Source organism: Glycine soja, chromosome 3, assembly GCF_004193775.1.
Source record: "Glycine soja cultivar W05 chromosome 3, ASM419377v2, whole genome shotgun sequence".
Lineage (NCBI taxonomy): Eukaryota > Viridiplantae > Streptophyta > Magnoliopsida > Fabales > Fabaceae > Glycine > Glycine soja.
The window spans coordinates 3,986,391-4,058,479 of NC_041004.1; the positions used below are offsets into that span (position 1 = coordinate 3,986,391).

The 72,089-nt window shown below is 33.7% G+C and overlaps 1 protein-coding gene and 1 pseudogene across 4 annotated transcripts; both read right to left on the reverse strand.

The window, feature by feature from the left end:
* Positions 1–3,193: 3,193 nt before the first annotated feature.
* LOC114405948 (putative disease resistance protein At3g14460) lies at positions 3,194–26,087 on the reverse strand. 4 transcript variants are annotated; one of them, XM_028368479.1, is made up of 4 exons: positions 26,024–26,072; positions 3,889–7,667; positions 3,676–3,746; positions 3,194–3,523 (listed from the first exon to the last, which is right to left on the reverse strand). In XM_028368479.1, exon 2 carries the CDS (start codon positions 7,602–7,604, stop codon positions 3,909–3,911), a length of 3,696 nt encoding a protein of 1,231 aa, XP_028224280.1. In that variant the 5' UTR covers positions 7,605–7,667; positions 26,024–26,072; the 3' UTR covers positions 3,194–3,523; positions 3,676–3,746; positions 3,889–3,908. The 4 variants fall into 4 exon arrangements, with proteins under 4 accessions (XP_028224280.1, XP_028224278.1, XP_028224279.1 ...); XM_028368477.1 differs by lacking the exon at positions 3,889–7,667 and having other exon boundaries at positions 22,125–26,087; XM_028368478.1 differs by lacking the exon at positions 26,024–26,072 and having other exon boundaries at positions 3,889–7,781.
* Positions 26,088–62,760: 36,673 nt separating this feature from the next.
* On the reverse strand, positions 62,761–66,973 carry LOC114405949 (annotated as a pseudogene).
* Positions 66,974–72,089: the final 5,116 nt, after the last annotated feature.

A 72,089-nucleotide genomic window follows, 5' to 3' on the forward strand; every position in this document is an offset into this window, starting at 1 on the left:
AAATAAATATAAACAATTTAATAGTAAATTTAATAATTTTTTGCGGTGATCAAAGATATGGTTAAAATGGAAGTTTGTTGTTGACTTAATACATGCCAACAAGGTACTATGATGGGTGACATGGCATGTGAAAAATTGAACTCTCACGTCCTTGTTATGTCAATCTTAACATCATATCACCAGTCTTGTGTTAACAAAAATTTCTTAAATATTTATAAGAAAATTTATAGAAGAATCAAAATCACCCAATTGTTTTGGGATCTATGCAAGCAAAAGTATACAAACAAAACAACATATACAGAAAAGTACATACACACCATTCTAGAGAGGGTGTGCTTATTTAATTGCCAACAAAACAACATATTATAAATTGAGCATGCTTATTTCAAGAGTAATTAAATTAACTACCAATTTGATATCTAGAAAACTCTTTCTTATAAATAGTCCTTAAAATAACAAAATCATATATAAGTAATTTCTAAAGTGTTGAATATCCATTAATGCATATATACATTGAAATATTTTATCAATGTATAAGGATTAATTTATATTTTATTTTAGTGACTATTTAAGAGATGAAATTGATAATTTACGCTGGTCTTATTTGGATTCCTCGAACTTCAATGCTGCTCTTGGGGTTCTCATCAGTGACTATTATAGAACTCACCCAATCTTACCTCCATCCACCCATCGTTTCTCTGCACAGAATGTCCATGCAAGAGTGGGGATGTCACGGAACGTTAATGCCTCCTATACCGGAACTTGTTTCTAATGATTATTTTTTTAAAAAAATAACAAATTAACATATTTAATATATTAAGAATACAATGTATTTGAAATAAATTAATTTTAATTCTATGGTACCAAAAGTAACTGGATTTGAAACATGTTTCAATTGTTAATATTTTGGTACAAGGAAAATTTCCGAGATAGCCAAAACTGTCAATTGAAACCTTGAGATACCATAAATATGACCCAACATAATCATATATCATATATATACTCCTAGGAAAATATTTTTTACATGAAATAAAGTCTCCTCATCCTTGCCATATGAGGAACACTACCTGACAACATTGCTGATTTCAAAAGCCTTGAATTCTTGGATATCTCTTATAAACTCTTTTCCTCATCCTTGCCATTGGGAATTGGTAAATTAGGGAGCTTGCAGAATCTCGTTGGCTGAAAATAACTTCTCCTAACTCTATTTCAGAAATGGCCTCCATCAAGTCCCTCAACTTGACTTGCATGGGAATATGCTTCAAGGCAATTTGGATTAATAAATTACTCTAGAACCTAAAAGGTTAGTTAATTCACAATTTTTTTTAAAAATTATTATTACCAAAATTTTATGATATCATTGATGTTTATATTTTTATTTATTATATATATATATATATATATATATATATATATATATATAAATTATTACATTACTTAAAAATTATTTATGAAAAGTAAATTTAATTAAATATAATATTCAGTAACTATTCAAGTATATATAAATATAATTATCAACTTGTATAACAGAGATATACTTTTAGCTTCTTTTTAGAAAATATTACTATTAGCTTTAAAATGATTTATATATATGTGATATTTTAAATTACATTTTTTGGTGAAATATTTTAAATTACTTTGTATCACAGTTATTATATATCTTTAATATTTTTTTTTTGAAAAAATAGAATTAAAATTAAAACTTAAGATCGAGATCAATCCAAACTTATTAAATCATATTTAAATTTTAAACTACATCAATTGAACAATGAATTAAGAAAACCAAAAATTGTATAAGATGATATTTCTCTTTTTCAAAACCAATTTAATCTACTCTATAAACTCCTCTTAATCGGACAACTATTAGAAAAGTGAAAAGGAAAATATAAAAAATTAAAAAAGTAAATAATTCGACTTTGTAGAAGTCATAACCACATTCTTTATCATCCTTCTCTTCTCTATCCCCTCATTGTTGCACCTGACACATTTGTTTAACACGTTGTCATATTGTCTGATCAATAGGAATATGATATATCGCCTCTTTATTTTCTGATCATGTAATTGCACTGATTTATTTTCTGTTCTTATCATGATTGGTTTCACATTATTATTATGTCATGCATTTTATCATGATGTGTTGCACTAATATTAATGATCGTTCTACAAATCTTTGTTGTACCCCTTAAATTTCATTAGCTTCTGTCTTTTTTTTCTGATGGAAATTAATTAATTAACATTGATTTTTGAAGTGCTTGTTAATTACAGGCACCATGGAGGAAAGAGTGGGGCTTTTGTTTCTGATTTTTTCATGCAAGAGAGGTAACAATTGTTAGATTGGCCTTTTTCTTATCTTTTTGCTTTTAAATTTAATTATCGTGCTAAGTTAGATGGATATAACGTAGTTACAACCTCACACTAAATTTACTGTACCATAATAAAGTTTACCTGGTTCTTGTAGTAAAAATATAAATAGTGATGAACCACATACCTTCTAAAACCATACCCATACCTGTTTCATATACCTAGTAACTTAGAGATAGAATGCAAGGCTTGCATTATTCACTCTCCTATATATTTATTTACCAAACTTTGGTGGAAATTTTAAGGAGTGACAGGTTCATATTAGCTTTTAACCATCAATGGAAAACTGGAAAAAAGAAAAAGCTGGCACTAACAACCAGTTATTTGTCAATAGGAAAGGAAGCTTGGGCCCAATTGAAGGATGTTGTGGAAAATTAGTGTCTCTTTGATTTCAGAAGCTTTACTTCTTTTTTTTTTTTCCAATACTTACAAAAATATCATCATATTTTTTTACCTCATGTCATGATTTGAAGAATGTGTTTTGCTACAAAGTACTGATACTTTAATTTGCTTCATGCATCTATATCTGATACCAATATATTGATATATTTCACTGGTACATATATGTAAAGTGACCAATTCTTTTAAAAAAAAATTATGATAATCAAATATAGTGACATGTAACATAGAAGTAAATATAATATAGAAATATAAAAAGTATTGTTTCTTGATGAACCAAATATGAAAATTGTTTTGTTTATAGATAATTTCAAGAAAGAAATGAGATTGATCATTGATAGTACCATTCTTATTTGTGAACAATAGGAAAAAATGATCTACAATTTTTTGATTTTGTTTTTAGCAATGTCTAAGAAGTATGTATGTTCTTCAATTTACCGAATTGCAATTGTATATTTATTATGCTTTTATCAATTCTTACGTATCTACATATCTATCATATTTTTAGAATAATCATACCACTATTAATTTATAGGATAGGAGATAAGAGATAAGCTGAAATCATCCAATCCTTCTAAAGTTCACTTGGTACACCTTTTCATCCTTCACATTGTACCTAACAAAAAACCTCACAAATAAAAATTTAGCTATTGAAAAAGTGCCAATTTGACATCAATTAAATTAAAAGTTACATTTAGCACTAGTTCAAATTTGAACTTAGATTCATGGGTAGGTACAGTTTCTCCGGGCCAATCAACCATATCTGAAAAACAAAAATAAGTTTCCCACGGTCATTTTCACTCTGGCCTCAATAATCTTAAGGAGAAATTAAGTTAGAATATAACAATACTGATGTGTAACATTTTTCCGGAGAATCATTATATTTAAGTATTTATCAATGTTGTTACTTAGTACCTGTATATTACTTCTTCGAAACATATATACAAGGTCAATTTCCACGTTGCCTTTGATGATTTGTTGATTCTCTGTAGATTCAGTAACATATATACAAGGTCAATTTCCATTTCAGAATGAATTGGATTTAGTAAAACGTAAAAGGAGAAAGACATGAAATGAAACATATCCTTGACAGAAATAGTTTTCTAGTTGGTTAGACTTAGAAGATACCTGTTGGTCATCCTTGGTGGCTAAATCCATCTATCATCAACCTGAATGCCAGGGATGTGGGAAATTTTAGGCCAAATTTGAGGGTGCTTCTTCCGGCATCGTTTTTCCAGCAAAGGACATTCCCATATGGTTAATTTTATTAGAGAGTCAGGAAGCCTTTCTCCAGCCATATTCTCCAGCAAAGGACATCCCCTCATGGTTAATTGTTGCAGGGATGTGAGATGGAGAAGCCCCGTGCAGTCTAACATCTCCAGATTTGAAAACTTAAATAGATACAGAGACGTAAGGGAGGGAGGCAGCAAACCCTCTTTAGGGAAGGACTTGATGCCATCACATGGACCCCCAACATTGAGATGAGTAAGCATGCCCATGGATGGCCATGCTAGGCCGCTCAGTAGTTTCTCACAATTCACAATCCAAACTGTTCTCAGGTTAGGTGGCATACCCCCTTCTGGAAAGGACTCAATTTCTGGGCAGTTGGATATGTCGAGATATTCTAACTTTGGGAGAAGAGTACTCATCTCTTCAGGCAATCCTTCTCTCCCGAATGATACAAAGTTGGGGCATTGGTAAATACTCAAAGAACACAGACTCTTAAATGACTCTGCCCCTGAAACCAAAAGATATTCCATATTTTCACACTTTCCGATTGTGACATCTCTGAGATTTGGAAAGGTAACCAATGGAAGAGATGTGAGTGAATCACAACTGCTTTCTATTGACAGTGTTTCCAGTAACTCATGTTTGTGTTGCGTCGGGAATTCCAGTTTTTTAAGATCCGAGATATACAGAGTCTTCAGTGATTCAGGTAAACGACCACCCGGAAATGACACGGCTGACGAGCAATCCCTTAATGTTAAAGACCGGAGACAAGTTGGTTGGATGTTTGTGATGGCCTCTATCATAGACTCCACCATTGGGCTTCCTTCTACTTCTATAGTCTCTACTAAGAGAGGTAACGCATGCAGTGCTACTTTATTGCTTTTACATATCTCCAAACTTTGAATGGCGGGAGCCGTTGGGAGAGAAGAGCCAAGCAGCTCACAATTTCTAATTGTAAGTGTTTTCAGAGCAGGAAGGTGATTCGGCAAACTTCCCTCTAGTTTGGGGCAGTCACGTATTTCAAGAATTTCAAGCACAGGAAAAGCTTCTGAATCGAAGGAACTCCACACCTCCCAACAAGGCATTTCATAAATGAACAGAGATTCAAGGGAGGGAAAGGGCGTCCCAGAACGACAATCTTCGTTCTTGTAAAAACCTGCATCAATAGTCTTCAGCCTATTCAATCGTGCAATCTTAAGGACCTTGAGAGAAGGTAGTTGTCCAAGTGAAGGAAGCATACTACAGTTGTCACAATCACGCAATTTTAGACTCATCATATTGCAGTAGGAAGAATTTCCCATCCAATCTGGAAATCTGGTTCCTTTATAGCCTTTTATATACAACGATTCAATGTTAAAGTGAGGCTGTAACTTGCAAAGCACATCTATTTCAAGTTGGAAGTTGGTACTGTTGTTGTTACATCCAGACCATTCCAACTGTAAACTATTAATGTGTTTTTTATCCATCATCCTTGCCTCCAACGCTTCATCACTTTGGGAAACATTCTCCAAGTTCCTAATTTCAAGTTGACCACGAAGATTTGAAAGTGCTCCCAATTCTTTGATTCCATTCTCTTCGTGCTTGTCCACAGCAAAGAAATCCAGATGTTGTAAATGATTTAATTTACTCATTCCTCTCGGCATCTCTTTTATAGGAGTTCCAAGTATCTCAAGATGACGCAAGTTAACAAGATTGCACATGTCACTAGGCAACTTAGTCAGCTTTCTGCAACTACACAACTTCAAAGTTTGCAGATTGTATAAATTACATAATGACTTTGGCAGTGTTTCTACACTTGAAAAAGAGAGATCTAAATAGCGCAGATGGATCAATTTACCTATTGAGTCAGGCAAAGAATCCAGACTTTGGAAGTCACAAAATGATAAAACTCTCAAGTACATAAGCTTCGACATTATGATACATTGTGCCTCCTCATTGTTGAATGGAGCAGCTTCAAAATTTATAATGGACAAGAAAGTTCTCAGAAATTTTGCTCTACCAACAACATCAAAGTTGTCCAAGACTGAAGAATTGAATTTGGCAAATGACAAATGACGAGTCTTGGTGTTGATCTTTGTTTCTTTCCCAAGTTCTTCTGATCTAAAGTAAAAATCTCCACCGAGTGATGTGGCTAGATCATGCATGAGGTCATGCATCACAAAACATTTGCCATAAGGCCAACTACTTCTACTTGTGTTTGAACGTTGGAAAAATGATCTCGAAACCAAATCATCAAAATACTCATGACCAACCTCTTCTAAAGTCCTACCTTTCCTTGGTTTCTTCAAAAGATCTTCAGCCATCCACAACAAGATTAATTCATTTTTTTCAAATTCGTAATCTTGTGGATACAACGAACAATAAACAAAGCATCGTTTTAAATGTGGAGGGAGATAATGATAACTAAGTCTCAGTGCTGGAATAACTTTACACTCACTTTCAGAAAGTTCCCAAATGTCACTATTGAGAATATTATTCCAATCACCAATGTCATGCTTTCTTCTCAACATGCCTCCAAGCGACTCTGCTGCTAAAGGCAGTCCGTTGCACTTTTTAACAATCTCCTTTCCAATTTTTTCTAGTGTTGTTGTGTTCCCGTTCGATTCGGAGTAAAGACACGCATGGTTCGCAAACACTGACCAACAATCTTCATTCGACAATTGGTTTAGATGATAGGTGTGAACAGTTTGGACTATAGATGCTGTTTTTTCACTGCGGGTTGTTAGAAGAATCTTACTTCTCCTAATCCCACGGTTAAATGGTTTCTTAAGAAGACGCCAATCAACATAATCCTCTGTCCAAACATCATCCAAAACAATTAAGAATTTTTTATCTTTCAGCTTGTCCATCAATTCAAGATGAAGTAGATTCAGATCATTCAATTTACAAGCCTTTCCAGTCACCGCCTCTATTATAGTTTTTGTGACCTTGAGAACATCAAATTCTTGAGAAACACAAACCCATGCCTTAAAATCAAAATCAAATATCTGTTTCAAATTCTCATCATTGTACACCAATTGGGCCAAAGTAGTTTTTCCAACCCCACCCATGCCCACAATAGGAACCACAGACACTTCTCTACCGTCACTGTTATCCTCCGACAACAACTTGATTATGGCCTCCTTATCTTTCTCCCTACCATATATATGAGATCCATCTTCCAGAGATGTTGATGGAGCTTTCCATGACAAGTTCTCCACTGCACTCTCTTTCAAATCAAGACTCTCCTTGAGTTTTAAATGAGACTCAAGTGTGACAACTATGTCTTCCAACTTACTAACGATCTTGCTATCGGAAAAGCGAGAAAACAAGTCTCTTACCTTGTTTTGGGTGGCAGCTTTGGTGAAAACATGGTCGAGTAAGTCATCGGCTTCATAGACAGCATCTTTGAGAGCATTGAGCCAGTGTTTGACATTGGTGTCTGTGATCTGTTTCTTCTCGGCATCATCAAGCACAGCTCCAACCACTCTGAGAGTGGTCTCCAACTTTTGAAGCAACTTCTTGCTAAGCTTCTTTCCACGGATCAAGTCAACAAACTCAGGTGAAGCCAGCCTGTCGAAAACCACATCAAGAAAAGCAGAGAGAAAGGCACCACCGACCAGTGCTGCTGCCATGATCTCAAGAACAAAAGATGATCAGAGTAGAAAGACAAAGGCAAGGGAATTGGTTGCTATGAACTGATGTGATGAGATTTGGCTTAAGTCAACTCTCTTCACCTTCACTCGTTCTGCTGTGCAAGACAAAAGTATGGTCTTTTTTATTTTTATTATTTGTATTATTATGGTGGTGGGTGACTTATCACGTTGGGAGTCTCTTTACTTTTGATCCCCACATGTTGCTTTCTTGATATTTCCATTTTGAATTTAGCTCCTCTAAACTAAAGACTCAAGAGATTTAAAGAGTGATGATATTTCTACAGTTAATTTTAAAAAAATGGATTATATTTCTAAAATCCAAACTTAAAAAAATGAATTTAGCTTCTCACAGTGGTGTGTGTTTTTTTCTTGGTGATATGTGTGGATGGCTGCAAGGTTACTGTGCTTAATTATGTTCCTGTGCTTTAATGCTGTGAGACAAGTTGTATTGAAGCAGTTTGCACATGTGTTTTGGATATTTTTATTTAAAAAATAAGTTAATAGTAAAATTGAAAATGAATTTTTTTTGTTAAATCCAAAAGTTATGTAAAGATCCTCAACTTAGAATTTTTTTTCTAAAGTTAAAATTTAAAATCAATTTTTCAATGTGAAAGTAAATAGTGAAATATTTACTTAAATTCGTGTTAGTTTATATTTCAACCTAATCATTAAAATTGTCATAGAGATATGGTATTTTATAAAGATCTAATACTGAATCATGATTTTATAAATTTAAAATAATTGATAATGATTTATGTTTTTTAATCAAGTGGTAAAAGATTTAAATTTTTATTAATTCTTATATATAGAATAAATTTTGTTAGGAGGAAAATAAAAAAATGAGATTAAAAAATTATTAAGACAAAAAAAATGTTGAACAAATTAAAAGAGAAAGAATTAAAGAAAGGACACATGCTAATTGATCCCTAAAAACATAATATTAATGAATTCAAGATTTGAATATCCTTATATGTATGTTAAAGATGTGTGCAAAAAGAAAAGTGTGTGATTTTTTATTAAATAAATTCAATAAAATAAATAATTGATACTAATAAAATAAAAAATATTGTGAAGATGTTATAATAATGATAATAATAATAATAATATAGAGAGTGATTAAAGTAATTTGGCATGAAAAATTATTATTCAATTCAACTCTTTTTTTATGTTATATATCTATTGTAATTATTTGATAAATACTTCCATAAAATTTTTTGGTTGGTGATTATCCTTTGAATCTTATCTATATAAAATTTTTATTATTAGTCAAGTAAAATATATTTAGTGAGATCATCTCAAACAACAATACTAAAATGAGAGATAAAGAAAATTTAAGTCCAACAAATGAAAATATTTTACTATATGTAAAAAATATTTTTCTCCTATCATATTTAATAAATATAATTTTTATAAAATATAATTTTATTTTAAATCAACAGGTATAAATTTTTATCAGTAGTGAAAATAGATTTAAGTGAACTTTCTAGAAAAACTTTTTTATTTGTTTGTTTAAGTGTTGAAGATATTTTTCTTTTTAGTATCAAACAAAATCTTATAGGATTTTTTTACTCCACTACACTTGCTCTCTCCTCATTTTTTTCAAAATACACCTGCCTCAAAATTGTTTCCTAAACAACACTCCTTTTTAGCTTGCAGAGAGAAGTCGGGGTTAGGGAACCCAACTTTTCTTTGCTCCTATTATTTTTTAATTTAAAAAAATTATTAAATTCATTTTTTATATATTTTTTAAAATAAAAACCCTTGAGCTTCCTTCTACTTCTATAGTCTCTACCAAGAGAGGTAACGAATGCAGTGCTACTTTATTGCTTTTAATTATCTCCAAACTTTGAATGGCGGGAGCCGTTGGGAGAGAAGAGACAAGCAGCTAGCAATTACTAATATAAAGTGATATTAGAGATTCATATAATAATTAATTAGTTTTAAGAAATATTTAATTTCAATTTTTTGCATTTAATTTAATTCATTTATATGTAAAATTATTCAAAATATTATTTATAAACTTTAAATATTATAAAAATCAATTTTTATTTAAAAATTAAAGTATAATAATTGAATCATTTTATCATTCATATTTTATATTTTAAAATTACCATAACATTTTAATTTAATATAATTTATGTGTTTAAATTTTTATACAAAAAATTCTCATATAATTTTATAAATACGCGCGTGAATTTATTATTAAATATATGTTTCGTGCATAACAAGAGAGTTGAATAAGTACCGAGTGTCATTGTTATTCTTTCAAAAATTAGAGTTCAACTCTTGACATCTTTCCATCACCTCACTTAGTCGCAGCATCTGACAATATTTAATTTATAAGTAATGTTTTCAGTATTCTAATTAATAAGAATATTTAATTGTGTTAAATAATTGACGAAAAAGAATTCGTGGCGAATTATCTTTTGTCAAATCTGCCCGAGGTGTGATCGATTTTGTCAAAACCCATTTTATATTTGTAATTAATATTTTATTTTAAAATTTATTGTTACAGTTCGTACGTATACAAGTTAGTGACTATATATAGTTTACAGTTCGTGTGTTTCATGCCAATATATAATTTTCGTAAATAAATTGCACGAATCCTTTGCATCACTCATATATACAAGTGCTGCAACTTGTTATCACCTACTTGACTAGTCACATATATTTAATTTTAACACCAATTTGAGGAAAAATAAATTGTAAGAATTATTTTTTGTCAAATCTGCACGAGGTGTGATTATGTCAAAACCTATTTGGTATTTTTAATGAATATTAGTTTTTAAAAAGTTGTTAATAAGTCAGGTATACCCTTTAGAATCTATAGTTTACGGTTTGTGTATGGAAAATATAATGCTGTGTTAGGAAAGAGGATTTTGTAAAAGTCGCACGAAGTTTGATGTCTGTAAATCTCTTTTTACATGCTTTTTAAATTTTTTTAATCGATATTCATTTTATAAAATCATAACCGTCCATTCTATATTTCGTGTAATTCGTGTGGATTTACCTTTCATAACAGATAGCATCATTCTGTTTGTATTTTGTGCAAATAATTTTCGTACTAAGTAGCAACGTTGATAAATAAAACGAAAAAGAGATTATGATGATGATGATGATTGGTACAAATTGTATTGCATGAATCACAAATTAATTCCGCCACTAAACTGCATATTTTCGCCAGGTATGATTTTGTCAAAACCCATTTAATATTTGTAATTATTATTATTATTATTAACGAAAAACATGTGTTGTCACGCATTATATTTATATTTCTATTTTGCAAACACATTTTTATTATATTAAATTTAAAATTATATATTATAACAACATTTTTTATTTATGCTCTTACTAAATCTTTATAGTTACAAGTGAATAAATATGTAAGTATTTAAAATCATATAGTTTGTCTCAAGTAAATCAACAAACTTGCATAATTCATCAAGGTATCAATATCCACTCCCAAGGCACCACAAAAGCCTTGATGGAAATTCATTTTGAGGCCCGAGACAAGTTCAAAGCCTCTCAAAATGCTTTTTATGGTAAGCACCTTAGAAAAGGTTGCTTCTCCTGTAAAGAGTGCGTCATGCGTCATTTGTTCCTTTCAAGTGCTTGCCTCGTGTTTTTATGAGACATTCATCATCATAATATAATCTCAAAATAATATCTATTCCTTATCAGAAAAGGATACTACCAAGATACTTACAAAATTAACATTTAAATGTTGAAAATTGTCTCATATAAGATAATATATATTAATAATGATTGCCAACAAATAAGTAGCATGAAGTACATTAAGAAGAAAAAAATCCCTTCTTTTTATTCAATTTTTTTTCTCGTTCTAGCGACTAAATATTTTATATCAAAGCGTCTTGAATTAGACAACATTGTTTTCAAAGAAAATGAAGTTTGGGAGAATATGTTGAGTTTAATTAGTGGAGGTACTTCACAAAAATTTTAGAAGGAAGGTAATTGTTTAGACATTTTTGTTAATGGGAGCGAGGAAATCTTTGGAGGTGATGATCCCCTCTCAATTTCCGAATAAATAACCGAAGAACAATTAAAACTATAGAAAAATCAAGATTCCTTAAGGAAGAACCCATAAATATTAAATGATCACTGAAATAAATCAAATAAAAAAAAGTTGAAGGACGAAAGTGAAACCAAGCCTTACATTAAAAGATAAAAATATTACTTTTACCTTCATGAATTTGATATAAATCTTATTTAGTAAATAAAGTTTAATAATTTGTAAAAAAAAATCATATAAAATGGATTCAACAATAATGTAAAAACAAAAAAATATTAGATATTCTTTAAATAATAAGGTACTTCGGTTTGTAGAACACGTTCTCAAGTTTAAAGAGCTTCAACCCGACCTTTGAAACAATTAACCTAGGGTTAGCTCGATTTGGTTTAAGCCAGACTTGATTTAACTAAGAAATTCAAACCGAACTAATTGGTTTGGTTCCGATAAGCAAAACAATATAGCTTTAAATAGGGTTTGTCTAACTAAACCTAAGTAAAAATTTCACTGAAAAATTCAAACTTGCTTCTTATGATTTTTAATGAAATTCAAATAACATTCTAGAAAATATGTAGCGGTAAACATGGCAGGAGATAGGTAAGTACAGGAATATGTTGGGGCGTTCACAGCAGGAACTTGAGCCACTGATACAACTATTGAGGAAGAGCAAAGAGGTTGTTTACAAGTGTTCAAAAATAGGGAAATACAATTTTGTGGCTAAGAATTCTTACCGTGGAAAACTAAAATTAAAGATCTTGCAGACTCAATTGAGAGGTTTTTCAATATTGAAATGCTAGCTCTTATTGCACGCGATCAACTTGAGATCTTGCTTAGGGTTAGTGAAATAGAATACTTCAATGATGAAAAGTTTTCCGATTCGGTGATCGCGCCATTAGCTATAGCTGCTGCTGTTACAGTTGCTATAGTTATTAAATTTCTTCTGTTCTAATTTTTGCATGATTAATTAGGGATATTTGGATAGTCTGGATAAGGTTTTAGTTTCAAACTTTATTGTCTTTATTGTATATTAGCAACCGATTTGTCACGCCTATTATGTTTTTGCTTTTTTATTGTACTTTCGCATTTCTATTAAGCTAATTAAAGATGTTATATATATAGTTAAAAAATTCTCTTATTTTATGTATATATATATATATATATATATATATATATATATATATATATATATATATATATATATATATTGGTTTCATATGTTTTTAAATGCATGTTTATCTTTAGAATTTTCTTTACTTCTTATACTCTACTATTTATGATAATATATAGTAATTCAATTTTATTTTGTATATTGTATGTAGGCTACCGTAGTTTTTTTTTCCAACAAAATGATTTGTATTAAATGGTACCAAAATACCTAAGATCCAAAAACATATACACCAGTGACAGTAGAAAGAAAGCAAATTCCATGGTTAGATTATATTTATATCTCGACAAAGATAGCTAGTTTCGAACATGGACCGTTACACCCAAAGTCATGGCTTTAAATTGTAGTCAGCAACCATAATTGCAGTCATAACGCTAATGTATTTTGACTCTGTAATCACATCACAATTATAATTATGATCACATCAGTTTGTATTTTTCCATAATTATCCACAATGTAAGATTTTTAGGTTCGTTGCATGCAACGCAATCATAATTGCAATTTAAAATCATGTCTAAAGCCATGCAACATTGATGCGCATCACTAACCAGCCCCCACCATCGTGCACATAAACATCGGTTGCATTTGGGATGATCCCACTCGAAGAGCAGCTACCACCGAATCAAATTAACTTCACATTTCATTCAAAATTGTCTCTTCATGAAACAAGCTCCAGGTGCCATATATCATTAAGTAAAACAATAATTAAAATTAGGGACTCTGGCTTTTATTAATCCACGATCGTGCAAAGAATAATATATTCTGCGTAATTTTCTCAGCATTGAAAGAGCCATTAATTCCTTAACATACACTCATTCCTAGCATTCCATACACACCAAAATTTCTGATGCCCACACCGCCCTCCATACATCTGCCTCCTTCTTTGAACTTACGAATACAGAATCTTGCCAAAAATGTGATTCTGGTCATTGTGGCAACACCACATTTACATGCAGCCAGCAGCCAAGAGTAACATTGCCTCCAAATTAGTACCAAGAATTTTATGACATGAGAAGAAACAGTGAGATACCGACTCATCTACCTCAAGGCAAAAGGGACATAAGCACTCATGAGGATTATAAATGGTGTTTCTCCTTTTTAGATTATCCTTCGTTGGTAGTCAATCAATCAAGCATCACTCTACAAATTAAGAAACACGCCTTAGGTTGTATATACCTTAGTGTAGTAGTATGAGAAAAAATATCCAAGTTAAATAGAAAATTATTTTTATAAATATGAACACTTTTTTTAAGGCAAAATGTAAAAAGAAAAGTTGCAATTTCTCCCCAATCTCTGCAAGAGGTACATGTGTTACCGTATTACATACATAAAAAAATGGTTTCTCCTAAGTTAACTTTCAGTCCTAAAAAATGCCACTGTTAACTTCTCTAACATCAATCACATTTGAAGTGGCTCCAAACACCAGCAAGAGAAGAAAGTTCATGGTTTTTTGCCTTATATAACAACCACTGCCATGAGATATGTTTTACGGCTGTCAAAATACCCCCTGGTTCACACTTTTTGCAACTAAAGGCTATCATATAAAATATTTCTGTTGGCCGAAATCGGTTACGTTTCTTTTGATCGACCTTGGTCGAAGTTATTTTTTGATCAATGTCGGTTAGAATTTTTTTTGTCAACCTTAGTCAATGATGTTTGTGATCGATATCAACCGATTATATTTTTTTACCAACATTTTGTCAGGACTATTTTTTGGTCAACGTCACCTTGGTTTTTTCGGTCAATGCGACAAAGCTTGTTACCAGGAACAACTTGAGGCACTTGCGGACTCGCTTGTCAGGTTTTTCATCATTGACATGCAAGCTCAGATGGCAAGAGACCAGAAGGAGATCCTGCTTAAGGTTAGGAGAATACTTAGCGCTGTTAATAAATTTCCCTCCCACACAGTTGATGCATCTAACCCTGAAGAAAATGCAATTCTAGTATGGAAGCAACAAATACAAGTTTGTCTTTGTCCTGCTATTCTGATCCTCTCTCTATCCAGATGTATATATGTTTGTTAGTGCATATATATATATATGCATCCATGTATATATGTTTGCATATACATACATATATGAATGTACGTAGATATATTCATATATATATATATATATATGAATACATATATATACACGTGCTTTGTGCATGTAACCATTTGCATTTAAAGAGTTTGTATCATTATCTTATTCGTTACTTCTCTTTAATTATATTTGTTAAGTTAAAAAATATTAATGCTTTAAGATGAATTAAGACTCCTAATTGTAACCACATCAGCCATACTTTCCCGTGATAATTCATTTCTGGTTTGGCAACATTTCCCACCTCAACTATCTGTGTCTCTTTTAGTAAATTCAGTAGGGATTGTAAGATTATGTGCTTAGTTTGCTTTGTTTTTTTAGTTTTATGATGTATAAAAAATTATAGATCAGTTAGTAGTTTGGTTTTAGGTTTTGTTCTGGTCTAGATCGGATCATGTTCCGATCTTCTACATCTTTAGCTTTTACGCACTGTGTGCTTGAAGCTAAGGGGTTATCTTTTGGTTCAGATTGGAATGTATTGGATTATGTTCCGATCTTCTATCACGCATCAAGCCCATAAAAGAGGCTTAGGTCAATTCACTTTCAAAGTTGGGCCTTGCCAAGCGGGATCAAACGACCACCTTAAGGGGGATTGACGATAATCCGACTATTTCTGCAGAATAAGGGATTAACTGATTGTTTATGATATGCTGGTTAGTCATGCATCATGAAGGGACAACTAACATAAACTTAATAGCACGAAACATTTGCGGGATATGATGGAATATTTTGATGCAGCATAAAGACCCCGACTTGTAAAAATTGTGGGGGGACCGAATGTGCTTCTTTTTGAGGAGGCTTTTTCCGGAACAGGTTTGTTATATTTTTATTGCATGTTATTTAGAATTAAAATCTATTATGTCAGTTGTGCATATAGCTTGCGTCAAGTGAATCAATAAAGATTGAACTCGTTTCATATTATATTGATTTGATAGTTATATTTCTTAAGTGGGAAAATATTGAGATTCTTAGAACATTTTTGGTCAAAGAATCCATTTTAGGTTCTTGGATTATTTTTTGTGAGTCCCATGATGTTATATAGGATGCAAGAACTTCTATCATTTTTTATTCTAATAGTAGAATCCAATTTGGATTATTAGATTTTACTAGCACAAGAAAAAATAATATTTTTGAAAAAATAGGAGTTCTTTTCCTAGAACCCAATCTCCATCTTAAAAAACTCTTAATAAGAATAATAGTAGATCTAGTGGATAGGGTTCTTGAGTTCAAGAATCCCATTAAAGATGCTATTGGGCCTTTGACAAACTGTCCATGTTGTGCTACTCATTAACAAACCTGTGCTTACATTTCATAGGCTCTGGTGAAATAATAGATAAAAGTTATTTATATACAAATATTTCTAAACATTATTAAATGTATTACATAAAAACTATAGACCAATAATATCATTAAAAATGACGCATTTTAATATGTTAAGCAAATAAGATAATTTCAATCAGTCTTGAACAGAAAATATATATATAGAGAGATATCGAGTTTAATACTTATGTATTGATGATGTAAAATGATTTTACACTATTATAAATTATTGTTTGAATTACTTTAAAATAATTATTTTAAAAGTCAAAAAACTTATCACATAGTGAGTTGCAATTAGGTAATGGTTTAAATATATTTTTAGTCTATAATAAATACTCATTTTTTGCATTTGTTCCCTAATAAATTTTTGCTTTGTGATGGGTCCCTAATATTTAAAAAGCTTTGTCCGAAGTTCCTGCCGTTAGTCGAAATCCATTATCTTCATATGTGATCGTTAACCGATCACGTAAGATTTTTTATATTTTTATAGAAAAAAGTAAAAAACGACATCATTAAGTCCCCGAATCCTCCAAACCACCCCCACCAGTCCCCAACCAACTCCTCCACTAGCTCCACACCACCGCTATTGTGTCTCCAAAACCCCCCAAACCTCCCTTGAAACCCCATGGCAGCAACACAACAATAATTCTAACCCATTTTCTTTTTTTCTTCTCTTGAACCATGGCTCCCCATGGCAACAACAAATCTCCTTCTCTCAAAAATCACTCATGGACCCCCCTTCCCCAAAGAAAACCCTCCTCTTTGTTTTCATCATTTCCTTCTCTTCACCTACGACACACAAGTGGGTTTGAGGGCCAAGTGTGAGAGAGAGACTGGGAGAGAAGTGAGGTTTGAGAGTTGAAGGAAGTTACCGGTGGTAGCTGGCGCTGGCACGAGCAGTGGCACGACTGGCAGCACCAGTGGTGGCCGATGGCTAGGTTGGTGGTGACCTTTAAGAAGGGAGAACAAGAAGAGACAACCATGAAAGCAAGGGTTTGCAAAAAGAGCTCGCAACTATGAAAGGTCGACGACAAGTTCAGACATCGCTATCCCACTCATTTTTTCGTGCTCTATGCAATGGACCGAACGGAATCGCATTTTAGGGTAAGGTTTTGTTGACCTTCTTCTACCCATGAAACTATTTTGATGTGTTCTCTTAGAAACCTTATCCATGTGAATTTCTTGAGTTGGGAGTTGGCTTGGTTTGATTTGAAAATGCAAAATTGATTGCAAGGTCATAGTGACAAATCCATAAGAAAGGTATAGAAGAAACTATAGTGGGTTGTGTGAAAACGTAGAGGAATGCTGAAGAGTGATTTTTTGATGCCCAAGGGATTTTGACTATAGTTTCTTATCATTAGTCAAAATCCGTTATTTGCTGAAGAATGATTCTTTGATGTCCAAGGGATTTTGACTATAGTTTCTTATCATTAGTCCTAATCTCAGTCAGACAAAAATCACACATGACATGTCTGTGTGGCTGGTTAACGATCGTGTGAGCAAATAACGGATTTTGACTAATGATAAATATTTCAAACAAAACTTTTTAAATATTAAGAACCTATCACAAAGCAAAAATTTATTAAAGATCAAATGCTATCCATTCCATTATGCCAACCTATGTTCCTTTTCCACTTCAGTTAGTGCAACTTGTACGGCTGATTCTTTCAGCTGTCATACACAAGCATGTCTTGTTTCTGAGGCCTATTTGTCCTTTCTTTTTTCTATTCCCCACCCCCTCTTTTCCCTATCCTTTTATATACCTTCATTATGGACCTATCAAGTTCTAACCACGAAAATTCCAAAAACATTTCTAACCCAAATCTCCAAATTTACATGATGTCAAATCAGAAATAAACTAATAAATAAGAAAATGTGATTAAAAATAATATATAACACTACAGAGAAAAAAATCAGAAAATTATTTTTCCATGCATACTATAAAGAGATTACAAAGTCAGAAAATATATATTTTCATGGGAGAAATGTTCATGTGAACACAATAATTACCTTGACTTCGTATAGTGATATTTTGTTGCATATCATTGCAGCAACTTTTTCAAGGGAATGACTTGAGTATTTCCCACCTCTAGCTTCTTCTTCAATTTTATTTGCAGAACTGTTGGAATTTGAATCAGTGGGAACTTGCAGCAAGCAAGCAACAGAAGCAAGGGGGTGTAATTAGAAAATAAGACCAAGAGAGCAATTACAAGACCCACTTACCTCAAGGATTAGGTGTGAAACAAGCAGGTGCATCATATCTGGAAGAATGATGCTGGTCGGGTAGGAATAGACAAACTTAACAATTTCCTGATATTCTGTAGCACAAAAAGACAAATTCGATTAGTGAGAAATCAGTATAAATAATACTATGTAATAACAACATTAATCAATAGAATATACAATTGTTCCTTCCCTTATTCTTCTCATTCTTCTCTCCGTGGAGGCCCTGGTCCTTGAAAACCAGCTTCTATCTTCTTCCCTATCAACAAGTATATAGCATATATAATTATGTATGATAATTTTAAGAAAATAAACAACACTAATATAAAATATATAGAATAGTAAAATACAAAAAAAAAAACAAGATCATATCTGCATTTCCAGAAGTATCTTATGGAATCTAGATTACCCAGGAAGTGAAATTAAAAACTTGAAAGAAGAAACAGAGAAAAAAGAAAATATTTTAAGATAAGTTGTAACCCGGAATCAAAATAAAAGTTTATAAATAATTCAAGCACATATATATATTTTGGTGTCTTGATCTTATTGATGTATTTTGCAGACATTGATATACTTTTATTACCCTATAGAGCTGGAACAAGATCAACTAATTGAAGGTTTAGTGACATTGTCACAAAGCAAAGAAAATGCCTGATTTATGAATATTCACCTTGAATCTACGTGAGTCAGAACAATTTCGTTCACCAAAATATGCCATTGCAGTTGAGGTGGTCGGTCGTATGTGAAAGAGTCAGTTATGAGATGATGATCTTTTCATGCATTTCGGTATTGTCCTTTGCATTAACACTTGCACAACATTCTCCAACTGAGGTAGCAGTTTGTCAGTAGTGAAACCCTCCTTGTCCAACAATTCCATATGAGGAACACTACCTGACAACATTGCTGATTTCAAAAGCCTTGTATTCTTGGATATCTCTTATAAACTCTTTTCCTCATCCTTGCCATTGGGAATTGGTAAATTAGGGAGCTTGCAGAATCTCTCGTTGGCTGAAAATAACTTCTCCTGACTCTATTTCAGAGATGGCCTCCATCAAGTCCCTCAACTTGACTTGCATGGGAATATGCTTCAAGGAAATTTGGATTAATAAATTACTCTAGAACCTGAAAGGTTAGTTAATTCACAATTTTTTTTTTAAAATTATTATTACCAAAATTTTATGATATCATCGATGTTTATATTTTTATTTCTTTTATATATATATATATATATATATATATATTATTACATTACTTAAAATTATTTATAAAAAGTAAATTTAATTAAATATAATATTCACTAACTATTCAAGTATATATAAATATAATCATCAACTTGTATAACAGAGATATACTTTTAGCTTCTTTTTAGAAAATATTACTATTAGCTTTAAAATGATTTATATATATGTGATATTTTAAATTACATTTTTTGGTGAAATATTTTAAATTACTTTGTATCACAGTTATTATATATCTTAAATATTTTTTTTGAAAAAATAGAAATAAAATTAAAACTTAAGATTGAGATCAATGCAGACTTATTAAATCATATTTAAATTTTAAACTACATCAATTGAGTAATAAATTAAGAAAACCAAAAATTGTATCAGATGATATTTCTCTTTTTCAAAACCAATCTAATCTACTCCATAAACTCCTTTTAATCTGACAACTATTAGGAAAGTGAAAAGGAAAATATAAAAAATTAAAAAAGTAAATAATTGGACTTTGTAGAAGTCATAACCACATTCTTTATCATCCTTCTCTTCTCCGTCCCCTCATTGTTGCACCTGATACATTTCTTTAACACGTTGTCCTATTGTCTGATCAATAGGAACATGATATATCGCCTCGTTATTTTCTAATCATGCAATTGCATTGATTTATTTTCTGTTCTTATCATGATTGGTTCCACATTATTATTATGTCATGCACTTCATCATGGTGCATTGCACTAATATTAATGATCGTTCTACAAATCTTTGTTGTACCCCTTAAATTTCATTGGCTTCTGCCTTTTTTTTTTATGGAAATTAATTAATTAACATTGGTTTTTGAAGTGCTTGTTAATTACAGGCACCATGGAGGAAAGAGTGGGACTTTTGTTTCTGATTTTGTCATGCAAGAGAGGTAACAATTGTTAGATTGGCCTTTTTCTTATCTTTTTGCTTTTAAATTTAATTATCGTGCTAAGTGAGATGGATATAACGTAGTTACAACTCACACCAAATTTACTGTACCATAATAAAGTTTACCTGGTTCTTGTAGTAATAATATAAATAGTGATGAACCACATACCTTCTAAAACCAAATACCCATACTTGTTTCATATACCTAGTAACTTAGAGATAGAATGCAAGACTTGTATTATTCACTCTCCTATATATTTATGTACCAAACTTTGGTGGAAATTTTAAGGAGTGACAGGTTCATATTAGCTTTTAACCATCAATGGAAAACTGGTAAAAAGGAAAGGCTGGCACTAACAACCAGTTATTTGTCAATAGGAAAGGAAGCTTGGGCCCAATTGAAGAATGTTGTGGAAAATTAGTGTCTCTTTGATTTCAGAAGCTTTACTTTTTTTTTTCCCAATACTTACAAAAATATCATCTTATTTTTTTTACCTCATGTCATGATTTGAAGAATGTGTTTTGCTACAAAGTACTGATACTTTAATTTGCTTCTTGCATCTATATCTGATACCAATATATTGATATATTAATTTCACTGGTACATATATGTGAAGTGACCAATTCTTTAAAAAAAATTATGATAATCAAATATAGTGACATGTAACATAGAAGTAAGTATAATATAGAAATATAAAAAGTATTGTTTCTTGATGAACCAAATATGAAAATTGTTTTGTTTATAGGTAATTTCAAGAAAGATATGAGATTGATCATTGATAGTACCATTCTTATTTGTGATCAATAGGAAAAAATGATCTACAATTTTTTGATTTTGTTTTTAGCAATGTCTAAGAAGTATGTATGTTCTTCAATTTACCGAATTGCAATTGTATATTTATTATGCTTTTATCAATTCTTACGTATCTACATATCTATCATTTTTTTAGAATAATCATACCACTATTAATTTATAGGACAGGGGATAAGAGATAAGCTGAAATCATCCAATCCTTCTGAAGTTCACTTGGTCCACCTTTTCATCCTTCACATTGTACCCAACGATAAACCTCACAAATAAAAATTCAGTTATTGAGAAAGTGTCAATTTGACGTCAATTAAATCAAAAGTTACATTTAGCACTAGTTCAAATTTGAACTTAGATTCATGGGTATGTACAGTTTCTCCGGGCCAATCAACCATATCTGAAAAACAAAAATAAGTTTCCCGCGGTCATTTTCACTCTGACCTCAATAATCTTAAGGAAAAATTAAGTTAGAATATAACAACACTGATGTGTAACATTTTTCCGGAGAATCATTATATTTAAATATTTATCAATGTTGTTACTTAGTACCTGTATCGTTACTTCTTCGAAACATATATACAAGGTCAATTTCCACGTTGCCTTTGATAATTTGTTGATTCTCTGTAGATTCAGTAATGTATATACAAGGTCAATTTCCATTTCAGAATGAATTGGATTTAGTAAAACGTAAAAGGTCAATTTCCTTGACAGAAATAGTTTTGTAGTTGGTTAGACTTAGAAGATACCTGTTGATCATCCTTGGTGGCTAAATCCATCTATCGTCAACCTTAATGCCAGGGATGTGGCAAATTTTAGGCCAAATTTGAGGGTGCTTCATGCGGCATCGTTTTTCCAGCAAAGGACATTCCCATATGGTTAATTTTATTAGAGAGTCAGGAAGCCTTTCTCCCACCATATTTTCCAGCAAAGGACATTCCCATATGGTTAATTTTATTAGAGAGACAGGAAGCCCCGTGCAGTCCAACATCTCCAGCAAAGGACAACTCTCTATGCTTAATTCTTGCAGGGATGTGAGATGGAGAAGCCCCGTGCAGTCCAACATCTCCAGATTTGACATGTTATATAGATACAGAGACGTAAGGGAGGGAGGCAGCAAACCCTCCTTAGGGAAGGACTTGATGCCATCACATCGACCCCAAACAAAGAGATCAGTAAGCATGCCCATGGATGGCCATGCTAGGCCGCTCAGTAGTTTCTCACAATTCTTAATATGAACTGTTCTCAGGTTAGGTGGCATACCCCGTTTTGGAAACGACTCAATTTCTGGGCAGTTGGATATGAGGAGACGTTCTAACTTTGGGAGAAGACTACTCATCTCTTCAGGCAACGACTTCAACTTGTCAGAGCCCCAAACACTGAAATTAATCAAGTTGGGCGCAGGCAATCCTTCTCTCCAGAATGATACAAAGTTGGGGCATTGGTAAATTGTCAAAGAACACAGACTCTTAAATGACTCTGCCCCTGAAACCAAAAGATATTCCATATTTTCACACTTTTCGATTGTGAGATCTCTGAGATTTGGAAAGGTAACCAATGGAAGAGATGTGAGTGAATCACAACTGCTTTCTATTGTCAGTGTTTCCAGTAACTCATGTTTGTGTTGCGTCGGGAATTCCAGTTTTTTAAGATCCCAGATACGCAGAGTCTTCAGTGATTCAGGTAAACGACCACCCGGAAATGACACGGCTGACGAGCAATCCATTAATGTTAAAGACCGGAGACATGTTGGTTGGATGTTAGTGATGGCCTCTATCATGGACTCCACCATTGGGCTTCCTTCTACTGTTATAGTTTCTACCAAGAGAGGAAACGCATGCAGTGCTACTTTATTGCTTTTACATATCTCCAAACTTTGAATGGCGGGAGCCGTTGGGAGAGAAGAGACAAGCAGCTCGCAATTTCTAATTGTGAGTGTTTTTAGAGCAGGAAGGTGATTCGGCAAAATTCCCTCTAGTTTGTGGCAATCACGTATGTCAAGACTTTTAAGCACAGGAAAAGCTTCTGAATCGAAGGAACTCCACACCTCCCAACAAGGCATGTCATAAATGGCCAGATAGTCAAGAGAGGGAAAGGGCGTCCCAGAACTACAATCTTCATTCTTGTAAAAACCTGCATCAATAGTCTTCAGCCTATTCAATCGTGCAATTTCAAGGTACTTGAGAGAAGGTAGTTGTCCAAGTGAAGGAAGCATACTACAGTTGTCACAATTACGCAAGTATAGACGTGTCATATTGCAGTAGGAAGAATTTCCCATCCAATCTGGAAATCTGGTTCCTTCATAGCCTTTTATTTGCAACGATTCAATGTTAAAGTGAGGCTGTAACTTGCAAAGCACATCTATTTCAAGTTCGAAGTTGGTACTGTTGTTGTTACATCCAGACCATTCCAACCATAAACTATTAATGTGTTTTTTATCCATCATCCTTGCCTTCAACGCTTCATCATTTTGGGAAACATTCTCCAACTTCCTAATTTCAAGTTTACCACAAAGATTTGAAAGTCCTCCCAATTCTTTGATTCCATTCTCTTTGTGCTTGCCCACAACAAAGAAATCCAGATGTTGTAAATGATTTAGTTTACCCATTCCTCTCGGCATCTCTTTTATACGAGTTCCACGTATCTCAAGATGACGCAAGTTAACAAGATTGCGCATGTCACTGGGCAACTTAGTCAGCTTTATGCAACTTCTCAACTTCAAAGTTTGCAGATTGTATAAATTACACAATGACTTTGGCAGTGTTTCTACACTTGAACAAGAGAGATCTAAATAGCGCAGATGGATCAATTTACCTATTGAATCAGGCAAAGAATCCAGACTTTGGAAGTCACGAAATGATAAAACTCTCAAGTACATAAGCTTCGACACTATGATACATTGTGCCTCCTCATTGTTGAATGGAGCAGCTTCAAAATTGATAATGGACAAGAAGGTTCTCAGAAATTTTGCTCTACCAACAACATCAAAGTTGTCCAAGTCTGAAGAATTGAATTTGGCAAATGACAAATGACGAGTCTTGGTGTTGATCTTCGTTTCTTTCCCAAGTTCTTCTGATCTAAAGTAAAAATCTCCACCGAGTGATTTGGCTAGATCATGCATAAGGTCATGCATCACAAAACATTTGCCATAAGGCCAACTACTTCTAATTGTACTTGAACGTTGGAAAAATGATCTCGAAACCAAATCATCAAAATACTCATGACCAACCTCTTCTAAAGTCCTACCATTTCTTGGTTTCTTCAAAAGATCTTCGGCCATCCAGAACAAGATTAATTCATTTTTATCAAATTCGTAATCTTGTGGATACAACGAACAATAAACAAAGCACCGTTTTAAATGTGGAGGGAGATAATGATAACTAAGTCTCAGTGCTGGAATAACTTCACACTCACTTTCAGAAAGTTCCCAAATGTCACTATTCAGAATATTATTCCAATCCACGATGTCATGCTTTCTTCTCAACATGCCTCCAAGCGACTGTGCTGCTAAAGGCAGTCCGTTGCACTTTTTAACAATCTCCTTTCCAATTTTTTCTAGTGTTGTTGTGTTCTCGTTCGATTCCGAGGAAAGACACGCATGGTTCGCAAACACTGACCAACAATCTTCATTCGACAATTGGTTTAGATGATAGATGTGAACAGTTTGGACTATAGAGGCTGTTTTTTCACTGCGGGTTGTTAGAAGAATCTTACTTCTCCTAGTCCCACGGTTAAATGGTTTCTTAAGAAGTCTCCAGTTAACATAATTCTCTGTCCAAACATCATCCAAGACAATTAAGAATTCTTTATCTTTCAGCTTGTCCATCAATTCAAGATGAAGTAGATTCAGATCATTCAATTTACAAGGCTTTCCAGTAACCGCCTCTGTTATAGTTTTTGTGACCTTCAGAATATCAAATTCTTGAGAAACACAAACCCATGCCTTAAAGTCAAATATCTCTTTCAAATTCTCATCATTGTACACCAATTGGGCCAAAGTAGTTTTTCCAACCCCACCCATGCCCACAATAGGAACCACAGACACTTCACTACCGTCACTGTTATCCTCCGACAACAACTTGATTATGGCCTGCTTATCTTTCTCCCTACCATATATATGAGATCCATCTTCCACAGATGTTGATAGAGCTTTCCATGACAAGTTCTCCACTGCACTCTCTTTCAAATCAAGTTTCTCCTTGAGTTTTAAACGAGACTCTAGGGTGACAACTATGTCCTCCAACTTACTAACGATCTTGCTATCGGAAAAGCGAGAAAACAAGTCTCTTACCTTGTTTTGGGTGGCAGCTTTGGTGAAAACATGGTCGAGTAAGTCATCGGCTTCATAGACAGCATGTTTGAGATCATTGAGCCAGTCTTTGACATTGGTGTTTGTGATCTGTTTCTTCTCAGCATCATCAAGCACAGCTCCAACCACTCTGAGAGTGTTCTCCAACTTTTGAAGCAACTTCTTGCTAAGCTTCTTTCCACTGATCAGGTCAACAAACTCCTTTGTAGCCAGCCTGTCGAAAACCACATTAAGGAAAGAAGAGAGAAAGGCACCACCTACCAGTGCTTCTGCCATTATCTCAAGAACAAAAGATGATCAGAGTAGAAAGAAAAAGGCAAGGGAATTGGTTGCTATGAACTGGGTTGGTTCTTGGTAAGGTTAACTGATGTGATGAGATTTGGCTTAAGTCCACTCTCTTCACTTTCGCTCGTTCTGCTGTGCAAGACAAAAGTACGGTTTATTTATTTATTATTATTATTATGGTGGTGGGTGACCTATCACGTTGGCCTGGATGCTTTTTGGGATTCTCTTTACTTTTGTTTAAAAAAATGGATTATATTTCTCAAATGCTTTTAATTAAAGTAAGTGATGGCCAGCTTTCTCGCTTTAAATGTCACCTCACTTTAGACTAGTTTCATTTATGTTTCCTTTCCAAACCGTGTGGAGCAGTGGTGTATGTTTTTTTCTTTGTTTTCTGAAATTGCTTGCAGGTTTCACAAAACACTGATCCCTTTTCTTTGTGATATGTATGGATGGCTGCAAGGGTACTGTGCGTATTGAAGTTCCTGTCTTTAATGGTCTGTAAGACAAGTTGTATTAAAGCAGATTGTACATGTGTTTCTATGAACAGTACAAAAGTTGATTTCACAAATCTAATTTATATTTAGATATTTTTATTTCAAAAATAAGTTAGTAGTAAAATTGAAAATGATTTTTTTTGGTGTAATCCAAAAGTTACCTAAAAATACTTAACTAAGAATTAATTCTAAATTTAAAATTTAAAATCAATTCCTCAATGTGAAAGTAAATAGTTGAACATTTACTCAAATTCATGTTAGTTTATATTTTAACATAATTTTAGAAAATCAAACATAAGATCTAATCTACATGATTAAAGTTGTCATAGAGATAGATTTGTTGTTCTACAAAGGTCTAATAATGAACCATGATCTCATAAACAATTGACATTAGTAGTAATAGTTTGTGTTCCTTAATCAAGTGATATAAGATTTAAATCATGATTAATCTTTACATATAGAATAAATAAATATGAAACTAAAAAATATTAAACAAAAACAAAAAGAAGTATTGAACAAATAAAAAGAGAAAGAATTGAACAAAGGACACATGCTAATTGATCCCTAAGAACATAATATTAATGAATTAAAGAGTTCAATATGTTCTTATTTGTACATAAAAAAGAAAAGGCGTATGTAGAAAGAAAAGTGTGTGATTTTTTACTAAATAAAATCAATAAAATATAAAATAAATAATAGATACTAATATAGTAAAGAATATTGTGAAGAAATAATAATAATAATAATATTCTAGAGGGAGTGATTAAAGTAATTCCTTTGAAATGGTGTCATCAAAATTATCATTCAATTCAACTCTATTGTAATTATTTGATGTATATTTTTATGAAATTTCTTGATTTCTGATCATCCTTCATATCTTATCTATTCAAAAATTTTATCATTAGTTAAGTAAAAAATATTTAGTGAGATTATCTCAAACAACAATAATAAAATGAGAGAAAAATAAAATTTAAGTCAAGAAAAAAAATGGTGAGCAAATGAAAATTTAGTATAATGCAGCTTAGTATCATCCCTTCTCCTAAATATTTGTTAGAGAGTCTTGTTAATAAAATAAATCTTCTTTTAATTTTTTAACCAATACTCTTAAAACAAAGATGAAACACACTTTCTAAAAGTATTGCATTTTATTTATTTTATGAATAAGGAGTATTAAAGTGTATTTCACTATAAAAAAATCAAAAATAAAATACACTACATTTTTTTAATAAGATGAAGTAAAAGAAGTGAAAAAATATATATATTTAACTTTCATAAATTTAGTAATAAAAGAAATGAAAAAAAGGGTAAACAATCATTTTCGCCCTTGAATATGTAGAGCGCTAACAAATTCGTTATAGAAAGATGAAAATTCAAATTTTAGTCCCTGAAAGTGAAAAAAGTACAACAAATTCATTCATATATTAATTTTCATTCGTTACGTTTATGAAAGAGCAAACGTGATACATCCAAGGACGAATTTGTCAGCGCTCAACACATTCAGGGATAAAAATGATTATTTACTCAAAATATAATTTAATCTTCATTTTTTTCCTTTTTTAATTGTTACAAGCACAGTTGTGAAACCTAGTTTGGCTCAGTTGTTTGGACCAATCCAACCATGACCCGGTGGCCTAACCGAATGATGTGTCATCATTTTCTCCTATTTCTTAACATTTTTGTCACCATTTTAATTACTGATTAGTCTTAATTGTCAAATTAATTATGCAGTTTTATCATTTGTCCCTATTGAACTAATTTTGTGTTTTTAATTTAATTTCAGGAGATTTATAAGCAATTGGGCTTGAATCCAGAATTGGGCTTGGACTTGAAGAGAGTAGACTATTTTATTCTACCAAATCTTATCTTATCTAGATTTTATCTCATCTATATATTATTTCATCTAGATCTTATCTTATCTAGATTTTATTTCATCTAGATATTATTTCATCTAGATTTTGTCTTATCTTATCTAGATTTTATTTTATTTATGGGCTTGAATTTAAAACAGATTTGTAAGCTTTGGGGCTGAGAACTATATAACAGCACCAAGGTTCTAGTTTTAGGGCTCTCTCTCTCCTTTTTCATTTTTAGTTTTAGGCTTCTCTTCTTCTTTTAGACACCTTTTTTCGTTTTGGAGAGAAAGAATAAATTTAAGTTTTGCGATTCCAGTTTTTACTATTCACGTAGTAATAAAATTTCATTTGCTGCTTCAATTTGCAATTTTGTTCTCTACTGATTAATGGAAGGCTAAGTCTTCAGCGTTGTTTTCTCTTGAGGATCAAGCACATTTCTCTTTGAGGTTCTATTATTACTATTAAATTCTGATCAGTTTCTCCTCTTCACCAATTATTCTGTATTTGTTGCTATTGATCCATGCATGCTTAGTGCTTGATTAATTATCTTTGCGCTTAATTTACGTTCATGCTTAATGATCGTTCATGATTAATTGATGTATGTGTTGCTTAATCACATAATGAATGCCTTATGTTAAATTTCGCTTAGTAATTTAATTTAGGGTTGGATTAAGTGGTTGAACTGATAAAGGATAATTTCTCATAACCTAGGATAAGAGACTTACTTGTGAATCAAGGGGAAACAAGGTGTTTTAATTTTGATATTTTTGTTTTGCTCGCTGTTTAATTTACAAATACAAACAAACCCCCCCCCCCAATTCATTACTGTTTTATTACTATCTGTTATGAACGTTTGGTTGACCATTGCTCGTTGGGAGACGACCTATGATCACTTCCTAGATACTGCATTTTTAATGTTTATTTGATTCAGGTACGACCTTGATCAAATTTGGCGCCGTTGCCAGGGAGCAGTGGTCCAAAGGTTCATAATAGCTAGTGATTCGTGTTTTATGTTTAGTTGTTTTACGTTTACTTCTTTTTTTTAGTGTGTTTGTGTCGTGTTAGTGTGGTATTAGTATGTTGTGTTAGTGAGTTGTTCTGTTTTATTTGATGTCCTGTTTTGCAATTTAGTAGTACCCCTTGTTCAGCGTTTCCCTTGTTTCAGTTTTATGTTTTGCTGTGAATAGTGCTTATCGACGAAATTAGAGACTGATTTTGTGTTACTGTTCACACAACATTACATTAGCGATGTTTGTTTACAATTTAATTAGCGATTTTTGTTTTGATGGTTAGGGTTGTTATTTTTGGCTGAATTTTTGTGTGGTAAGTTCTTTTGATTCATATTTTGTGTGAAAAATACCAGGAACACTTGGTGTGGTTGATGGATTTGAGAGATTTAAAACAATTTGAGAACTTGTATTTAGCAAAACTTCAAACGGCCATAATTTTTGCTCAGGGTATCAGAATAACTATTATTATATATGCATTTGGGGTAGAAAAAAAATTTCCTATATTGTGGCAACCCGCTGAAGCCAGTTGGACTCCCAAACTCAAAAAATCAGCCGTTTACTAAGTTTTTTTATTTTTTTAAGTATTATTGTCCTATTTTTCTAAACTTTGCTTAGGTAGTTTTCATAGTTAGACTTTGAATTTGATTGAGAAGATGGCTTCCAACTCCCAAAAATTCAGTGCAAGAAATGATGCTATTGTTCTTAGAGGAGTCCATGAGGTGGCCACGGATTCATCTTCATCTACTGAAAATAAAAAGCTTGAAGGAAAACTTGATGCCTTGGTCAACCTAGTAACTCAGCTTGCTATGAATAAGAAATCTACACCTGTTGTAAGAGTCTGTGGTCTATGTTCTTCTGCAGATCACCATTCAGATCTTTGTCCTTCTTTGCAGCAATCTGGAGTCAATGAGCAACCTGAAGCTTATGCTGCAAACATTTATAATAGACCTCCACAGCAACAAAACCAACAACAACAAAATAATTATGACCTTTCAAGCAACAGATACAATCCAGGTTGGAGGAATCATCCAAATCTGAGATGGACAAGCCCTTCACAACAACAACAGTCTATCCCTTCTTTTCAGAATGTCGCTGGTCCAAGCAAGCCATATGTTCCTCCTCCAATGCAGCAACAACAACAGCAGCAACAACAAAGACAACAACCAACTAAGGCTCCTCCTCAACCTTCCTTAGAAGAGTTAGTGAGGCAAATGACCATCCAAAATATACAATTTCAGCAAGAGACAAGAGCCTCCATTCAGAGTCTGACAAATCAAATGGGGCAGATGGCTACTCATATGAATCAAGCTCAGTCCCAAAATTCTGACTAATTGCCTTCACATACTGTGCAGAATCCAAAAAATGTGAGTGTCATCACCTTGAGGTTTAGCAACCAAATTCAAATGCCTCCACAAGTAGCAGCACTTGCACCTGAACCTGTCAAGCTTCATTCTACACTTGAAAAAGAGGATGAGATAGTTGCACAAAAGAGAAAGCTTCTTAACAAAAAAATTCATGCAGGTAGACCTTCTTCTAGTAATTCTAACTTACAGCAGCCTCCTATCCCTCTTCCATTCCCACCTAGAGCGATTCCAAACAAAAAAAATGGAAGAAGCGAAAAAGGAGATCTTGTAGACCTTCAAGAAAGTAGAGGTGAACATACCTCTGCTAGATGCCATCAAGCAGATTCCAAGATACGCCAAGTTTCTAAAGGAGTTGTGCACCCACAAAAGGAAGCTCAAAGGCAATGAAAGGATTAGCATGGGTAGAAATGTGTCAGCATTGATAGGTAAATCTGTTCCTCACATTCCTGAGAAATGTAAGGACCCAGGTACTTTCTGTATACCTTGCATTATTGGGAACAATAAATTTGAGAATGCCATGCTAGATCTAGGAGCATCAGTTAGTGTCATGCCTCTGTCCATTTTCAATTCTTTATCTCTTGGACCTTTGCAATCTACAGATGTAGTGATTCATTTGGCAAATAGAAGTGTTGCTTACCTCGCAGGTTTCATAGAGGATGTGCTACTTTGGGTTGTGAACTTATTTTTCCTGTTGATTTTTATGTTCTTAATATGGAAGAGGGATTTTCCCATGATTCAGTTCCAATTATTTTAGGCAGGCCATTTATGAAAATAGCTCGAACCAAGATAGATGTTTATGCTGGCACATTGCCTATGGAATTTGGTGATATTGTTGTTCATTTTAACATTCTTGATGCCATGAAACATCCTTCTGAGGATCATTCTATTTTTTGTGCTGAGACAATTGATCAGATTGTTGATAATTATATGTTTGATTTTGATTCTGTTCTTTATGGTAGGAAACATCCATTTTTATCTGATCTGCATACCTGTCATTCCTTATGCATTGAATCTGAATTTGAGTTTGAATTTGATCTAGTGTCTGATTTTTATGCTGAGAATGAATTTGAATTTGAGTCTGGTTCTGATTTTCAGGGTGTTGTACCTCTTGATGTTAATTTTTTAGAGTCAGAATGCACTAACCATGTTGCAAGAAGTACATATACTTCTGACTTGCTTTATGAGGTACAGGCTGAGGAATCTTCTTCTTCTCCTACCATGGTTCCTCCCACTATTCAGCCACCACCCACACTAGAGTTGAAGGCCTTACCAACAACCCTCAAATATGCTTACTTAAAGGACAAGGAAAAATTTTCAGTGATCATCTCTGCCTCCCTTGATGCTAAGGAAGAGGAGAAATTGTTGCTAGTTCTCAAGAAGCACAAAAAAGCCATTGGATGGACTTTAGCAGACATTCCTGGTATTAGCCCATCTACATGCATGCATAGGATACTTTTAGAGGATGGAGCTAAGCCAGTGAGGCAGCCACAGCGGTGACTCAACCCCATCATTCTAGATGTGGTGAAAAAGGAAGTGACCAAGCTCTTGCAAGCTGGAATCATCTACCCTATTTCTGACAGCCAGTGGGTGAGTCCAGTCCAAGTGGTTCCTAAGAAGACAGGCCTCAGTTGTCAAAAATGAAAAGGATGAGCTTATCCCCACAAGAGTGCAGAACAGCTGGCGAGTCTGCATTGATTATAGGAGGCTGAACTAGGTAACCAGAAAAGATCATTTTCCCTTGCCTTTCATTGATCAAATGCTTGAGCGATTGGCAGGTAAGTCCCATTACTGTTTTCTTGATGGTTTTTCTGCTTATCTACAAATTCTTATTGCTTCCGAGGATCAAGAAAAGACCACATTCACCTGTCCCTTTGGCATTTTTGTCTATAGGAGGATGCCCTTTGGCCTATGCAATGCTCCTGGTACCTTCCAGCGGTGTATGCTTAGCATTTTCAGTGATTTTTTAGAGAGTTGCATAGAGGTGTTTATGGATGATTTTACTGTTTATGGATCCTCTTTTGATACATGTTTGGATAGTCTGGATAGAGTTCTTAGTAGATGCATTGAAACTAACCTTGTGCTGAATTTTGAAAAATGTCACTTCATGGTAGAACAAGGTATAGTTTTAGGGCATATCATTTCCAGTAGGGGCATAGAGGTAGATCCTGCAAAAATAAATGTTATTTCACAATTGCCTTACCCCTCTTGCATGCGAGAGGTTCATTCTTTTCTTGGTCATGCAGGGTTTTATAGGCGCTTTATCAAGGATTTTAGCAAGGTGACCCTTCCACTATCCAATTTGCTGCAAAAGGAGGTGGAGTTTGATTTTGATTACCGGTGCAAAGAGGCCTTTGATTGCCTCAAGCGTGTGGTGACTACCACCCTTATCATTCAGGCACCTGATTGGACAGCCCCATTTGAGCTAATGTGCGATGTATCCAATTACGCATTGGGGGCTATCCTTGCTCAAAAGATTAATAAGCTGCCTCAAGTGATCTACTACGCCTCCAGAACTTTGGATGCTACTCAAGCAAATTACACTACCACAGAGAAGGAGCTATTAGCGATAGTTTTTGCTCTTGAGAAATTTCGTTCATATTTGCTTGGTACTTGTGTTATTGTTTATACTGACCATGCAGCTCTGAAGTACTTGTTGAAGAAGGCTGAATCAAAGCCTAGATTGATCAGGTGGATGCTTTGGCTCCAAGAGTTTGATTTGGAGATCCGTGATCGGAGTGGTGCACAGAACCTCGTGGCTGACCATCTGAGTAGGATTGAGTATGCGTCTGAGGACTCACCCATTCGGGATGATTTTCTGGATGATCATTTGTACATTCTGTATAGTATTTCTGATTCCTTCCCCACTCCCTGGTTTGCTAATATTGTGAATTTTTTGGTTGCTTCTGTTTTTCCTCCCTTAGCATCTAAAGCTCAAAATGATAAAATTAAGAGCGATGCTAAGCATTATATTTGGGATGACCCCTATTTGTGGAAGTTGTGCAGTGACCAGGTTATTAGGAGATGCATTCTAGACCATGAGATTGACTTAATCCTGTAATTTTGTCATTCTTCCGCACCAGGTGGCCATCTTGGCATACAGAGGACAGCTGCAAGGTGCTTGACTGCAGTTTCTATTGGCCCACCATCTTCAAGGATGCGTGGAGAATTTGTAGCACTTGTGAGCCTTGTCAGAGAGCAGGCGGCTCACCTTCATAAAGACAGCAAATGCCTCAACAACCCATGTTATTATGTGAGGTGTTTGATGTCTGGGGTATAGATTTTATGGGGCCTTTCCCTGTCTCTTTTGGTTTTGTTTATATTCTCCTTGTTGTTGATTATGTTTCAAAATGGGTGGAAGCCAAACCCACCAGAACTAACGATGCTAAGGTTGTTGAGGATTTTGTTAGATCTAATCTGTTTTGCAGGTTTGGAGTCCCTAGAGCCATCGTTAGTGATCAAGGCACCCATTTTTGTAACAGATCCATGTAGGCCTTGCTCAAAAAGTATGGGATTATGCACAGAATTTCCACACCATACCACCCCCAAACTAATGGGCAGGCTGGGATTTCAAACAAGGAGATAAAAATTATCTTGGAGAAGATTGTATAGCCGAACAGAAAGGATTGGAGCACCAGGCTAGATGATGCTTTTTGGGCGCATAGGACTACCTACAAAGCACCCATAGGAACGTCTCCTTATCGGGTTGTCTTTGGCAAGGCATGCCATCTTCCTGTAGAGATAGAGCACAAAGCCTACTGGGCTGTAAAGACTTGCAACTTCTTTATGGACCAGGCTGGAGAGGAAAGGAAGTTGCAACTAAGTGAGCTAGATGAGATCCGTTTAGAAGCCTATGAGAATTCCAAATTCTACTAGGAGAAGACCAAGAAGTTCCATGACAGCTTGATAGCTAAGAAGGACTTTGTGGTTGGACAAAAAATTTTATTGTATAACTCTAGGCTCGGACTCATGAGTGATAAGTTGAGGTCAAAGTGGATTGGTCCTTTTGTGGTGACTAATGTTTTTCCTTATGGTATAGTTGAGATCAAAAGTGAATCCACAGATACAAGCTTCAAGGTCAATGGACACCGGCTGAAACCATTTCTCACAAATCTCTCCTTAGTGGATGTAGTGGTGGAGGAGACCTCCTTACTTCACCCTACTTCTTTTTCGCCATGACATAGGGAGTTTTCTTTCTTCTGTCTCCTTCTTTACTTTTATTGCACTTGTCCAAATTTTATTGATTGCTTTGATTATTCTTGATCTTATGATTGTGCTACATTGAGGACAATGTGTTGTTTAAGTGTGAGGGGGGGGGGGGGGAGAAGATTGTTCTTTAATTTTGTTGGGTATTCTAGTTTAATTTTATTAGGTTTTCTAGTTTAAGTTTGTTAGGTTCTAGGTTAATTTTGTTATTTTGGTTTTATTTTTGTGTACAACATTGCATGTTCCTCTTTGAATTTTGGGTTATGTACAGGTAATGGGTAATTGTTTTTGAAATAGGAGTTTCTTGGCATTTTGTGAATTGAAACCCTTGTTTGTCTCTACATGTCAAGTTAGTTTTGAAGGTTCGAATTGAAAGTGATAGATTTACCTTTGGTGAGAATTTGAGCCATCATCATCTATTTTATTCGGTGTGTTTTGCTCCATTGATTGCTTGCACAATAGCCTTGGCTTGACTCTTGTTGATACTTCTTGCTTCACATGCATGTTGGAAGATGATTTAGGCATTTTATTCTTATAAGCCTCTAGCCAAATGAGCCTACCTTGAATTAATTCCTTTGATAGCTCCTTTGAGCCTATGTTCCCCTTTCTTTGTTTTGAGCTCATTACAAGCCTTAAGTGAAAAACCATGATTTCACCCTACCCTTAAGGAATTTTGGAGCTTTGGAATTGTTTTGGGAATAAGTGTGAGGGGGGGGGGGGGGGGGGTATGTTTCATTGGATGATATGTTTTTGTTGGCCATGCTTGATGATGTATTTTGGCCATGCTTGATGTATATACATATATTGCCTAATCATTGCTTTATTTTTCAAATGCTTTCAATTGCTACTGTTCACGTTAAAAAAAAAAGAGAAAAAAAAAAGAATGAAGTTGAATAAATTAGGTCTTGGTTTGAAGACTTGGATTGGTTTAAGGACTTGGTTGATTTTGTTTTGGGTTTACTTTTTAATTTTGGTTTTGGGGTTTACTACTTTTTCTTACTTCCCACTTATTCCCCATTGCTCCTCTATTCCTTTGGATTTTAGCTACTATCTTATACTTTCATCTACCTTGTCCTTGGCTCCATTACAACCTTAAAAGACTTTTTGATCCTCATGTGCATGTGTTTGTGATGTGGTTGTCAATTTTAGAGTCTTGCCAAGTCTATGTGGTGTTTGTTTTCATGAGTGCTTTGATAGTAAAGAGTAGCCTAGACACTTGAGAGATAGAGTGCATATCTTGTGAGGGTTTATCACTTTTTATTCTTGAGCTGATTGACTATCTTGCCATGTTTGAGATGCTTGGATGATTTTCATGACGGCCTTGATTCTTTAACTCTTTACGTGTTGGATGTTACCCATTCTTTTCATTCCTTGAGATTCATTGATAAATATGTAATTGTTGTTGTGTCTGTTTCTCTTTAATGTCTCTGGATTTGTCCCTTGTTTTGTTTTTTTTTTTATTTTGCCCAGGAGTGCAAAAAGCTAAGTGTGAGGGGATTTGATGTGTCATCATTTTCTCCTATTTCTTAACCCTTTTTGTCACCATTTTAATTACTGATGAATCTTAATTGTCAAATTAATTATGTAGTTTATCATTTGGGCCTATTGGACTAATTTTGTGTTTTTAATTTAATTTCAGGAGAATTATAAGCAATTGGGCTTGAATCCAGAATTGGGCTTGGACTTGAAAAGAGCAGAATATTTTATTCTACCAAATCTTATCTTATCTAGATTTTATCTCATCTAGATATTATTTTATCTAGATCTTATCTTATCTTATCTAGATATTATTTCATCTAGATTTTGTCTTATCTTATCTTATCTAGATTTTATTTTATTTATGGGCTTGGACTTAAAACAGATTTGTAAGTCTATATAACAACACCAAGGTTCTAGTTTTAGGGCTCTCTCTCTCTCCTTTTTCGTTTTTAGTTTTAGGCTTCTCCTCTTCTTTTAGACATTTTTTCGTTTTGGAGAGAAAGAATAAATTTAAGTTTTGTGATTCCAGTTTTTACTATTCACGTAGCAATAAAATTTCGTTTGCTGCTTCAATATGCAATTTTGTTCTCTACTGATTAATTGAAGGCTAAGTCTCCAGCATTATTTTCTCTTGAGGATCAAGCACAACTCTCTTTGAGGTTCTATTATTACTATTAAATTCTGAACTGTTTCTCCTCTTCACCAATTATTTTGTATTTGTTACTATTGATCCATGCATGCTTAGTGCTTGATTAATTGTCTCTGCGCTTAATTTACGTTCATGCTTAATGATCGTTCATAATTAATTGGTGTATGTGTTGCTTAATCACATAATGAATGCCTTATGTTAAATTTCGCTTAGTAATTTAATTTAGGGTTGGATTAAGTGGTTGAACTGATAAAGGATAATTTCTCGTAACATAGGATAAGAGACTTACTTGTGAATCAAGGGAAAACAACGTGTTTTAATTATGATATTTTTTTTGCTCGCTGTTTAATTTACAAAGACAAACAACCCCCCCCCCCCAATTCGTTACTATTTGTTATGAACGTTTTGTTGACCATTGCTCGTTGGGAGACGACCTAGGATCACTTCCTAGATACTGCATTTTTAATGTTTATTTGATTCGGGTACGACCTCGATCACCGAACCAGTTCCACTATTGGATTGATCATACAATTGACACGGGAGGACCCAGCCAAACTTGGACAGTTAGCCACCGGATCCTGGTTGGACCGGTCTGACTTGACCGGTTTTACAAAAAAAATAGACCACCTCTACGGCATCATTTTGATGTCTTATTATTATCAATTTTTATCTTGGATTTTGAAGTATGGATGAATATTTTTTACTTAAATAATATTAGTTATATACTTATATATAGATACATATATAATTTTAAATTTTTATAATATATCAGGTCAAACCAGCCCAATGACTGGTCCAACACTACCGACCCACTCATCAACTATTTTGATTGGGTCAATGACCGAATTGAGTTTTACAACTATAGTTGTAAACATAACGTTACAATAAACACTTAAAAATAAAAAAAATAAAACTAAGTTAAAAAAATATAATAATAAACATAATATTGATTAAAAAGCTTATTATTATGTTTATTCTAATTTATGCTTGATTTTCTATTTCTTAAAGTATTTAGTATAATGTTATATTTGCAACAATTAAAAAAAATTAACAGATAAATAAATTTATCATATTTTTTTCACTTTTAAAATTAAAATTTTAATTTTCATCCTTTAAAGATAAACTATCAACAGTGAAGCATGAGAAGAAAATAGTTATTAAAAAATAAAAATGAAAAATCTTTACTCCTCATTCAATGATTCAAGTCTTACCCACGTGAACCCTGTATTCTGAATCTGGAACAGCGGTCCCCGTCCGATCAACATATAAGGTACGACCACAAATCAGTAACTACCACGTGTCTTATCATTCCTACAACTGCCATCTGTATATGGAGCACAACAAGGGAAGGCGTTAACTGGCTGGAACTGTGAATATTCATCCGCCATGTGGCGCCATCTGATTGGATGACTTTGCTACTAGTCACGAGAAGAGCCCGCCTTGTGATCAGGTGTTGAACGATGTTTGACATAGCATCATTTTCATTGTCCCTAATTCTCACCAATCTCACACTCAAAAGATTTTGTCACTTTGTAACAAGGGAGGTGTTACTAAGATTTAATAAAGGACAAAAAAGTTTGAATGATAAACTATACAGTATTTTTAACAATTTTAATATACTATTATTATATTTTTATTTAATATTTATGAATATTTCTATAATTTAAACCCATGCATTAAGTAAAGTAATTTTACATTATTATTTACTCATATATCATCATTAATATAATTTTTAAGATAATTATTATAGTTATTATAGATGATAAAACAATATTAAATGAAGTTTTAAATTTAATTTACACTTTTATTATATAACTTATTTTTTCTATTTATTAACAAGACATTATTTTTATAGCCCCATTTGTTGTCCTATTTCTCACTCCCACATCTAAGTTAACTTTGTTTTTTCTTCCTTGAATGTTGTCACATTGTAACAAGTGGAATTGTTAAGATTTTTAAGAAAGCAAATTGTTTGAATGTTAAATTAAATTTCAAACAATTTTAATATTCTAATATTATGTTTTTATTTAATATTTTGAAGTTTTAAGTTTTCTTAGTATTTAAGAATATTTATTAACAAGACCTTTTATAACTATTTTTTTATGTAATGACTACTTTTTTTAGTAATGAGAATTTTCCATTTCTTTTCATTCACTATAATAATAATGATGCCAATTGAGTTAAGTTCAAGGGAAGCGATTGTATGCTTGAGTGCAAATTAGCTTATTTAGTTTACTAGACTTTTCTTATAATTCACTAAGGTTGTTACAAAATTCAATTTATCTAATTTAAGTATATTAATGCATTAAAATCTATTTATATATATATATATATATAAGATATATTTATTAAATTCTTAATTGAAATTGTAAGAAAGATAAAGAAAAAATCAACCAGGGCAACCAAAAATCAAATCAAATTCAGATTTTATCATTCATGAGGGAAATCTTGCTCAATCATAATATTGAGATCTCACATGATTTTATTTGTGTGAAAGATTTTGATAGAATTTTACTATAAAATGAATAGTACAAAATTTCGAAACAATATAGAGTATATCGATATTCCTTTTTATGACTTTACATTTCCTAATTTCTAATGTTATACAAAATTTTTATACTACAAAAAGTAGATCATCAAATGTATTTTTATTGAAATTCAGAATTTTTTTATTATGAAAATCTCCCTTATTAAATGTAACAAATATTTTACTCTATTATTTTTACAAATACTAGTCAATGCTTAAAGAACATTTAATAAAAAAATATTAATTATTTTGAATACATAAAGAAAAAGAATATACCATACTATAATATTGGGTCTTTAAAATGATTAAACAAATGCTTGAGACATCATTTTTATATGCTAATAATGTGGGTTAGAGAAACAGCTTAGAAGTTAGAACTAGAAGGTGTTAGAATATTCTCTTATGCTCTTATTTATTAAACTGACAGCAACTTCTGTTGTTTCTTCCTTCTTAGTTATAGTGCCTCTATCATCATCATTCCTCTCATTGCACCATAAAACAAATAACACAAAGGCCTTTAAAAAAAAAAACACAAAGAGAGAGAGAGAGGTCTTCTCAAACCAGGTAAATTGAGATTTACCCATTTCAATTTTCCTCTATATTTTTTCTGAGTTATATTTTTTATCTTCATTCTTATTTGAAAATTTTGAAATCTGGATTCATTTTTTTCTTCAAGGTTTTTAAACTTTTCGATTTTATTACTTTCTAAATTGTCTCTGTTTCTCTCTGTTTCATGAGAAATATCAGTCATCATGGTGTAGGAGATTTGAATTTTATGCTTCTGAGTTATTTGTAGTCTATTAGCGTGTTTGGTTTCACATCACCGACGTGATTTTCTGGGAATGTGATTTCATGAAGCTACTAGTTATAGCTTCTACATATCTCAGACATGATTTCTTATTTCTCAAACTGATTTCCAACACGCTATATATTTCATGTGAAAGAAAAGACACATAAATTATTATAAAGTTTGTAATGTTTATTAAACTTCGTTTTTGTGTAGCATGAGAAGATCTAAGTGCACGTTCGGTCAATTTTTTTAAAAAATAACAGTAAAAAATTATGATATTTTAAAACCAAATTCTGGTATAGCTAGGTGGATGGTTGTTATTTTCACGAGTTAAGCTCTCTCTTGGTGAGAGGGGTGTTTGTGTTTATTTGCCTTTATCTCTTAACGGCAAATTTGTAATATTTTTCCTTTTTTTTCATCTGGAAAATTTTAATTTGTTGCCAATATGTATTGACAATAACTTAGTGCATATGACCCAAGCATGAAAATTGGTAGATAGACTGCCAAAGTTAGGTAACAATTGTAATTGAAAGTGTAACCACATGCATCTGAAAAAGGTGCTAACTCTGTTATATTTATACTTGCCTATTTGAAACCTTACTGAATTTTCGTTTTCTTCTCGAGTGTCATTAAACTCTCCCGATTTTAGAAGATTAATTTGGGTAGATGAGTGTGAATGACTTGATTTGTGTATGTAATTCAAAACAGAATGCAGGTCTCACTTGTTTGCATGTTCCTTTTTATGAATCTCAAGTTCATTATTGATGTATTTTGTTGTATTAGTGTGCTTTCTGCCATCAGCTGATTGATTGTTTGATTAAATTTTATTTCTTTTACATAATGTGTTGCCATCTCTGGTTTCAATTTATTCTTGATTTTTGACAATCTTACATTTCTGTCATACTTGTTTAGTTCTTCTTGGTAATGAATCGTTTATTTTTAAGAACTCTAAAAACAACTAGACAACCTGAGAGAAATGTAATTGATGTGTTAAATACTTTGTTTTTAATCCAGTCCTGTTTAAATATGATCAAAACTCACCTAATGCCTTATGGTTTCGGGTTAAGCACCAAGATGGATTACTCCACAATACATGTGGTAGCCCTGCCTATGTTGCTCCGGAAGTGATAAACAGAAGGGGTTATGATGGAGCCAAAGCTGATATATGGTCATGTGGGGTGATCTTGTATGTTCTATTGGCAGGGGAGACTTCAAATTTCCTAACTGGTTTGCACCAGATGTACGCAGATTGCTGTCGAAAATCTTGGATCCAAACCCAAAGACAAGGATATCAATTGCCAAAATCATGGAAAGTTCTTGGTTCAAAAGGGGGTTAGAGAAGTCTACCATTACTCGGAACTAAGACCAAGAACTGGCTCCTCTTGATGCATTATTTGTGAAAAAATTGTTTTAGAATGTGAAAAAATCTCATCAGTCTAAACTTTAAAGTTAAGATCAAGAGAAATTTATAAATATTTGATTTCTCAACCTAGCAAGACTTTATTTAATAATAACAAAATCATGACAGAAATTCAAAGCGAAAAATATCTCAAATATAGTCTACACATATAAAAGAATTTGATGTCAGAATAAAAATATAAAACTCAAATAGCCTTCTTTGATGGAGAAACTCGAATACTAATTTAAGAGTGTATTTCAATTTACTCCCTTCTAAACTCAAATATGAATAAATTTAACTAAACCCAAATCTTTTCTGTTAATTTTATTTTTCAACAAAACATAACGCATAAATTAGAAATATGATTAATTGTTTTATTCGTATTAAAATTATTTTAATTTTAATATAATATTTTATATTACTTTTCTTATATTTATTATGAAGTAAAAATATTTAAAAATTAAAGTAAGAAAATATTGTCATAATAGAAATAAAATAATTAATACTATAAAAGGAATGCATTATTATCAGTAAATCTTTTATCATTACAAAATGAAACACATGTATTAAATAAATTTATTAATGATATAACACATCTAATTTCATGAGGTTAGTTAAGTGGAATTGGATATAGTCTTATATCTAACTAATATAAGGTTTAAGTTTATATATTAAAGATAAAATAAGAAGAAAATATAAAATGTTAGAAGCTAGCGTTTTTTAAAATGTAAATTTAAGTAACCTTTTAAAAAATGTTAAAAACTATTGAAAAAACTTGTTTACTAAATAGTCAAACAAGTTTTTTAACCACTAAAGAAAGTGAGAAGTCATTTGAAATGTATTGACAAACATATCTTTAAACAAGATTGAAAAAAAAAACTAGGCAATATCCTTAAGCAACCATTAAACTAGGACTAAGAAACTAAAAATTAATTTCTTTATTAGAAAATACAACAGAACATTTCTTTACGAATCTAACTAGATTTTAAACTTGTGCATTGTACCAATAATGGTTGACACAAATAGTAATGACTTGTATTTCTTAACCAAATGGTTTAGAATTTGAATTTTGGTTAACCTTTATGCATAAAATTAAAGAAAAAACACATGCTAATTGATCCCGAAAAACATAATATTAATGAATTAAAGATTTCAATGTCCTTACATATATGTCAAAGTGGGTGATTTTTACTAAATAAAACCAATAAAATAAATAAATAATAGATACTAATATACTATATTAAGTTTTGACAGTTAGATATCCCGATAATTTTTTATTTATATTAGAAAAAATAGGCTTCCAGGTATGAAAAATAGGACTCAGAGAGAAGGGGAGTGGCGGATACAAGCCAGATCTTGAGAATGGTAATTAGGAAAAAACAAACCCAGACCCCCTCCCATTCCTAAGGAAGAACTTATTCTCAGCCTCTACACTCTCCTTACAAGCTATCCATTCCATTATGCCAACCTATGTTCCTTTTCCACTTCAGCTAGTGCTTCTTTCTGCTGTCATACACAAGCATGTCTTGTTTTTGAGGCTCATTTGTCCTTTCTTTTTCTATTTCCCACCCCCTCTTTTCCCTATCCTTTTATATACCTTCATTATGGACCTATCAAGTTCTAACCAGGAAAATTCCAAAAACATTTCTAACCCAAATCTCCAAATTCACATGATGTCAAATCAGAAACAAACTAAATAAATAAGAAAATGTGATTAAAAATAATATATAACACTACAGAGAAAAAAAATCAGAAAATTATTTTTCCATGCATACCATAAAGAGATTACAAAGTCAAAAAATATATATTTTCATGGGAGAAATGTTCATGTGAACACAATAATTACCTTGACTCCGCATAGTGATATTTTGTTGCATATCATTGCAGCAACTTCTTCAAGAGAATGACTTGAGTATTTCCCACCTCTAGCTTCTTCTTCAATTTTATTTGCAGAACTGTTGGAATTTGAATCAGTGGGAACTTGGGAAGACTGGAAAAGCCAAAAACGGCACCACAAGTGATAGCGTAGCAAAGGAACCAGTTGCAGAAACGGAGGATGAGAATGCAGCAAGCAAGCAACAGAAGCAAGGGTGCAATTAGAAAACAAGACCAAGAGAGCAATTACAAGGCCCACTTACCTCAAGGATTAGTGTGAAGCAAGCAGGTTCACCATATCTAGAAGTAGTGGCGGACCTACATCCATATGAGGTTGTGCACTTGCACCCTCTCATTTTTTAAAATACACCAAATTTATATATAAAATTTTATATTTTTATATTTTATTTCATCTATATTTATATAATTGAACCTACTGATTTTATTTTTTATAATTTGTACCCACTGATTTAGGATCTTGGATCCGCCACTGTCTGGTATAATGATGTTGGTCGTGTAGAGGTAGACAAACTTAACCATTTTTTTATATTCTGTAGCACAAAAAGACAAATTTGATTATTGAGAAATCAGTATAAATAATACTATGTAATAACAACATCAATCAATGGAATATACAACTGTTCCTTCCCTTATTCTTTTCTCTATGGAGGCCCTGGTCCTTGAAAACCAGCTTCTATCTTCTTTCCTATCAACAAGTATATAGCATATATAATTATGTATGATAATTTTAAGAAAATAAACAACACTAATATCAAATATATAGAATGGCAAAATACAAAAAAAAAAAAAAACAAGATCATATCTACATTTCCAAAAGTATCTTATGGAATCTAGATTACTGAGAAAGAGAAATTAAAAACTTGAAAGAAGAATTAAAATGATATTAAAAGCCTCATTATTCTATTAAAAACAACAGTAAAATAAAGAAATTCTAATAATTCGTAGTCAAATTTAACTATCAATTAAACTCAATTTTCGCAGTTATCAAGTAGCAGAAGTTTTTGTTGTGAAAGCATTAAGAGTGTTAGTGACATTAAATATCGTCGCAAAACTTTTTGCAACAGATGATATTACAGTGGACTGCAGCAACAATTTTCTTGCTAGCAAAGTAAGGGATTAACAAATTGTTTATGGTACGACAATTAGTCATCATGAAGGGACAACTAACATAAACTTAATTGCACGACAACATTTGTTGGATATGATTGAACATTTTGATACAACATAAAGACCTTAACTTGTAAAATTTGAAGGGGGGCATGCTTCAAGCACAAATAAAAAGCTCTCATTCTGACCTAAGGAGACATTTTATACAATACACTTCACGTGAGTGCTCTGGATTGAAGTAGCCTCCATTTTGAAAAAGCTTTTTTCCAAAATATGTTTGTTGTCTTTGTATTGTTCTTTAGAATTAAAGTCTATTATGCCAGTAGTGCATATGGTTTGTCTCAAGTAAATCACTAAAGATTGAACTCGTTTCATAGTATATTAATTTGATAGTTATGTTTCTTAAGTGAGAAAATATTGAGATTCTTAGAGCATCTTTGGTTGAAGAATCCATTTTGGATTCTTGGATTATTTTTTATGGGTCATATGATGCTATATAGAATGCAACAACTTCTATCATTTTTTGCTCCAGTGATAAAATTCAATTTGAATTCTTAGATTTTACTTGCACAGAAAAAAGAGAAGAGTTTTTTAGAGTTCTTCTCCTATAATCCAACCTTCATCATGAAATACTCTTGAATAAAAATAATGGTAGTTTTAGTACACAAGGGTTCTTGAGCTCAATCAAGAACCCCATTAAAGATGTTGTTAGGCTTTTGGCAAACTATACATGTTGTGCTACTCATTAGCATACCCGTGCTAACCTTTCATAGGCTTGGGTGACATAATAGATAAAAGCTATTTATATATAAATATTTAAAAATATTAAATATATTACATAAAATATAGACCAATAATATCATTAAAAATGACACATTTTAATATGTTAAGCAAATAAGATAATTTTAACCAACCTTGATTAGAAGCAACAGTGGGAGCTGTGTTCAACGAGTTGCTGGGAACCGTTTTGGAATTTAAAAACAAAACGGTTTGCTTCAAATCATCTTTGGTGCACCTCCGATATCCACTCTAGTAGCTATATCTCCCGTGATCAAGGAGATAGATCAGCAAAACAATGAGTTGCAGCTTCCGAAGGAGGAACTCCAATCGTTTATCAGAAAGATGGAGGAGGGGACACAACTTGTTTTCGAGTGTTCAAAAATCCGGTGGCTAGACTTTGTGACTAGGGCTTGTTACAAGGACATGTTACAAGGACAAACTGGACCGGTTTTTCGACGAGCTCGAGAAACTATTTGCCATCGACATGCAAGCTCAGATGGCAAGAGATCAGAGGATACATTGCTTAAGGTTAGGAGAATACTTAGGGTTGTTGAGAAAACGTGCTTCGACCCTGGGGAGGCAATTGAAAACACGCTGTTAATGTTTTTGACGTGTATTTCTGTCTTTGCTGTGAAGCTAATAAGGACAATTTCTGCTTTGAGATGGATTTTTCCAACGCTAATAAGGGTAGCTTTTATGTTTTCTTCCACTAAACAGGAGCAGTTTTCACTTGATAAACAATTGAAGAGGAGAAAACGCTACTTGCTCTCTGCCAGGAGTCTCACAGTTTTTTGGGGAGAGGGAGACACTCCTAGGTATTGGGGGTGGGCTGGGGTCAGGTAATTATTTCTTGTTTTCTGATTAATTAGTTAATTGTGCCAATATTTTTATTTGGTTTAATTACTCCGTTACTTGAATTCGTATATGTTGATTTTTAAAAATAAAAATATGATTTAAGAGATATAAATAACTTTCATGATTGAAGAGTTTTTGATAATAATTGTTGTAATGGAAAAGTAGTTTCTAGTATTAGTTAAAGGACAAAACTAAAAAATATGTGCACCAAAGAATAGGGGATGGTTGGATTTTATGTTAGAATCTTACGGCAATTTGAACATACTATCTCTTCTATTTTTTCTTTTAACACTTAATTTTTTTTATCATTAAATTAATTTTATATCTTTAGATATTTTATTTATTATTATTAATTATTAAAAGAAAGTGCAGAGAGTATTGTTAGCATTTCTATTATTATTAATCTGAAATTGAACAATGTATGTATTCAACAAAACATCGCTGATTGAACATAACTATGTATGTATTTAATTTGTTTTGTTATTGTTTTAGGCAGGTATTTGGAGGTGACTGAAATCGTTAGTGTGCCCTGGCTAAAAATCCTGGGCAGGATCAAAACTGGGATGTTGTCCCCAAATACATTGTACGGGGCATACCTTGTGTTTAAAGAAAGCAGTGATGGTGCCTAAGGGTTCAAGAACATGCCCGTTGAGGTGTCCATTGGGGTTATCGGAGAGGTTACAGATTCAAGAATTGTGAACTTGGTAGTAGGAAGCTCGGAGTCCAGTATCCAAAGGAGAGTGACGATGGTGGACGGAGGTCGAATTAGGTGACTTTTTCAACGGCAACGGAGAGAACAAGGAGGTGGAGATAGGTCTATACGACACCAAGAATCATTATGGTCGGAAAGCGGGTGGCATTTTCGTTGAAGGAATCGAAATAACATGAAAGTTAAAATAAACTTGGGTCTTGTTAGCCATTGTTAAGAAACTATGAGAAAAAAGTATTTTTTACGAAAATCATAAGAGAATATAAAGACACTGTTTAGCATTTTTCAATAAACTTTTACATTTATACTACTTAATATGCGTGTAGCTTTTTTTAATAAAAAAATGAAATTAATCAATGGATCTTTTGGTTATGGTGGTATTTTAAGCAACCTTCGTGGCCAATGGATTTCGGGATGCTCAGGATCATGTGGACTGGATTGTGTACCAATTTCAAGGCTGTGAACTCCTTGCCATCTTGTATGGTCTCTGTCATGTCTGGAATATAGGCTTAGGGATGTAGTTTGTGAGTATGATTCTACAGTGGCTCTTAAACTCATCTTGGAAGAAACCAGCAAGTTTCACCCTCATGCTCTTAAACTCATCTTTCGACGCTTTGTGTTGTATGTACAATGTATCTCATGGTGGCGTATCTTTGTTTCATAGTTGGATAGTGGTTGCATAACTTACAAAAAAATTAACACATTTTTATAAGCAAATTAATGAAGAGTTTTCTTGTAAAATGGATCGTATACATTATGTTGGTATAAAGTAATTAATAGTGACTCTGGACCGTTATGGCAAATAAAACTAGACTTATTTGGCTCACCCCAATGGGTTAGATTAGGCAAAAAAATGTAAGCAAAAAAAGAGGCCTATTAAGATCTCCATCTGATTAACTATTTTTATTTTTTGTAAATTTATATATTTTTTTAGTATTTTATATATTAAACATGTTTAATTTTTTATTTATTTTGTGTTTATGGTTGTTGGCCCTACATAGAGTTTGGGGGACTAACAAATTTGTAATGCTAAAGAAATTGGGGCCAACCTAGATCAATATATTGTTGATGTATCATAAATCATTACTAAAAAAAGACTTTTAATGATCATTCTACAAGTTTTTAACAATAATTTCGAATCAATGTTAAAATTATTATTGTTGAAAGTCAAACATTTTCAATGAAAGTTTTAAATTGATGTGGAAAACATCTTTTTATATTAGTTCTATCTAAAATCAATGTAGAAAGTATTTTTTTAATAAAAAAAAATATATGACCATTTTTTTAACTAGTGTTTCGTAATCTCCTCATATAAACTAACCGAATGTATGGATCCTCTGATTCATCTGCTTGATCTAACAAGTAGGAGTACTCCATCAACTCGTTCAAGCAATTTAAAATTCAGTCAATTGACACTACAAATTAAGGTATCAACATGGCATAATAGTAGACCTCGGCGATATTCTAAATCGTAGTCATTGACTCAGATTTACATTAAAAGAAATTGCTCACAGTACCTTGTCCATGTAGCGTTTAAGGAGAATAGGTACACCAGACTTGGGTTTGAGTCCTCCAAATAAGCACCCCACGAGTCTTCCCACTATGGAGGACTTCACTACAACTAAGGCCCGACGTGGATCCTGGTTTGTCCACTCCTAAAACTACTGCTTTTCTCCTACCCTGTGGGCAAAGCATCTTATTTAAATGGCATTCAACAAGTTTGCATCGGATAAGAGTTTATTATTGAAAATTGCAATCAAACCTGTCTCAATTTGACAGGAATTAGCTTTATTTTCATGAAGTACTAGGAATTTCAAATTAGTTTGACACAAAAGAAAACTATTACTGGTGCTACTTTTAGTCGATTTTCTAGCTTTGTGCTAGGTTGATCCTTGAAATTGTGCTGCAGTTATTCATTTAATCACAATATTTTGTCCGCCTATAAACCATAGTGCAAGCTTGATCCTTGATATATATATATATATATATATATATATATATATATATATAGAGAGAGAGAGAGAGAGAGAGAGAGAGAGAGAGAGAGAGAGCATAGGCTTCTTTCACCAATGATGCCATGCCAACACATTTGAATCAATAATCTGCTCCCCCACCAGTCATCTCTATGATAACCTGAAGCACATATGACAAGGAAAATTCAAGATTGGATTTTATAAGAGGGTAGACCTGGCTCACAAATTTGTTTTCACTTTCTCGAGCATGAACAAATTTAGTGAGTTCAAACTTTTTTGGACTCACTTGTCGTTGGACCGGCCCTATTCAGGAGACATACACGTGTTGGAAGCAGTCTACAAGCATCCTTTTCTTGTTCAGAAGTTACAGTTGATGTTGTTGGACAATTTTTTTCTGACACATTATCAAATAATTGGGAGACATTAAATTTTGCATCATCTCTCTCAAAGAAGCTGTCTTCAGCTGGTTCTGGATTCTCTGGCCTGAACCTGTTAGTTTGTCTTCTCATACTCTGCCTGTAGATAATTCTTAAAGATATGTAAGCAGGTTTTTTCATTCTCTAAATTGCTCACAAACTCTAAGCTATTCAAATCCAATCAGAAAGTGAAGTATATGTGTTTATCTATTCTTTTCAATATTCTTTTTAACATCAACTTGTTCAGTCAGTGTTAGTAATATACATAACTAAGGCATGATATAGCAAGCAAACCCAATCTCATACCTCTGATTGTCCACCTTTTCAGTGGATTTGACTTGTTTAATCAGTGATAGCATATGCAGAAGCTGCACGAAAGAAAGACCTCTTTAAAGATTATTTACATTGAAATTAATTACACACACACAGAGTAGCTAGGTCCACTACACTACATTGAGGTTTGGAAATGCTCTCATGCACCTAGCAGTAGTTGAGAAAAAAAGTGAATTGTTATTAATCTTTCAATAATAAGAAAAATTATGTTAATTAAGTAAATGCCAAGGAAACTAAATATACTTCGTACGTAGTTCAGCTTCTTTCCCGTTGCGACTCACAATCAAGGAACAAAATGAATTCATTAATTTGAAAGGGAAAACGATAATTCTTTAACCAATTTTGGAGAGAAAATTAACTCTGAAATTAATCAAATCAATTTGACAATTAAAAACTGCCACCAAACTTGACTTTAATATTTCCTTTATATATATATATATATATATATATATATATATATATATATATATATATATATATATATATATATATATAGAATGACAAATACCGATTATTTCGAACAGTTTTCGGAATTTTTAATCAACATTTCCTTAAAATATGTGTCATCATTCCACCTTTGGTTTCATGTTACTACTAAAAGATACGATGGTTCTAACCCACTAAAGACAGTTTTATATCGTCTTTGAAGCTTTTTAATCATCCTAATCACTTTTTAATCACATTCACGAGTTATTTATTTTTTTGACAGAATCCTTTTAGATATGATAGCAACTGATTTTTTATCAATTAAAATTATTTTTTAAGGAGGTGTGAGTGTCGGTGTGAGGTTTGTGGTTGTTAGAATTTGACTAAATTCCTCTCAAAAAACATTTGACCTAATTTATAGCTCTGTAAGTTTTTGCTTTGAGCAATTACCTCAAATCCAAAATCATTAGCGTTAAAATAACAATCCCTGCAAATCTTCTAAAAAAATTCACAAAACGCACACATACACAAAATAGAAGGAAAGAATGGAAACTCAAAAGTGAAAGTGAAGCTTCAAAATGCACTGTGTTTTACTAACCTCAAGCCATGAAAGATTGGGATCTTAACTTTGTGATCCTTCAGCAGCGCTGAGGTGGTGGCCGAGTCAAAGAAAGAGAGAGGAAGCATAAGAGAGTGGAGGGAGAAATGAAAGGAATTTCAAAGGACACACAACGATGAAAATTCTGTAAGTAGAAAACAAAAATGACGGTGTTTTTACACATAAAATCATCATCGTTTTTGTTCCCCCTAATTACAGAATTTCCATCATCGTACATTTTAAGACGGTTCTGTATAACCGTCTTAGAATGTCATCATAAAAAAACAATTTTCTAATAGTGTGCAGTCAGTTGATAATTGTTTGTTTAAAATAATATTTGTTTGATAAATATTTCTTGTTGGCCATCCTAACAAATAGCAGCTCTGCTGATATATAACTAGATAGATAACCAATTATCTAGGTCGGTTAGTGTTGAACATGTGCGTGTGAGTAATGCAAACATTAATTAATACAACTACCATTTTAAGTAATTTGTCGAGTCAACAATGTAGGAATGAAGTTTCAAGAAAATTCCATTTTGACGTTATGTTTGACCTGATCCTATTATAAAGAGAGGTTCATTTCTTCATCTTGTTTTCATGCATGTTGTGGGTGTTTTGGTTCTGCTAGCCTTGTGAATCATGACAGTTCCTCTGATAGCAGAAAGCACTAGTGGAAGCTGTGTTCGGGAAATTGCTGAAAGCCATTTTGGAAATGCAAAGCAAAGCCGTTATGTTCAAACAAACCTTGATCTACCTCCAATTCACTCTAATAGCAGTAGCTTCGATGATCAAAGAGATAGAACATCACAACAAGGGCATCCAAAGGCGGAACTCGAATCAGTGATAAGGAAAATGGAAGAGGGCACGAGGCTTGTTTTCAAGTTTTCAAAAATCCATTGGCTAAACTTTGTGGCTCATTATCAAATCTTTTTATCGATAAATATTAATTGTTAGTTTTTTTTTTAACAAAAGAGATCAAACGCAAGATGTTTCTATCATTTCTTTCTTTCCTAATCATTCAACAGTGTCGTTTCGGACACATGTGTAAGGTGATGAACAGCTCAAGACCTATTTTGAGGAGTCCCACAACTTTTAAAAAATTTGAAGAAAAAAATTTATTAACTTCATTTTGGTGAATTTTTTAATATATAAGAGTTTTCTGTATTATTTTTTATGGTTGAATTTATAAATTTATGAAATTTGTTGACAATAAATTATTTATGAAATATGTTTCCGTTTGTTATCGGGTTAAACTAGAGGCGCTTGTGGAGTCGCTAGTGAGGATTTTCATCATTGACATGCAAGCTCAGATGGCAAGAGATTAAAAGGAGACCTTGCTTAGGGTTAGAAGAATAGAAATCGCGGTTGATAATTTGTCCTTCATCACAGTTGGTACATATAATTTTGATTCTAACCTTGAGCTATTTGGGGATGCGATTGATAGTGTGATTTATTACACCTTTTGTACGTTGTGGACGTGGATTTCTGGATTTGTTGTGAAGCTAATAAGGATAATTTCTCCAATATTGATGACATGCATGTTTATTATATTTGTTGAAGGTTTTTATTCTGGTGCATTTATATATAGGACAACTTGTTTATATTGATAAGTGTCACTGCTACTTACTGCATCAGCTAGGAAACTGTATATTTCTATATATAGTTACAGTGTAGTCCCAGCTGGGATCTGCCTGCAAGTTCTTTAATATTTTATGTTTACCTTTTCAAGTTGGTTTTTGTAAACAAAATATGAGATCAAAATCGAATGGAATTGCCCTTATATCGTGGTTAATTTTGAGCTTCTGCTTCCTTCCTTTGGTGTTGCTGCTGAAACCTAAAAAAATCCAAATTTTCATTTCCTAATTTGTGAAAGAATTGAAGCACTTATTGTTGTCTATAATATTTGTCAAGATTAATTAATCTTTAGAACCATTAAATACTAAGAAAATAAATGGTGATATAGGATACAAAAAGGATGCATTTTATTTCTCTAGAATTTCTCTATTTTGTAACTTACAAGCTTGTAATATATATGTTACAATGTTCTTAAATTTCTAAAAAGTTTTTAAGAAGTTTTTAAGAACAACCTGTCTAGGTAAATTTTTTCAGAAAGACTTCTAACAAAATAAGAAAAGAAAAGTTTTTCATAATTACCTTATACAAAAGCTAATGATAGAAGCTCTTTCATATTAGTTTTTTCAAAATATAATTTTTAAATTATGTATAAACTAACAGTAATTTATAGAAAAGTTTATTTAATTTTTTTCTTTTTATTTTCATTTTTTAGTAGTACTTCTAAATACATTTATCCAAATAGACCCTTAATATTAATACATATCAACAATACTTACATCCAAATTGTCACTTAATCAAGACTTGAAACTTAACTTTTATACATCAGAATTATTTCTTAAGATTGATGAGCATTATTTTATATAAAATAACCTGATTAATTATCCAATTACGTGCTTGGTTTTCATTTCTAAAATCAATCTTAGTAATTATTTAGAAATTTTTTTAAAAATATTCAATAATTCTTTATGTATACTAAATTTATTAATTTTTAAAATAATTATAATAAAGTAATTCAAATAATATGATTTATGATTGAATGATGTTGTAAAATTAATTTATATGACATTAAACTCAATTACTAATCAACTCATGGTGGTCAATAAGCACATAAAGACGTAGCCAAGGGACAAACAAAATAAATTAAAAACAATCAACACAACTTTTACGATCTTACAAAAGTCTTCAAACTCCTTGCGTAAAGTCTTCGTCGTCATGTTTTATCTTTCACAATAAACGCCGGCAAAAATATAGCTAAATTAATAAATCATGTTTTTCTCAATAATTAGCCTCTGCATAATAACTTGATGAATAACTAAATTAATAATAATTATATACGTATAATTGGCAAATCAGCAGAACTTTGCACTCGACAAACTGCAGCGGAAAAAAAAAAGTTAGATGCTCTCTGCCTAGATTCTCTTGATTGCTTGGGGAAACACTCCTAGTGGACTTCGGTTCCAAAGGCCAGGAAATAATTAGTATAATCGTGTTTTTAATTTTTATTTCTTTAAAGTAGTTGATTACATTAGATTAGCGGATAAAAATTAAAAAATGTAATATACAAAAACACAAAATACACTTAAGCATTGCTCCCCTAAAATTTTCAAGATTTATATATATGTCCTGCATATTTGTGTTTTTTAATTTGCAATCTAATTTTAATGTTTAAAGCTTTTGTTCTTTTAGAATCCCAGATAATCTCAACTAGCACAGTGCTCTTATTCATGGACCTCCTGGTTCTAGTTTCAATGTTTACGGCCTTTTTTTACAGTTACAAACCCTCTTTTTAATTCCAATTGGAGTCGTGCTCTTTTGCATAGGCCTCATGCTTATTAAAATTATTTTTATTTCTAAATGTTTTTAATAATATTTTATATAGCATTCTTAAGTGCTTTTTTTTAGTTATTCATTTCTTGATTATAAAAAAATTTAGTCAGTGAATGAACAGAGAACTACACTTTAATTGAAAGTAATTTATAATCATTTATTATTATTATTATTATTATTATTATTATTATTATTATTATTATTATTATTATTATTATACTTTAATTTCAAGTACGCACCCAAAAATATTGCACTTTATAGTTAAGTTTTTGCTTTTGATAACATCAATGTTTATGGATAATTTTAAACATTAATATTACTTTCTTTCTGTATATAAAATATTTTGTTTAACAATTGTCTTTAAAATAAGTTTTTTTATCCTTCAAACTCATTTTTTCTATAACTTTTAATTTATATCTTTATTATATAGGTTTGTTTACGTAATATAACTTAGTCGGTAGATTTTTCTTGCGTTTTTCATGCAAATTTATTTTATTATTATTATGATATATTTTGTTGCAAAATTTGCTATGATTTTGGTAAAAATATGACTATTTACAGGCACCATGAAGGAAAGAGTGGGGCTTTTGTTTCTGATTTTGTCATGCAAGAGAGGTAACAATTGTTAGATTGGCCATTTTCTTATCTTTTTGCTTTTAAATTTAATTATCGTGTTAAGTGAGATGGATATAACGTAGTTACAACCTCACACCAAATTTACTGTACCATAATAAAGTTTACCTGGTTCTTGTAGTAATAATATAAATAGTGATGAACCACATACCTTCTAAAACCAAATACCCATACCTGTTTCATATACCTAGTAACTTAGAGATAGAATGCAAGGCTTGTATTATTCACTCTACTATATATTTATTTACCAAACGTTGGTGAAAATTTTAAGGAGTGACAGGTTCATAATAGCTTTTAACCATCAATGGAAAACTGGAAAAAAGAAAAGACTGGCACTAACAACCAGTTATCTATCAATAGGAAAGGAAGCTTGGGCCCAATTGAAGGATGTTGTGGAAAATTAGTGTCTCTTTGATTTCAGAAGCTTTACTTCTTTTTTTCCAATACTTACAAAAATATCATCTTATTTTTTTTACCTCATGTCATGATTTGAAGAATGTGTTTTGCTACAAAGTACTGATACTTTAATTTGCTTCATGATTCTATATCTGATACCAATATATTGATATATTTCACTGGTACATATATGTGAAGTGGCCAATTCTTTAAAAAAATTATGATAATCAAATATAGTGACATGTAACAAGAAGTATAATATAGAAATATAAAAAGTATAGTTTCTTGATGAACCAAATATGAAAATTGTTTTGTTTATAGATAATTTCCAGAAAGAAATGAGATTGATCATTGATAGTACCATTCTTATTTGTGAACAATAGGAAAAAATGATCTACAATTTTTTGATTTTGTTTTTAGTAATGTCTAAGAAATATGTATGTTCTTCAATTTATCGAATTGCAATTGTATATTTATTATGCTTTTATCAATTCTTACATATCTACATATCTATCATATTTTTAGAATAATCATATCACTATTAATTTATTAATTTATAAGATAGGGGATAAGAGATAAGCTGAAATCATCCAATCCTTCTGAAGTTCACTTGGTACACCTTTTCATCCTTCACATTGTACCTAACGAAAAACCTCACAAATTAAAATTCAGCTATCGAGAAAGTGTCAATTTCACGTCAATTAAATCAAAAGTTACATTTAGCACTAGTTCAAATTTGAACTTAGATTCATGGGTAGTGTTAACTCGTTGACAAGTGTACCAAATCGTCACAAGTAGTAAAGTTCTCAGAAGTCCGAGTATCAAATCCACAGGAACTTTGTTTGTACTTAGATTAATGCAAACTCAATTTAAAAGCAAGAGATAAGAATTTAAAATAAAAGATAAAGAAAGATAGAAGATAAGGTAAAGAAAAGATAAGATATTTAAAGATAAAATTAGAAGATAAAAGAAAAGATAAGATAAAATTAGAAGATAAGATATTTAAAGATAAAATTAGAAGATAAAAGAAAAGGATAAAAGATTAAAAGATCAAAATAGAAGATAAAATATTTAAATTGCGATATGATAAAGATAACTACTTCTACGAAATTCAAATAAAGGAAGAATAAAGTTTAAATCTACTAAGCCTAAATACTTACTCCTAAATAGGGAATAACTACTCCTAATAAAACCCAACAGTAAAATAAGAAATAACTACTTCTAAGAAAACAATAAAAATAGGGAATAAAATCTATATATTAAAATTGCTAAAACCTAAAAAGTCTAATCAGCCTAGATATATGGATTCAGGATTTGTCTGTTATCAATACCAGTGAACTAATTCTGCCCCACATCTATCCATCTACCTGCCCCTGATGCCTCATGATGACAAGCCTACCTTAATCACCTATCTTCCAAATGCTCTTTGCAAAGACTCAATAACTAAGATGCATTAGGATTACATTCTAGATGTTTGCTAAAGTATGGGCATTGGGTCAATGTGAACCCTATGATTTCTTTCTTTTGTTGTTCTATTAAGCGTTACCCTCTCCCGAGTGACCTAAAGACTAACAGAAAATAAAGTTCGAGATGCAGAATAAATAAGAAAGAAAAGCAGATAAAAGAACCTGGAAGAAAAACCCTCTGAAAGATCTCTCGATAATTTCTTCCTTTTAATGTTCTATTAAGTGTTACCCTCTCCCGAGTGGTCTAACCCTTAAAACAAATTCAAGTATTCATTCCTTACACTTAATTAGGCTTTACCCTCTCCCGAGTGGACTAAACTCTAACAGAAAATAAGGTCTGAGATACAAGATGAAAAAGAAAGAACGGTAAAATAACAGAACCTGGAAGGAATTCCTCTTTTTATTGATAACTCTTGAAATGCTCCATACATTATTGGCTTTTTAGGCCTGCCAGGCCCTAGCTAGGGGATTAGCCACTCATGGTCATGAGGGCTTTACAATGAGAAGGGGGTGAAAGAAAGAAAGGGAGTAAATGAAACCCCTAGGAGAGGGGGTTCTGTGGTGATCTCCTCCTTTGGACTGGTTTTCTATTTATAGCTGCTGAAGTGGGCTTTGGGCCTTCGTAGGCGTGCTTAGCGCGTGTACTTCCTGGCTCGCTTAGCCATGTGATGCGCGCCGAGCGCGTATATTGGGTTGGACCTTCTTCAAATTTTCTTCTTTTCTTCAATTTTTCTACCCTTTTTGCTTGTTACACCTCCAATTTTTATATCTGCAACCAAAATTTCAATTTAATTAATTTTCTAACTTTTAATCACAAATAACTGCTAAATAATTAATTTCAGGCCAATATTTGACTAATTTTCTACTATCAAAATACAATTATTTAGCAGTTATCAAAATTCCCCAAATTAAACTTTGCTTGTCCCCAAGAAAATAAAATTATTCCATTCTTAAGCAAAAAATTTCTCAAGTAAGTTCCAATCATTCCAACACTCTCCATGACTTCAATTCCTTGATCCTTTGACTGGTCTCTTTGCATCTGTCATGATCTTAAAATAAAAGCATAAACACAAGAGCATAAACAAGTCAATTATTTGGAATTCCAACAGGTCTGGCTTGCCTTACTTCCTTACAAAGCTGGTGTTTTTCTCTGCTCACAAGTGTCTGGTCGAGTGTTTGCAATTTTAACAACCTGTAAATAAAACTCAAGAGTTTTGTACTTCATCTCAGTTAAGGTTAGCCTTAATTACCTTCGGTGGACCACTAAGGACTTTTATGGCTTGTAATGGGGCCTGGCTAAAAAGGAATCATGGTTTTTCTTGGAAATTCAAAATATAAGATTATAAGAGAGCATGCATTCCAAAAATTTGATTTCTTGCCAAGACCTATTTCCCACTTTTGCCCCTTTTGCCTTTAGCACTTTCCACTGACACCTCCCTTTTTCATTCTTGCCCTTTTTCTTCTTCTTATTTATTTATTATATATATATATATATTTTCTTCTTTTTTTCAATAATAAGCATAATAATAATAACAATGGGCTCACAATTATTTAGAGGTGTTCTAGTGTGTGCTATTTCCTTGGCTACTTTATCCATTTGTTCAAAATCCCCCAAATTAAGGCCTTATTATAATTTGGAACCCTATTGCTCTCTTAGAATCCTACACAAGGTCAGGAATATCAATTTCTTGGCTTAGGGTTCTACTCAAAATAAATCATTATAATTCTTTCGGCTCAATATGGGTGCAAGGGATAAAATTATGTTGGGTTGGCTTTTTGGCTGAGTGGGTAAAATAAAGCAAACATGGCCTTGATCATATCCACCTTAAGTAACTAATTTTAACAGTCCAAGAATGATGCAAAACTAAGAGTTTAAAAACAGGCGTTTTCTCTCACAATTAAGGTCACACTCTCATCGGGATAAATTCAGTATTAGCGTACCAGATGTGTCTTCATTCCATCAAGCTAACCTTTCCTTTTCCGTGAATCATGTTTCATTCCTTGATCTGACTTTTGCTTTCAAGACCAGTGTTTTCCAATGACTAGTAGCCTTTCAAGTGTTGAACCTTTCAGAACAAACTCAGAATTGTCATTTCTCAAGTTATCATGCAATTTATTTATTCACGCATGAATTAAAACTACTGAAATTAAATTGCTGAAATCAAAATGCATAAAATCAAAATAAAGAAAAGAAATAACACAACTATCCTAAAAGAAACAAAATGCGATTAACTAAAAGAGAGATAAAGTAAGAAATCCTGGGTTGCCTCCCAGTAAGCGCTTCTTTAACGTCATTAGCTTGACGAGTCAAATGCCTTCAAGGTGGCATGAAGGTCACGTAGAACACATCTTCCTTGCATTTTCGCCTCTTAGTTAGAGACGCCATGAAACTCGTGTATTCTGGAAGCACCTTCCACATTATTGCAAGAGAAGTGGTGGCGATCAAGGAAAGAATGACACTTAAGGCTTTCTCATGTTCTCCATGTCTTTCGTCCTTGACAATAAGTTAATGAGGAGGGGTATTGACTTGGAGAATGCTTCCTTGTTGAATTTCTACTTGTGAGTACTTCTCCCATTGTTGTGCCTTCTCCTCATTTCTTTCTCCTTCTTCCTTTTTTTCTCTTTCCTCATCACGCACATCTTCCTCAGTTTTCTTTTCTTCCTCTTCTCTCTCAGTGAAGCTTACCTTGCAATCCTCTTTGGGCTTCATCTCAGCGTTTACCACAAAGGTTTCAATGGGCTTTTCAACAATTGACTCAGCTAGTTGGCCTATTTGTATCTCCAGGTTTCTGATGGCTGCATCTGTGTTCTTTTGGTGTGATCTCATCTCCTGGATCAATGCCTTTGTTTCTTGAGTGTTTGCCCTTGTTTCTTGGATGAATGCCCTTATCTCCTGAGTGTTTGCCCTTGTTTCTTGGATGAATGCCCTTGTCTCCCATGTTTCTTGGATGAGGCTTAATAGCATTTCCTCTATACTGATAGGCGGCTTCTCTTGGTGACTCTGACCCTGGCTAGGATGCTGATAAGGTGAACCCCCTTGGTTGAAGTTATTACTTGGATAATATCTCCAATCGTGGTCCTGCAAAAAATTATCGCTCTGATAGAATCCTGGTGGTCCTCTTTGATGGAATCCTTGATGATTATGACTGCCCATGTAGTTAACTTCATTGGATGCATCATCTTGGACCATGCATAAGCTTGACTCATGTGTTCCTCCACATATGTGACATCCCCTTACTTGCATAATAGACAAGTGAGAAGGACTTACCGCTTGTAGTTGCTGTTGTTGAGGGTCTCTGTCAGGGCTTCTATTTGTTGGGACAACAACTTCTTTTGAGCCAAGGTTGCATCTTGAGTGGTGAGTTCTAGAAAGCTTCTCTTTGTTGGTGCATATGTGCGATCACGAAGAATGATATGATCACTAGCCGCCATGTTTTCTATGAGTTCCATTGCCTCCTTCGATGTCTTTAGCTTGATCTTCCCTCCTACGGATGCATCTAGTAATTGCTTTGATTGTGGTCGCAGGCCATCTATGAAGATGTTTAGTTGCACCGGTTCACTGTACCCATGTGTAGGTGTCTTCCTGAGTAACCCATGGAAGCAATCGAGTGCCTCGCTGAGGGATTAATCTGGAAATTGATGGAATGAAGAGATTTCCATCTTCCCTTCAACGGTCTTTGATTCTGGGAAGTATTTCTTCAAGAATTTCTCCACCACCTCGTCCCATGTCCGCAGGCTATTCCCCTTAAACGAGCGAAGCCATATTTTTGCTTTACCTGCTAGTGAAAAAGAGAAAAGATTGAGGCGTGTTGCATTTTCAGGAACCCCGACTATCTTCACCGTATTGCAAATGTCGATGTATGTGGCCAGGTGTGCGCATGGATCTTCACTTGGTAGGCCGTGAAATAAATTCCCTTGAATCAGCTGGATCAAGAAATATGGATATGAGAAGTTGGCCGCCTGCACCTCTGGTCTGGCTATGCTGGTGAAGTATTGAGGTATAATAGGACTAGAGTAATCCTCTAGCGTCATCCTCTTTGGACGATCTTCTGCCATGATGCGTTCTGTAGAGAAGGAATGTGCACTGTTCACAAAAGAAACAACTACCGTGCACGTTATCACAGAATAAAAATTAAACTTAAATATCTTTTTTTATATATATATAAAAAATAAAATAAGAATGAATAAGAACAAAAAATTGAAAAAAAAAATGAAGCACAAAAAAAATAATAGAAAAAAAAGAAAGAAGTTAAAATAAAAAATAGAAAGTGAAAACTAATTGCTTTAAAATTGGAATATGCAAATAATCAAGTATGAAAAACAAAGTCCCCGGCAACGGCGCAAAAAACTTGTTAACTCGTTGGCAAGTGTACCAAATCGTCAAAAGTAGTAAAGTTCTCGGAAGTCCGAGTATCGAATCCACAGGGACTTTGTTTGTACTTAGATTAATGTAAACTCAATTTAAAAGCAAGAGATAAGAATTTAAAATAAAAGATAAAGAAAGATAGAAGATAAGGTAAAGAAAAGATAAGATATTTAAAGATAAAATTAGAAGATAAAAGAAAAGATAAGATATTTAAAGATAAAATTAGAAGATAAAAGAAAAAGATAAAAGATTGAAAGATCAAAATAAAAGATAAAATATTTAAATTGCGATATGATAAAGATAACTACTTCTACGAAATTCAAATAAAGGAAGAACAAAGTCTAAATCTACTCAGCCTAAATACTTACTCCTAAATAGGGAATAACTACTCCTAATAAAACCCAACAGTAAAATAAGGAATAACTACTTTTAAGAAAAACCAACAATAAAAATAGGGAATAAAATCTATATATTAAAATCGCTAAAGCCTAACAAGTTTAATCAGCCTAGATATATGGATTCAGGATTTGTCTGTTATCAATACCAGTGAACGAATTCTGCCCCACATCTATCCATCTACCTGCCCCTGATGCCTCATGATGAGAAGCCTACCTTAATCACCTATCTTCCAAATGCTCTTTGCGAAGACTCAATAACTAAGATGCACTAAGATTACATTCTAGATGTTTGCTAAAGTATGGGCATTGGGTCAATGCGAGCCCTATGATTTCTTTCTTTTGTTGTTCTATTAAGCGTTACCCTCTTCCGAGTAGCCTAACCCTTAAAACCGATTCACACATTCATTCCTTATCCCTAATTAGGCTTTACCCTCTCCCGAGTGGCCTAAAGACTAACAGAAAATAAAGTCCAAGATGCAAAATAAATAAGAAAGAAAAGCAGATAAAAGAACATGGAAGAAAAACCCTCTAAAAGATCACCCGATAATTTCTTCCTTTTAATGTTCTATTAAGCGTTACCTTCTCCCGAGTGGCCTAACCCTTAAAACAAATTCAAGTATTCATTCCTTACCCCTAATTAGGCTTTACCCTCTCCCGAGTGGACTAAACCCTAACAGAAAATAAGGTCCGAGATACAAGATGAAAAAGAAAGAACGGTAAAATAATAGAACCTAGAAGGAATTCCTTTTTTTATTGATAACTCTTGAAATGCTCCATACATCATTGGCTTTTTAGGCCTGTCAGGGCCCTAGCTAAGGGATTAGCCACTCATGGTCATGAGGGCTTTACAATGAGAAGGGGGTGAAAAAAGAAAGGGAGTAAATGAAACCCCTAGGAGAGGGGGTTCTATGATGGTCTCCTCCTTTGGACTGATTTTCTATTTATAGCTGCTGAAGTGGGCTTTGGGCCTTCGTAGGCGTGCTTAGCGCGACACCCCGCGCTTAGCGCGTGTACTTCCTGGCCCACTTAGTCATGTGACGCGTGCTAAGCCCGTGTATTGGGTTGGGCCTTCTTCAAATTTTCTTCTTTTCTTTAATTTTTTTGCCCTTTTTGCTTGTTACACCTCCAATTTTTATATCTGCAACCAAAATTTCAATTTAATTAATTTTCTAACTTTTAATCACAAATAATTGCTAAATAATTAATTTCAGGTCAATATTTGAGTAATTTTCTACTATCAAAATACAATTATTTAACAGTTATCAGGTAGGTACAATTTCTCCAGGCCAATCAACCATATCTAAAAAATAAAAAAAAAGTTTCCCACGGTCATGAATTTCACTCTAGCCTCAATAATCTTAAGGAGAAATTAAGTTAGAAAATAACAACAATGATGTGTAACATTTTTCCAGAGAATCATTATATTTAAGTATTTATCAATGTTGTTTCTTAGTACCTGTATTGTTACTTCTTCGAAGCTAGGGGTTAAGCAGCACTCTTCAGTGAATTTGATTTAAATGATATCACACGTTGCCTTTGATAATTTGTTGATTCTCTGTAGATTCAGTAACATACATACAAGCTCAATTTCCATTTCAGAATGAATTGGATTTAGTAAAACGTAAAAGGAGAAAGACATGAAATGAAACATATCCTTGACAGAAATAGTTTTGTAGTTGGTTAGACTTAGAAGATACCTGTTGATCATCCTTGGTGGCTAAATCCATCTATCGTCAACCTTAATGCCAGGGATGTGGCAAATTTTAGGCCAAATTAGAGGGTGCTTCATGCGGCATCGTTTTCCAGCAAAGGACATCTCTCTATGGTTAATTTTATTAGAGAGTCAGGAAGCCTTTCTCCCACCATATTTTCCAGCAAAGGACATCTTATTATGGTTAATTGTTGCAGGGATGTGAGATGGAGAAGCCCCGTGCAGTCCAACATCTCCAGATTTGAGAATCCATATAGAAACAGACACGTAAGGGAGGGAGGCAGCAAACCCTCCTTAGGGAAGGACTTGATGCCATCACATCGACCCCCAACATAGAGATCAGTAAGCATGCCCATGGATGGCCATGCTAGGCCGCTCAGTAGTTTCTCACAATTGTCAATCCGAACTGTTCTCAGGTTAGGTGGCATACCCCCTTCTGGAAACGACTCAATTTCTGGGCAGTCGGATATGACGAGACATTCTAACTTTGGGAGAAGACTACTCATCTCTTCAGGCAACGACTTCAACTTGTCAGAGCCCCAAACTTTGAAAGTAATCAAGTTGGGCGCAGGCAATCCTTCTCTCCAGAATGATACAAAGTTGGGGCATTCACAAATGTTCAAATAACACAGACACTCAAATGACTCTGCCCCTGAAACCGAAAGATATTCCATATTTTCACAGTCTGTGATTATGAGATCTCGGAGATTTGGAAAGGTAACCAATGGAAGAGATGTAAGTGAATCACAACTCCTTCGTATTGACAGTGTTTCCAGTAACTCATGTTTATGTTGCGTCGGGAATTCCAGTTTTTTAAGATGCGAGATATGCAGAGTCTTCAGTGATTCAGGTAAACGACCACCCGGAAATGATACGGCTGACAAGCAATCCATTAATCTTAAAGACCGGAGACAAGTTGGTTGGAAGTTAGTGATGGCCTCCATCATGGACTCCACCATTGGGCTTCCTGCTACTGCTATAGTTTCTACCAAGAGAGGAAACGCATGCAGTGCTACTTTATTGCTTTTACTTATCTCCAAACTTTGAATGGCGGGAGCCGTTGGGAGAGAAGAGACAAGCAGCTCGCAATTAATTATATAAAGTGTTGTCAGAGCAGGAAGGTGATTCGGCAAACTTCCCTCTAGTTTGGGGCAGTCACGTATGTAAAGACTTTTAAGCACAGGAAAAGCTTCTGACTCGAAGGAACTCCACACCTCCCAACAAGGCATGTCATAAAAGTCCAGAGATTCAAGGGAGGGAAAGGACGTCCCAGAACGACATTCTTCATTCTTGTAGAAACCTGCATCAATAGTCTTCAGCCTATTCAATCTTGAAATTTCAAGGACCTTGAGAGAAGGTAGTTGTCCAAGTGAAGGAAGCATACTACAGTTGTCACAATCACGCAATTTTAGACTAATCATATTGCAGTAGGAAGAATTTCCCATCCAATCTGGAAATCTGGTTCCTTCATAACCTTTTATTTCCAACGATTCAATGTTAAAGTGAGGCTGTAACTTGCAAAGCACATCTATTTCAAGTTGGAAGTTGGTATTGTTGTTGTTACATCTAGACCATTCCAACTGTAAACTATTAATGTGTTTTTTATCCATCATCCTTGCCTCCAACGCTTCATCACTTTGGGAAACATTCTCCCAGTTCCTAATTTCAAGTTGACCACGAAGATTTGAAAGTCCTCCCAATTCTTTGATCCCATTCTCTTCGTGCTTGCCCACAACAAAGAAATCCAGACGTTGTAAATGATTTAATTTACTCATTCCTCTCGGCATCTCTTTTATAGGAGTATAAGAAATATCAAGATGACGCAAGTTAACAAGATTGCACATGTCACTAGGCAACTTAGTCAGTTTTCTGCAACAACACAACTTCAAAGTTTGCAGATTGTACAAATTACACACTGACTCTGGCAGTGTTTCTATACTTGAACGAGAGAGATCTAAATAGCGCAGATGGATCAATTTACCTATTGAATCAGGCAAAGAATCCAGACTTTGGAAGTCATGAAATGATAAAACTCTCTACATAAGCTTCGACACTATGATACATTGTGCCTCCTCGTTGTTGAATGGAGCAGCTTCAAAATTGATAATGGACAAGAAAGTTCTCAGAAATTTTGCTCTACCAACAACATCAAAGTTGTCCAAGACTGAAGAATTGAATTTCGTAAATGACAAATGACGAGTCTTGGTCTTGATCTTTGTTTCTTTCCCAAGTTCTTCTGATCTAAAGTAAAAATCTCCACCGAGTGATGTGGCTAGATCATGCATGAGGTCATGCATCACAAAACATTTGCCATAAGGCCAACTACTTCTACTTGTGTTTGAACGTTGGAAAAATGATCTCGAAACCAAATCATCAAAATACTCATGACCAACCTCTTCTAAAGTCCTACCTTTGCTTGATTTCTTCAAAAGATCTTCGGCCATCCACAACAAGATTAATTCGTTTTTTTCAAATTCGTAATCTTGTGGATACAAGGAACAATAAACAAAGCACCGTTTTAAATGTGGAGGGAGATAATGATAACTAAGTCTCAGTGCTGGAATAACTTTACACTCACTTTCAGAAAGTTCCCAAATGTTACTATTGAGAATATTATTCCAATCCACGATGTCATGCTTTCTTCTCAACATGCCTCCAAGCGACTGTGCTGCTAAAGGCAGTCCGTTGCACTTTTTAACAATCTCCTTTCCAATTTTTTCGAGTGTTGTTGTGTTCTCGTTCGATTCAGAGGAAAGACACGCATGGTTCGCAAACACTGACCAACAATCTTCATTCGACAATTGGTTTAGATGATAGGTGTGAACAGTTTGGACTATAGATGCTGTTTTTTCACTGCGGGTTGTTAGAAGGATCTTACTTCTCCTAATCCCACAGTTAAATGGTTTCTTAATAAGACTCCAATCAACATAATCCTCTGTCCAAACATCATCCAAGACAATTAAGAATTTTTTATCTTTCAGCTTGTCCATCAATTCAAGATGAAGTAGATTCAGATCATTCAATTTACAAGGCTCTCCAGTAATAGCCTCTATCATAGTTTTTGTGATCTTCAGAACATCAAATTCTTTAGAAATACAAACCCATGCCTTAAAGTCAAATATCTCTACCAGATTCTCATCATTGTACACCAGTTGGGCCAAAGTAGTTTTTCCAACCCCACCCATGCCCACAATAGGAACCACAGACACTTCTCTACCGTCACTGTTATCCTCCGACAACAACTTGATTATGGCCTCCTTATCTTTCTCCCTACCATATATATGAGATCCATCTTCCACAGATGTTGATGGAGCTTTCCATGACAAGTTCTCCACTGCACTCTCTTTCAAATCAAGACTCTCCTTGAGTTTTAAATGAGACTCAAGTGTGACAACTATGTCCTCCAACTTACTAACAATCTTCCTATCGGGAAAGCGAGAAAAAAAGTTTCTTACCTTCTTTTGGGTGGCAGCTTTGGTGAAAACATGGTCGAGTAAGTCATCGGCCTCATAGACAGCATCTTTGAGATCATCGAGCCAGTGTTTGACATTGGTGTTTGTGATCTGTTTCTTCTCGGCATCATCAAGCACAGCTCCAACCACTCTGATAGTGGTCTCCAACTTTTGAAGCAACTTCTTGCTAAGCTTCTTTCCAAGGATCAAGTCAACAAACTTAGGTGAAGCCAGCCTGTCGAAAAGCACATCAAGGAAAGCAGAGAGAAAGGCACCACCTACCACTGCTGCTGCCATTATCTCAAGAACAAAAGATGATCAGATATCAGCTTTATTACCATTAGATTTGTATATATCTAAATTAGTTAGTTTTGTAATTAGTTAGTTACAATTCTGTTAGGAGGTTAGAAGATTTCTCACCTTGTATAGATTAATATATAAGGCCTAATCCTATCTGTAATAAGATAGAGTTTTCCCTTTTCACATTCAATGAGAATGAGTTTTCCTTTGTTCACCTTGATCCTCTTGTCAACATGGTATCAGAGCTCACATGAGTTCTGGTAGCCATTGTTGCACTTCTTCCAAAATTGTTATTCTTCCCTTTTCTGTTGAATCTTTGATCTCCTTCTATCTTTTGATCCATTCTTTCTTTTGAAGTTTCATCAATGGCACTCCAGAACTTCGTTGATTTTTCTACAAACTCTGCGAATCCATACTATCTGCATCCGAATGAGAATCCAGCTCTAGTTCTTGTTTCTCCTTCTTTAACGGCCAAGAACTACCACACTTGGTCCCGTTCGATGCACATCGCGTTAATTTCGAAGAACAAAGACAAGTTCATCGATGGATCTCTTCCCAAACCTCCCGTTTCCGATCCGTTATATGCACCGTGGATCCGCTGCAACACTATGGTTCTCGCTTGGATTCACCGATCAATTTCTGATTCCATCGCAAAATCGGTACTTTGGATCGATACCGCTGCTGGTGTTTGGAAGAATCTACGTATTAGGTTTTCTCAGAGTGATATCTTCCGCATTTCCGATCTACAAGAGGATCTGTATCGTTTCCGTCAAGGAACGCTTGATGTATCTGATTACTTCACTCAATTGAAGATCTACTGGGACGAATTGGAGAATTATCGTCCAATCCCTCACTGTAAGTGCTCAATTCCCTGTTCTTGTGGTGGAATTGATTCTGTTAGGGTTTATCGCGAACAAGATTACGTTATTCGCTTTCTTAAAGGCTTGAATGACCGGTTTTCGCATTCTAAATCACAAATCATGATGATGAATCCTCTCCCGGACATTGATCACGTTTTCTCCCTGGTTATTCAACAAGAACGTGAAATGCTAGGCTCTAATTCTGATTCAGTCTCTGAAGCTACTTCTGACTCTGCTATGGCTATGCAAGTCAATTCCAATCAGAGCAATTTCAATGGTAAAGGGGGATATTACAACAAAGGCAAGGGCTCTTCTAAAGGTGGTAATCGAGTTTGCACTCACTGTGGCAAAACAAATCACATCGTCGACAATTGTTTTGAGAAGATTGGCTACCCTCCCGGATACAAGACCAATAAGTCCAAGAATTCATCATCATCATCTCAGGCCAACAATACCTCAAATGCTTCTGCTCTGGAATCAACCCAACAAGGTTCCTCTGCACAGTCCAGTTTTCAATTTACACAAGAGATGTACCAAGGCATTCTTGAAGCTCTTCAACAGTCAAAAGTTGGTTCTCAACCAAAGGCCAATTTAGTAACCACATCTCCCTTTGCTTTGCATTCCCCTTCCTCCAATCCAAATGGTAAGAATCCTTCTCTTTGGATACTAGATACCGGTGCTACTGATCATATTACTTTTGATCTTTCCTCTCTTACCACTTATCAAAACATTGTCCCTGTCCCTGTTTCTTTACCCAATGGATCACAGGTTCTAGCTTCCATCTCTGGTAGTGTAGTTATCTCACCTTTAATTACTATCCATCATGTTCTTTACATTCCTTGCTTTCATGTCAATTTGATGTCTGTCACAAAATTAGCTAGTACAAATAATTGCCATTTAAGTTTCACTACTGATTTGTGCAAGATTTTGCAGAATCATTCTCTGGAAACGATTGGTACAGCTAAGCTTCAAAGAGGATTGTATGTGATAGATACTGCTGATATGATTCGTTCTTGTAATTCAATTTCTTCTCATTCTTTTGAGCTTTGGCATTCCAGATTAGGACATGTATCAAATTCTGGTATGCAAGCTATTTCTAAACAATTTCCTTTCATACCTTGTAAGAACAACATGTCACCTTGTGACAGCTGTCATTTTTCTAAACAAAAGAGGCTTCCTTTTCCTAATAGCATTACTACTTCTTTATCTCCTTTTGAACTATTGCATGCTGATGTTTGGGGTCCATATTCCACCATTTCCCTTCTAGGACATAAATATTTTCTCACCTTAGTAGATGATTATTCCAGATTTACCTGGGTCATTTTTCTCAAAAATAAAAGTGAAACTAAAAACCACATTATTAACTTTGTTGCTTATCTAGAAAATCAATTCAACACATCCTTAAAATGTCTTAGATCTGACAATGGGACTGAATTTGCCTTAAATGATTTCTTTCTATCTAAGGGGATTATCCATCAAAAATCATGTGTTGAGACCCCTCAACAGAATGGTGTAGTTGAACGTAAACACCAGCATATTTTGAATGTGGCTAGGTCCTTCTTTTTTCATTCCAATGTTCCTCTCACTATGTGGAATTTTTGTGTTCAACATGCTGTCCATGTTATAAACAGAATTCCTAGTCCCTTACTTAAGTCTAAATCCCCTTATGAATTGTTATTCAAATTACCACCTACCCTTCTCCACCTTAAAGTCTTTGGTTGTTTGTCCTATGCCACTACTATACAAGCACATCGTACCAAATTTGACTCTAGAGCCAGAAAATGTGTTTTCATTGGTTACAAAGATGGTACTAAAGGCTACATACTTTATGACCTTCACTCACACAATATTTTCCTCTCACGCAATGTTATTTTCTATGAGCATTGTTTGCCTTTCAAAACTGTTCCTGGACCCACTCCCTCAAATACTCCATCTAATTTTCCACTTTATGATGATCCTTTGGACATCTCACCTCATCCTTGTGTGGACTCCTCTCCTTTATCCACCGGTTTGATAGACAGTACAAGCACCAGCCCTGCATCCATTCCACCCATAGATCACACTTTGGACTCTAGTTCCTTACCTACCCCTGCTGCTACAGCTCATCCTACTCATCCTACTTCTGATCTTGATCAAAATTCAATAGATCAAACATCATCCCACATTACTAATGTTCCTGTTACTTTAGAGCCACCCTTACCCTTATCTACCAGAGTGTCAACTCGTCCAAAACGACCTCCTGGTTATTTACAGGACTATCACTGCAATGTCATATCTAGCTGTACCAATCAGTTTTCAAGTAATGTTGCTTACCCCCTTTCTTCTGTTTTATCTTATAATAATTGTTCTCCTGATTACAAAATATTTTGTTGCTCTATTTCTTCCACCATTGAGCCCAAAACCTATAACCAAGCTTCCAAATTTGACTGTTGGAAGAAGGCCATGGATGCTGAGATTACAGCTCTTGAGGTAAATAAAACTTGGACTGTTGTGGATCTTCCTTGTGGAAAGGTTCCAGTAGGTTGCAAATGGGTATATAAAATCAAGTATCATGCCAATGGCACAATAGAAAGGTACAAGGCCAGGCTTGTGGCCAAAGGTTACACTCAGATGGAGGGTGTTGACTACTTTGACACTTTTTCCCCAGTAGCCAAGATGACTACAGTACGTGTTTTACTAGCTGTTGCTGCTGTTAGGGGTTGGCATCTTGAACAACTGGATGTCAACAATGCTTTCTTGCATGGTGACTTGAATGAGGAGGTTTATATGTCTCTTCCTCCTGGTTATGATGCTTCTTCCCCTTCCAAGGTATGCAAATTGAACAAGTCCTTATATGGGTTGAAGCAAGCTAGCCGTCAATGGTATTCCAAACTCTCTACTGCTCTTACTTCTTTGGGCTATCAAGTCTCTCAAGCAGATCATTCCCTTTATGTCAGGTCTGATGGCACTTCCTTTACAGCTCTATTAGTCTATGTTGATGACATTGTGTTAGCAGGCACTTCCATGGAAGAGATAAAGTCTGTCAAACTATTCCTTGATCAACAATTTAAGATCAAAGATCTTGGTCAACTTCGATTCTTTCTTGGCCTGGAAATTGCAAGGTCATCTTCTGGTATTTTCCTAAATCAAAGAAAGTACACTCTTGAGCTACTTGAAGATACTGGATTTTTGGGTTCCAAACCGGCTTCAGTACCTCTTGATCCTCACACCAAATTATCTGCCACTGATGGTGTTCCCTTTGATGATCCTTCTGGCTATAGAAGACTCATTGGCAGGCTTCTTTATTTGACTCACACAAGGCCAGACATCTCTTTCTCTGTTCAACACCTTAGTCAATATGTTTCAAATCCCTTAGTGCCTCATTATCAAGCTGCTACAAGAACTCTAAGGTACCTAAAATCTTGTCCTGCCAAGGGAATTCTATTCTCTAGTCACAGCCCACTTCAACTCCATGGTTTTGCTGACTCCGATTGGGCTTGCTGTCCTAATACTAGGCGATCCATCACCGGCTACTGTGTTTTACTTGGTAGCTCTCTCATTTCCTGGAAATCTAAGAAACAAAACACTGTTTCTCGTTCATCTACTGAGGCAGAGTATCGTGCGTTGGCCTCATTAACATGTGAGTTACAGTGGTTACAATACTTGTTCCAAGATCTTAACATTACCTTTCCCCAATCAGCTTCAGTTTATTGTGACAACAAATCTGCCATATATCTTGCCCACAATCCAACATTCCATGAACGCAGCAAGCATATTGAACTGGACTGCCACATCATTCGAGAAAAACTGCAGTCAAAACTGATCCACCTCCTCCCAGTTCCTTCGCAGTCACAACTGGCTGATGTGTTTACTAAACCCCTTCACTCTCCCTCTTTTTCCTCCATGATGTCCAAGTTGGGATTGTGCAGCATACACCATCCAACTTGAGGGGAGCTATCAGCTTTATTACCATTAGATTTGTATATATCTAAATTAGTTAGTTTTGTAATTAGTTAGTTACAATTCTGTTAGGAGGTTAGAAGATTTCTCACCTTGTATAGATTAATATATAAGGCCTAATCCTATCTGTAATAAGATAGAGTTTTCCCTTTTCACATTCAATGAGAATGAGTTTTCCTTTGTTCACCTTGATCCTCTTGTCAACATCAGAGTAGAAAGACGAAGGCAAGGAATTGGTTGCTATGAACGGTTTTTTTATTTATTATTTGTATTATTATGGTGGTGGTGGGTGACTTATGACGTTGGCCTAGATGCTTTTTGGGAGTCTCATTAC

Bases quoted from the DNA above. Each gene is read 5' to 3' on its own strand.
- LOC114405948 (XM_028368477.1), bottom strand. From the start codon at position 25,960: ATGGCAGAAGCACTGGTAGGTGGTGCCTTTCTCTCTTCTTTCCTTAAT.